Raw genomic sequence first — 52,664 nt, forward strand, 5'->3', positions numbered from 1 at the left:
AATAGTAGTATTTAGTATTTCAGAATTATGACTTGGCATTTCATTATCACAAGATAGCATGTCACAATTATGATATAGTATCTCATAATTATGAATTAGTATGTCATAATTACACATACTGTAGCATGTCATAATTATGACTTAGCAACTCATTATTACAATATAGTATGTCATAATTATAATAATAGTACTTAGTGTCTCAATGATAACTTAGCATCTCATTATTTCAAGATAGTATTTCATAATTATGACTTGGCATCTCATTATTACAAGATGGTGTGTCATAATTATGACTTACTATTGACATAATATGTTATAATTATGAGTTGTTGTTTTTTTTTAACTTTTCCTGGTTGTTGTTTGTTTTGTTTTTTAACCAGCAAAAATGGACCTCCATTTTAATCACTAAGAATGGGATTAAAAATGGGAAAAAAAGAAAGAAGAATCCTCCATTTGTTCCACCAGGAGGAGGAGGAGGAGGAGGAGGAGACAGCGGTCGGTGGGAGTTGAGCAGCCGCTCCAGGAGGAGCTCCAGAGGCGGGGAAGAGGGCTGGATGTTCCCAGAGCGCAGGCAGCGCAGCGCGGCATGGGCGGACTGAGAGTGAGCCTTAGCAGGAATTCATCCATCGTTCCCGGATTAATCCTCATTGTTTTTACTGATGGATGAACCGAATATTCTGAGACGACGCGGTCTGCAGGTAACATGGAAGCTGTCATCATTGTTTTTAAAGAAACCAAACGATGAAATGATGATGATGATGATGATGATGATGATGATGATGATGATGATGATGATGATGATGATATTTTTTTTTCTCTTCTGGGTGTATAGTAGGCAGCAGATAATATGTGTTGTTTTTCCATCATAAACAACAACATGTTGCTGTGTCTATATCCAATCCCTGCATGTGTGGAACTATTTATTTCATCTAGTTTGCATTCATAAAACCAGGATGTGTTCATATAGACAAAAAATTAATAAATAAATGAATAAACAACAAACGCTGATAAACTGATTGATTTCATACAATGACATTTATGTCACTAATGTGTGTGACTGTAGCTTTAGTGTCCACTCACTTCCTTTTAAAGCTCCTTTCTTTCTGCTTTTCTGGTTGCCATGGTAATATGAGCACAAAACTAAGTGATACTATAATACTGGAAGATTGGCAAAACATTCCCTTTATCTCCCCCCTGCATGCATGGGGTGACATATTTATGACTAAATAAGGATCAAAACTATGGAGTGTGATGGAGGTTTTATCATATCCTGTTTATACTTGTGTGTGCAATGCCCTCATTTTAAAAAGGATTAATGTTTGTTTCAAATTAGGTGTTTTTTTCCATTTATTCTCCAACCCCAACCTCTCGATCAGAAGACGACCCACTACCACCTGAGCCACGGTCGCCCCTGAAGAAATATAGAACATACTGTATTTCTTTCATGTCGTGACTAGAAAGGTCATTAAAGGCCGTAGCAGTGGTTGAGTCTGGATGGAAAGACTCTCATTAACTGACTGGCAAAACTTTAATGTTATTTACGGTACACTGCTTTGGTAAAGTAAAAACTACAGTCGCTTCAGCTGTGCATTTTCAAATTTGTAATTATAAAATAGCGTCAGTATTTAGTGGTTTGTCATGTACCCCCTTTGCATTTTTGTCCCCTCTATTTCATTTAATTTCTGTATAAGCGAGCTTTCCTAAACTCCTTCCTGTGTCTCAAAAATGGTTCCCAAATGAAGCTTAATCTATAAACTCGAGGGCCTACTACGAAGCTGGATCCTGAAATTATCTCCATTAGCAGGCTTCACCTAACCAACCATTCTCTATCAGAGAGCCGCTGTACTATGAAGCAGGATATAAATACAGTACGTTCACTCGAAACAGGTGATTTCAGCCTTACTTTGAGTACTTTGGTTGACATTTTGTGTATATAGCTGTCATTTTGTGTGTTTTGTGAGATTCTTGTCATTTAGTGTGTTTTTCATTTCATTTTGTGTGTTTTGTGAGATTCTTGTCATTTAGTGTGTTTTTCATTTCATTATTTGTGTTTTTGCTATAATGTGTGTTTTTTGAGTCATTTTGTGTATTTTTCTGTCATTTTCAGAATTTTTGTTGTCAATTTGTGCATTTCTAGGAGTCACTTTCTGTGTTTCTGTTGCTATTTTGTTTATTAGTCAGTTATTTTGTATAATTTTGTTAGCATTTTGTGTGTTTTATGGAGTCATCTGTGTTTGTTGATCAGTTTGTATTTTTTTTCAGTTATTTATTTGTATTAAAACACACAGGGCCTCTACTATGAAGCTGGATCAGTATATCCGGGATATCTCTCTCCGTTAGCAGGCTTCACCTAACCAAACATTCTCTGTCAGAGAGCAGCTGTACTACAAAGCAGGATACTGTAAATACGTTCACTTAAAACAGGTGGTTTCAGCCTTACTTTCAGTACTTTTGTTGACATTTTGTGAATATAGTTGTCATTTTGTGTGTTTTTTTAGTCCTTTTGTGTATTTTTGAGAACTTTGTTGTCATTTTGTGTGTTTTCCGTGTCATTATGTGTGTTTTTGCTATTTATTGTGTGTGTTTTTGCCGTCATTTTGTGTATTTTTCTGTCATTTTTAGAGTTTTTGTTGTCAATTTATGTGTTTCTAAGACTCGCTTTCTGTTGTTATTTTGTGTATTTTTTCCACTGATTTTGTATAATTTCATTAGCATTTTGTGTGTTTTATGGAGTCATTTGTGTATATTGGTCATTTTGTATTTTTTTCCAGTGATTTAAACACATTATTAAAACACACAGGGCCTGTACTATGACGCTGGATAAGTACTGTACATCCAGCTTCGTAGTACACCATGCACGGAATAAATCCCAGAAGTTAGCGCGATAAGAGGAAATCCAGCTTCGTAGCACAGGCCCAAAATGATGAGTGTGCATTAAAACAAATAAATACCAATGCTAATTTCATGTGATTGCCTATTAGTAAGTAAATACTGTCTCCTTTGTAAAATACAGCGAACTAATTATTGTCTTCTAATATCAGGAGAGCAATTAAATTACCTCTACAGCCTAAATTAATAGGGTTTTTAATAAATTACAGTAAAGGACAATATTTTATTGAGCAATAGCATGGTTAGTTTGTGGTAAATTTGTAAAAAAAAAAAAGAAGCTTTTTCCTTTTGTTTTGAAATGAACTGTTTTTGAGTACCCATGCAATGTGCACCTGTTCCTCTTGGGGTACATGTACCCCTGGTTGAGAACCCCTGCACTATTTCATCAAAAAAGTCATATATAAATATGAATTACATACTTAATTTAGTTGTTTTTTTTTTGTCTATCCTATTCCAGAAGGAACTGAGTCTTCCTCGCAGAGGAAATGTGTAAGTATTACCATTTTACTTGTCCTCTGCATGCTGTTGTCTTCCTGAACCAGCATGTCCAGTTTTCTGTCACCACTGTTATCATACATGAATGCTATCTTTGACCCTTTAAAACTGACACAGGAGTTTAGGAGTGAGACAGGTTTTACATCAACTTAAAATAAACAAGTTTCCCCCAAAAACCGATCCTACCGTCCTGTGAAGCTGGATGGTAGGATAGTGTTTGTGTTTCTTACAGAAACCTTCAAATGTTTAATGGAAAGCTAGAATGTCCTTGGTTAAAATTGATTCTGAAAATGTAAATAAAGTCTAAAAGAAAGTGTAGATTGAAAGACGATGTAAACATTTTGCAGAAAATCAACTTGATACTTTGCAGTATCACAAGAAAAGGAGAAATCATGAGTTTCGAAACCTTGAAAAACACTATTCAGCTAGAACAGGGGTGTCAAACTTACTTTACTTTGGGTAAATAATGGGTGGGGACCCAAAAGTGGGTTGTGGAACAGTTTTCAGTACATTAACATAAAAGTGAATAAAAACACATACTTTTATTTTGAAGAATGTCATGATTAAGACATGATTTGGTTTCAATTTCAGACCGACATGTATTATTATTATTATTTTTTGGAATTTATATTTATATTCAGTTGAAAAGGTCATACCAAGAGTGAGTATGTATGTTTGTCCAGAGTTAAAGTTAATTTAGGTTATTTTGGTTCATTTATTTTAGTTAATTAGGAAGAATTGGTCCATTTATTTTATTTGTTTCATTTATGATATTCCTGTTGAGTTGAAAAGGTCATACTTAGAGTTATAAAGGAAGTAAGTAAGTAAGTAAGTAAGTAAGTATACCCAGAGTTAATGTCAAATAAAAGCATAGTTATTTTTCACGCAGCAATTTTTTCTCTCCTTTTTTCTTTCTTTTTTAAATATTGTCCTTCATCATTTGTCACAGTGATATGCCCATATTGACTATTGACTTTGAGCATGAAAAATAGACTTTTTAAACTTTACTACTACTGTTTTAAAATATGTTAATGCACATTTTATGTTATTTTTCTGAATTTTGAAGTAGATTAGTCACAATTCTTACTCTTTCAATAAAGGTTACATTTTTCAACCATTTTATCATTCTTGGAAGGGGAGATGCAACAGATAAAGCAGAGTTTTTCAACCTTGGGATCGGGACCCCATGTGGGGTAGCCTGAAATTTCTGAAAAATGTAAATAGATTTTTGAAATTTTGAAATTATTATTATTATTTAATCAAAACAACACACAATCTTAAGCAACTGCCTTCTATACTTTCACTTTGTCTAATATAAATCTAGTTAAACTAAAGGGCAGTAAAAAAATAAATAAAAATTGTCACTAATCCTGGCTACTCTGTATTTGTAAAACAATGTAACAAACATGATCCAAAATTAACGCTAGAAAAATGGGGTCACGATCCAAAAAAGGTGGGGAAACACTGAGATAAAGTTTAAGAACAACTGGTTTATCGTATCGTGAAATCTGCATATTGTCCCACACTAATATCTGCCATACCGAGGCCCTAGCTCAATAAAATCCCATGCTACTTTCAAACTATTGGACATTTAACTATTAACACTCGTTACCCAAATAAATATCTTGTAAACAATAGATTATTGCTTAATGCTAAACGCCTAACAGCTACATAAATGTATGTAAATATCTCTTCCTCTCAGCTCTGATGAGTAGGGCTTAGTTTACACTGGTTATGGTTGTGAATCCAGTTTTTCCAACGAGACCTGAACACACGGTGTTAGCCCCGCCTATCTGACGCGCATGCGCAGTACGGCACTAGCAGCTGTAACTAAAAACTTTAGATTACTCAATATTTCCACCGAGATAAAGACGAACAATGACGGTGTACCGGGGCTTTCCGCCGTGCTGCTGCTTCTTCTTTTAGCAGCTCTTGTCACCGGGGCCGGTAAAACCTGACCATGGCCGAGGCCATCGTGGAGTACCCGGGAGAGGAGCTGCCCTGCACCGGGTTCAGGGGACGCAGCATTCTGGTCTAACCCCGCTGCTAGCATCACATCCCGGGCGGACTATTTACAATGATTCTCCCGCTTTAACAACAACAACAACGATCATTACCGGGACTCAAACGCGTCTCACTGCAGTCATGTCGGACCCGAACTACTATTGGACGGTTCTACCGAGCTATAAGACGAGCTTTGTGACCGGGGCCATGATGAAAAGGACGAAGGGGTAAATAACAAAAAAAACAGAAAACTTATAACCATACCATACATGGTGTTATTATTATTTACAGCTTGTGCTCCGTTTTTTTATTGATTTATTTCAGTGTGTTAGTTTGTCCTTCATGACCGACAGATGTGCTTTTCCATCGGTTGATGAGGCGTTCAGGGACCTGAAATCATGTCGTTTAGCCTCATAATCGATTAAAGACACGCATTTTTGGTGACGCCCTGTTGCCCAAATTTATACCACTTTTTTTCCCTTTTTTTTTTTGGGCCACGAAGGCGTTTATTCTGCACTGTATGTATGGCTCATATCCGCCCTGGTTTTTGAAACGTTGCCATTGTAGCATTATAGCAATCTGCGTGTGTTTGTGTGCTGGCAGCATTGTGTCTGCTGCAAACATCCATCGATGCTGTTTTTTATATCAATATATGTGAGGGTAGTTTAATTAATTATAATGCAATATCAGAAGATTTTCCAACAGTGCTGACAAATGATCCAATTCTTCCCCAGATATCAAATGCTGTTTTCCAGTCAACACATTGATTAACTAAATGTGACCCATCCAAGTGCCACTGGCCTATATTTCATCTCACAAGCCTCCATTGTTAGCCTCAGATATTGCTAGTCTTGTCTTATCACAGCTGGCTATTGATACACGTGCCACGTGACCAGGGTGTGATGTAGAGAAGCTTTTTTTCTTTAACACTGATCTGATAAACACTCCCAGTGTCTCAGACTTTGTCCCAGCTCCTTTCTGGTATTTCTGCATCTTCTCTATGTCTCGTTTTTTTTCTTCTTTTTTTCCCCCAAATTTTTTTAGCTTTAGTTTAGTCTGCAAATGTGCCTCAGTGCCGACCTAGAAATGTCATGCCAGGTTTCCATCTCAGGGCCCCCAATTATTTTATTTAGCTCACCTAAAGAGGGAAAAAACTAAGTGACCATGTAGATGTGTCAAACTCAAGGTCCGGGGGCCAAATCCGGTCCGTTGAGACATCCAAATCGGCTTGTGGGGTAAAGTATAAATTGCTGAGAAAACATGATTAATTGTGTAAATTAGAGCTGCAACTAACGACTATTTTCATAATCAATTAATCGATCAATGAATCAATTTTTTTTACAACAGATTATCTATAAAGCACATCTAAACTGTGCTTAAGCTGATTAAACTGAAATAAGTGTCTCACGCACAAACACGCAGCATGCAAGTCACATACAAACACTGGCGCGCGCACACAAACACTCGTGCGTGCAGCCGTGCACACAATATAACACTGACTCAAACACACAATCACTCTTGCGTGTGCGCACACATGAACACTCTTGCGTGTGCGCACACATGAACACTCTGCGTGTGCGGGCGCACACACGAACACTCTGCGTGTGCGCACACAGACACTCTGCGTGTGCGGGCGCACACATACATTTGTGGTGCGCACACACAAAGCTTTGCAGGTGAGTCAAATGACTCTGTGTCACGGTCGTTTTTGGTCATAACTTAATTTTAATTTCACAAATTTCTGGCGAACCCAGGGACATTTTTATTAGAAATGAAAGTTTTGATTCAAATACAGTTTTGTTTTTTTAGGATTGTGACTGGTGTTTTAATTTTAAAATGACTTTTTAAATTACTTGTGTTGTTTTTGTTATCTTTTTGCATTGTTTTTTCTTCTTAATTTTGTATGTTTCTCTTTAACTTCCTGCTCTGATAATAAACAGATGAGCAACGTGCTCCAGCGTGTGTGCACACGTCCATGTTTGTATGATGATGAGCAACCGTTTGTGTTTGCTTCCTCTCACAGTAGCCGTAACAACAAGAGAAGGAGTCTGGGGGTTGGAACCCCCTCCCCCACACTGTCACGACCGCTTTCTCCACTCCCACTCGCCACAGGTACCTGTGCTGCTGCTTTAAGTCTGTTTACACAGAGGCATGTGTCGTTAGCATCATGTGTGCAACTGACAGGTCACATTCAAGCAGGGTTGGGGTCATTGATCATTAGAATTGGATAATTGATTACAATTATGTCATTATAATTGACATGGAAATTCTATTAAAAAAAACTGTCAATCACAATTGAATCAAACGCAAACCTGGGGAACCATGTTACAGTTCTATGGCTTGTACATACATTTTATAGGTAACAATTAATGAAAATATGTTTCATATCAAGTTGACCTGTCAGTTCTCTTCAGGATCATTTTACCACTTAAAAATAACTTACATCTAGGGGTACACTGACAGACCAAAAATAATAAAACCAATATTTTAACTGATTAGGAAGCTTTACAAGGTAATCAAAAGATGAGAAACAAATTGGATGATGGATAATTTTTTAGCTGATATAAGACGTGGACCCATTTTCACAAGAGATGCTAACAAAAGCTAACACAAGAGGAAGGTCACGTTTAATGGGGTTATCTATTTCAGGCTCAGTAATTGTGATTAGTTGTAATTTGTAATTGAGAACTTAATTGTAATTGACTTTCAGGGGGAAAATATTTGTAATTCGGGCCCGAGCACAACGGTGCGTTGGACCCTATTGTAATGCACCTCGTTTCTGTTATTATTTTTTTTATGGGGAAATTATCGCATTTTTGAGGGTTTTGTAACCTTATTGTCTAATGATAGTTAAAAATTATTAAAATATGTTCCAGATCAAGTTTACCTGTCAGTTCGCTCGTGAATTATTTTACCTTAAATCTAGGGGTATACTGACACCTACACCAAAAATATTAATACCAATATTTTTCATTGATTAGGAAGCCTCACAAGGTAAATAATAGATGAAAAACAAATTGGATGTTCGATATTATTTTTTTGTGTATTTTACAGCTGATACAGGAAGGTTAAGTTTTATGGGGTTATTTATTTCAGACTCAGTAAAAGTTTATAGAGTTAGATTTGTGTCTTTATTATTAAATAAAAAAAACATTTTAATAAAAAAAAGTTATGTTTACTTAAATATTTTCAAAGGATGAAAAAAGTGCTGAAATGCAAAAAAAAAAATATGTAGGCTAATTTTTTGCATTCAACCAGATTAATTGATCCCAACCCTGGATTCAAGTGCTTTATTACCACCAGTCTTGTGTTAGCGTACATGCTAATTGCTAATTTGTCCTTGTGCAAACAAAGCACTAGCCGCCCTCATGTCCAGGTACTTGTGATGCTTTATTAAAGTCCTTATTGCTGTTTTAACAGTGCACGCCAATGGAAAGACAATGGCTTTTTCTGTCAGTGTGAAAAGTGTGAATAGAGGGTGGTGGGTGTAAGTGGGGGTTGCTATTTATCTGTGAAGCTCTCAGAGAATTGAAACTGAGAGCTAAATCAGCATCTATTTGAATAGAAATGGATTGATTCTGTCTTTGTTCTCACCTTTCTGAACGTTAGTTAGTTCATACATTAGCAGCTAAGCTAACAAAGGTGGTTAAATGATGGGTTTAGCTGGAGCTGAGGGTTTGTTAATGTGATCAACTGTTGGAGTTGTTCTTTGTTTTCAAACCTATCAGGAAAAGCTGTGAAATTAAATGAAATTAGACAATAATGCACTGGTTAAACTATCTGATTTTTAATGATCTAATCTCGACTGTCCTGTTTTTTGGAATCTCTCAGCTGGCAGCAGTCCATCAGAAAGTCCCAGAAATGTTTCTGCCAGCACCTCAGCCAACTTCCAGTTCGCTCGCAGGTAAGAAATAATTCAGACATGCTCCTTTTTGTGATTAAACCAGCTTCATATCAGTGTTAAAAGTCTAAAAATTACAATAATTTGAAACATAATAAAACAGCGGTTTCATACTAATTTTAGTTCAGGGGCCAAAATAGGGAACAGCTTGATCTTTATGTGGAAAATCAAATAATTTCAACGTTAATGTTCCCTAGTTTGCACTTGTACGTATACATAAAATACAAAATGACAATATCCAAGCAACACATGATGAATATCAGTGCCAACAGGATCTTAACTTTGAATTTTCTAGATTTTGTGACTAATTTCTATTTAATTAAGGGACATATTATGTCATCATTTGAGGAAAATTAAAGGATTTTGTAAGACTTTAGAGTTTTTCCAACAGTTTAACATTAAAAATAGCTACAATCTTGTGGTATAAGCACCGGGAAAACTGTGAGCTCCTGCAAATATTGTTTCATTTACACAATGATTCATGCTTTTTGTAATTTTGACTTTCTCCTGCGGGCCGGATTTGGCCCCCGGGCGTGTGACACGTGTAATAAATGTTGTTAAGTAGCATTTCTTTTCAATTTGAAAAAGCATTCTTCCTTCAACAATCATGTCATCATAGGTCCCTATTCATAGAAAACATGCAGTCTGTTAGATGTGAAAACTGTGCCATTTCCTCTATTTATTATTATTTAAGGTTTATTTGCTAGGGACATATACAATAAACACAAGCTGCATTTCCATTACCCTTGGAAATGTGCCAAATCTAAATAGCGCGACAAAACTGGTAATAACACCTGAATGTTGAAAAAATGCTTAAATATCGCTATAAAGTTTTTACACTTCACGAGGAGGTTTTTCAGACGTTTCCATGTAAAAAAAAAAAAAATCGCAAAAGCTTAATGGAAACACTAAAAACTAACAAATAATCATATAAAATCATGAGACGAAATGCACAATTAATCTTTGATATATGAGGAAAAAGTACACAAAAAGCAATGGAAATATTTAAAAAAAAATATTGAAACAGTTGATTAAAAAGTGAAATCAGGACCATAAAAACACTTTTTTATTAACAGCTGTTTACATATTTATAACATTTTATTAAATTTGATCAAACTCGGACCAAATTCAACTCTAGATCAGTCGTGGATTTCATTTTTATGGCTACTAACTCCGAGCCTCCAAAGAGCAGAAGTTCAAACTGAGTTCCAGGAGTAATGACTTGTGGAAGCGCTGGAGAAGGAAGCGTAACTGTAGCTGGAACAGCCCACAGCTCTATTTGCTGGACTTTCCATCAGCATTTGTCAGGCCAATTAGTGCTGAGTGTTTGCGTGCACGCCACTGCTGCTGTGATTATGGAGAAAAACCCAGTGCTTATTCACTCTGAATGTCTCCATCAATGTTTTTCAAGTTTGTTGCTAATGATATCATCACCTCACATCCACACAATAACCAGAAACAACTTGTTTGTGTTGAATTATTGATTATGAAAAGCTTTGAGGAAACTGTGTTTCTCTGAATGCTTGTGATTCCTAGGGCTGCAGTAAACCATTATTTTAGTCATTGATTAATTTATTCATTTTTAATCTATTAATTACATGAGAGGAATCACACGCTTACCAGTCTTTATGCTTTTCGAGACCTCCTCAATCCCACTGACACGCCTTTTGATGAGGAAGCAGAGCCTGGGGAACCAGGAGTGGGCTCTTCTATCTCTGGGGTTGAGGTTGCCAAGGTGGTTAAAAAGCTCCTTGGAGGTGGATGAGATCCACCCGGAGTTCCTCAAGGCCCTGGAATGTTTTGGAGCTGTCATGGTTGACACAACTCTGAAGCATCGGAAGACCGTGGTGGTCCCCCTTTTTAAGAAGGGGGATTGATGGGTGTGTTGCGTCTAGAGGGATCTATTGAGGGGTACTGGAGAGGAGGGTCCGCTGGGTAGTCGAACTTCAGATCCGGGAGGAGCAATGCGGTTTTTGTTCTGGTCATGAAACTTTGGACCAGTTCTATACCACCAACTGGTCCTTGAGGGTTTATGGGACTTTGCTCAACCAGTCCACATATGTTTTGTGGACTTGAAGAAGGCATTTCACCATATACCTCAGGGATTTTTGTGGGGGGTTCACCAGGAGTATAGGCCATCCGTTCCCTGTACGACGGGAGTCAGAGCTTGGTCCACCTTGCTGGCAGTAAGTTGAAGTTGTTTCCGCCAGGGCTGCCCTTTGCAACTGATTCTGTTTATAACTTTTACGAACAGAATTTCTAGTGCATTGAGAGGGTCTGGTTTGGTGGCCTCAGAATTGGGTCACTGCTTTTTGCAGTCTGTGTGACTCAGAACGTTTAAGCTGTGTGTGTAGACAGATGCAGTGACAGGATTTAAAGCTCGGCCACATTTGTTTTCTATACACACAAGCTGTGCTGCCCTTTAGTCACGTGAACATCCATCAGTTCAACATGCAAACATTGCAGAAGAATAGGCATTAAAACAGTCCAATAAATATAATCTATTTGAAAGATGTGGTTTTAAACACACATTCATCATGAGGGATTTTTTTTAACCTTGTAGGAAATTCTAATGTTGTGACAAACTCTGATTTAAAGCCATTGTCTGGTTTCCTTACAAACACTTTATGTAGTGGAACGAAGACGTGCAACTTCTATTACAGCAGGGCCACAAACGTGATTGTATCTGACCTGAGGGACACATTATCAACATTCATGGAGCATTAATACAGGAAACAACAAAGTTTTGTTGTTTTTTTTTTTGTATGTATATCTGTGTAGTTTTTCTGTCATTGTCTGTGTTGTTGTTTTGTGTATTTTTGTTTTCACTCTGTATTTTTCTCTCATTTAGTGGGGTTTTGTTTTGTGCATTTGTTCTTTAATGTTTTGTATTGTTATTTTTTTTTTTTTTTTGTGTGCTCGGAGTAATTTTGTATATTTGACTTCCATTTAATGTTTTTATTTTGTGTTTTGTTTTTTATATTTCTCTCATTTTATGTATTTTTGTATATTTTTATTTAATTATATGTATTTTTTCTGTCATTTTGTGTATTTTTGTTGCGGTTGTGTAATGTGTATCTTATTTCAGGTGTTTTTTGGAGTCATTTTTGGTGTGGTTTTATGGTCATTTTATTTATTTTTCTCTTATTTTAGAGGTTTCTGGAGTCATTTTGTGTATTTTTATCACAATTTTTGTGTATTTACTTTGGGGGCTGCACAAAATTAGACAGTGGGCCGCCTGTGGCCCCCGGCCCACCAGTTGTCCATGACTAGTAGTTTTTTTTTTTTTTGTTTAAGCTTAAGTTTTTTTTTCTAAGAGTAAGAAAAATCAAAAATAGACCTGAAACCTTATAAAGTCTGAATAAAAATATCTATTATAATAAATAACAAGAATATAAAAGCATGTGTTGATTAAAGGAATGCGTTGGATAGAAAGAAGAGAGACTGTAGAGACACATGCAAGCTGGTATTTTTTTGTTGAAGTTTTCTGTTTGATGCAGTGTGTGTGTGTGTGTGTGTGTATATATATATATAAAGATGCGTGTGTGTGTCTCAGTGCTGCAGAATGATGGCAGTTTGGCAGCTGTTCAGAAACAGTAACGGTCTGTTTGCTGCAGACTTTGATTGACTATAAGAAGAGTTTGAAGTCTTTTCCGTCAGTAAACAGTATATTTTATCCTTTATCTCTGTTTAACGATTCACTCCTTCGTCTCTCATTTTCTTTTATGTTGTTATTTTCTCTTCCAGCCAACTGGCCCGCTCTGAAAGGTAAGAAAACCAGGCTGCTCCTTCTCCACAGCATTGCATCAAATGCCTCGGAGCAAAATTACTTGATTCATACACGTTGCAGCAGAATTCGTTGGCACAGAAGTTGGGAATCAGTGGTAATACAGGCAGAAACTCCCAGAAAAAGAACAATATGTGATGATTTTGCACCAAATGTTTGAGTTATTATTCCACGTCCCCAGATAAAACTTTACATAATAAATAAAATATTACAAACGCATTTGAACACCACGTATTTGTGTCTGTAAATGTAAAACGGGCAATACATTTGCAGACCACGTTCATATAAAAGCAACATTTTTCTGTAATGATGGATCGCTATAATCAATTATAGCTTCTTTATACGTGGACAATCACTCATGGTCACGCTGCAAAGCACCAAAAACAATCATTTCCACGCTTATAGCAGCGAACAGTGAAGATGGCGAGCAAGGGTTTCAAATCGAGGCCTGGGGGCCAGTCTGGTCCACAAAAAAAAATCCAATCTGGCCACTGGGATGTGTTGGCAACTCATTTACAAGTTTTTGGTCCTAGGCCACATGTGGACCCTGAACTAAAGTTATTGATACACTGTATATATTTTAAGAAATATCAAAACCTCCCAAATGCCTTCATACTTGTATTTTCAGCTTTCCTACTAATGATAGACACAGTTATCACACGAAACGAGCCTTTTTGGTGTGTTTCACATTACCACTGGCCAAACAGGGTGACCGTGCGTCCTTAAAGAGTCTTAAATAATATTTTACAAATAAAAAGCCTTAAAAAGTATTAAATTGTCTTAAATGTGCTTTAGTCACATAAGGCTGCAACAACAAATCAATAAAAATCGATGATTAACAGCCAGACATGGCAAGTAATAAAGTTACTGTACTTACAGTAAGTAGATTTTTCAGGTACTTTGTACTTTTAGATGTATTTATTTCTGACGACTTTTTACTTTTACTTAGTTACATTTTCAACATAAATAACGGTATTTTCTACTCCTTACATTTCCCAAAAAGGCTCGTTACTTTATATATATATATATATAGCATAAACCTATATATATATATATATATATATATATATATATATATATATATATATATATATATATATATATATTTTTTTTTTTGGCGCTGCGACACCAATGTGCGTCTACTGTTTTGGGTTTTGAAAGATGCAGGAGGAGGCTGTTCGTGTGTGTGCGTACAAGCGTGCGTGTGTGGTGTGTGTCAGAGCAGGTCTGCCACTCCGCCCACACCTGTTATACTACTAACGTTCGAGCAGCTGCACGAAATGTACAACGGTGAGGGTCCCATACAGTCACAGGAGAAGCATCCACAGTCGAAATGGGTTTGTGCAGAAACGGCCGAAATGGTGCTTTTTATTCCTATTTATCAGCTGTAACGTTATGACTAAGGCAGCGCTGCACATAAGCTGGTGCTCAGAGATGGAGAGGGGGGTCTAGTGTGTGTTTTGTAGGTGAGTTACTTATCTGTGAGGAGCACAAGAATTGTCTTTAATGTGATGGGTTTTTCATTGAGCTTCACTGAATGCAGCATGTAACTTTTTCTTTTTTCCATTTTTAATTTATTTGCCAGGGACATTACATGGTGTTTATTGTACTAGATAATAGCTAGAGAAGCTTAATCATTTTTCATCTGTAGTCCCTGGGTGGGTCACTCACAATAACACACCTGTACAGTGTTAAACAATTGTTGCCTGATGTGTTATTAAAATGTTTTGATTAAGAGATTAACTTTGAGAGCCTGCTTCTCTTGAAGTTCAATGAAAGGTTTTGTTTTTCATGCCTTCACATTAGACTCACATAGAGGGATGGAGTGATGCAGTGTAGAAAGATGTTGTCATTTTTTTACATAGGTATTTTACTTCTACTCGAGTAAGTAATCTGGGTACTTTTTGCCATCTCTGATAAAAGCGTTGACAACGGATTTCATCATCGATTTGTTGCTTTGTGCGTCATCTGCAGAGCTTTGTCAATAAAGCTTTTGTTTATATATATTTTTTTTAAAAACCTCCCCCTGCCGAGCGAGTCAACAGAACGAGTTGGATGCAGAGCAGAGAACAAAGTTCGGCTGAAGTAATAAAGGAGCTCAAAAACAGGTAAATGTGAGATTTGTGTGTGTGTGTATATGTTTTTTTTAAATCTTAGATTCATCAGCTTAAGCAGGGTTTGAACATGCTTTACATATAAACTTAATTAGTACACAATGGCGGTAAGAGTTTAAAGATAAAGCCACAAGTTTAAATGTTTTGACCTCGTGTTGGTGAGGACTCTGGAATAATTACATTTAGACGGGTTAAAATAAGTATTTTTATTGTACTTGTACTTTGTGTCTGTGTTAAGGCTGGGATATACTGTGCTTTTTGAATATTGTACTCAGCTCCAGCTCAAACCGTGCAACTCATGTGCAGAGTCAAAATGCGCAGTTCACGATGCATGTTCTCACACTATACAGACTAACACTGGCCATGGTTACGTGATGTTTTTTAATTCGGAATTAGTTATTCCGAATTAAATAATTTGGAATTAAAGTGTTCTGCTTCGTGTTTACATGGAAATCCTGATTCCCTAACTGAGGTTTACATGGAAAACCGGTTTATTCGGCTTTAGTTATTTCCGCTTTAGGTCTGGGGGTTGGTAAGGCTCTGATTGGACAGGGGGAGAACATGACGTGTCACATCTATCGGGAAAAAACACGCAACAAACCTTTTATTGTCGGTTGTAACACAGAACACCACACATGACAACTGTTTTCACCTTTATTTTGATTGTAGTTTTAAAGCAGCAGCTGGACAATAACGCACTTTGGTCCACAAAGTGGAAAGCAGATACTAACTAATCACCGGTAAATGAAAACAACCCGGAATAAAATAGTCGCTCCCTGGTAAAGATAGTCGCTCTAACAACTGTTACAATGATAAACTTGGTGATATTACAGCTTGTGCAGCAGTATGGGGACGCATTTCTGGGCGGCCATGTTGGATTATGTTGTCATCAAATGCGTCATCGCTGCAAGTCGCGCATGCGCAAAACGACCGGAATTAACTTAAAGCGGCTTTAAGTGGCGTTAACTCTTTCCAAGAAAGAGGCATTATTTATTTATTTCACCTAATTCGGAATTAAGTTTAAATCGGAATTAAATTAGCATTAGGAATTAAGTGTTTGCAAGGTCAGGTTAAAGAAGAATTCACTTTTATTCTGCTTTAAAGGGGAATTAAAGCTCCCATGTAAACGTGGCCACTCTGACACGATCTGACTACTCACCCTGTACGTTCATACATGACACGTCGGGAGCTTGTTTCTGGAAATCCACCGTACCAATTAGAGGAAGAAGAAGAACTCTGAAGCGTTGCTATTTAAACAGAAAAAGAAGAATTACCTGGAAGTGAAGAGACACTCAAATCTCAGCAAAAAGAGCTTTAAAAAAAGAAACGGTGATGTGATGGACCAGGAGCTGGTTGGACAGACGTTGGCAGTACAGCCTGTCAATTTTACAATGGTCCTACGGTGTTCGTGCATGCGCAGTGAGAGTTTAAGGTAAGCCGTTCCGTGGCACTGCTTCAACTGTGAGATATCCTCACAAGGAGCGTCTGGATTTCCAACATGTTTGATTTCCTTACGACCATACGATTGCTGATCGGGAGCTGTTCGTGAGGTGTTAATCGCTTCTCGTGACCTCATGTATACTACACAATGCACGACACACGATCTCGCGCGATCCCACAAGACAGCACGAGTCGAGAATCGGCTCAAAATGGTTGCACAGTGTATGCCTGCCTTTAGTGCATGGGTGTGTTGCTCTTTGAGCTACTTATTTGCCTTAACCTAGTACTGTAAATAAAACAAGTTCATTATTGAGTTGTTGTAAATTGTGCTATAATACATACTAATGCTATACTATATTTCTCATTTCATCAGAAAACATCGAACAATGACAGACTACATGATGTAACCACAGAGAGAAGCTGTGACTGAGAACATCCTCTATATGATTATCACTGACATGAGGTCTGTGTCCATGGTTGAAGATGAAGCTTCACTACAATCATCCTCACCTTTAATCCAGGTCACACTCTGCCCTCAATGACACATTTTATAAAGCTCATGGAGGGAAAATAAGATGAGACTTTAAAGGAAGTGAAGAATGCATTGAACACAAACGGCAAACTGTATCTCACTGCTGATATATGGACACGTGTAGCCAGTGAAGTCTACCTTAGAGTGACCTGCTACTACATTCACAATGGTACAAATAAAGAGGCTGAAAGTAAAAATGTGGTGTTTTTGTATCTGATTCATCGATTATGAAAATAATCATTTGTTGCAGCTCTTGTCACGTCACCACAAGAATTTCCTGAGCGCGGACTGAACACTCTTCTCATCCCATTCCATCTTGCCCTGTCATTTAGATCACGTGACGCAATAAGTCTGCTGCCTCCTTGCTAGCTAACCTGGCCTTTTTGGTTGCGCCAAATAGGAAAATGACAAGTGGCTTCAAAACCCAGTCTATTTATTTACATTTTCCTAGAATGCCTAATTTTAGATCAAAGCTCCACATATGACGTTACATTGTGAAGGATCAGATAAAAGCACTTTGGTGTTTCGCTTGCTCACAGGTTCAAGTCAGTTTTGATTTCTGAGTTATTGTCCACTGATATTAAATGCTGTGAGAATTGTGTTACAATAAATATAATGTAGGACAGTGTTGATATTTTTGTTGCCATTCCACATTAATAAACACATTTGAAGAATGTTCTTGAACAACTGATTAGTTTAGTTTTTCCTCATTGTACGTTATTAACTGACATCAGTGCCTTTAATTGTAAAATAATACATTTTTCCCTGTGGTCTGGATTTGCATCGTAAGTTTGGCCTTAAATTTTCTTTAAGGTGGTATTAAAAAGGTCTTAAAAAATCTTCCTACCTGTAGTCACCGTGCCAAATCACAAGCCCCCTTAAAGAGGACTGGAATAAACTCTAGTTGGTCGAAATTATTAATAAGACTAGTTTTAAAAAGAAACTAAGGAAAGCCATTTTAAACTAGAATATTTGTATTTCTCGAAGAAAATGCAAGTGCTGGCCAGTGTCGTACTGCATTAGCTCATTAGCTTAGCATTAACTTCGCATTAGCATGATCATTAGCCTAGCATTAACTTAGCATTTGCATTGGCTGGCATTATTATTAGATAGCATTTGCATTAACTTGGATTAGTATTAGCTAGCATTAGTATTAAGATTAGCTAGCATTAACTAACATTCATATTATCTTAGCATTAACATTAGCACAAGCTAAGCATTAACCTAACATTAGTATTAATCTAGCATTAGCTTAGCATTAGCTAAACATTACCATTAGCTTAGCATTAAATTAACATTAGCACTAACTAGCATAAGCATTAGTTAAAATTAGCATTAGCTAGCATTAGCATTAGCACTAGTATTAACATTAATTAAAACAAGTATTGGTTAGCATTAGCTAGTATTAGCATTACAACTATCAAATCCCTCACGTTAAAGAACAGTTTCCTGATATTTAGCAATATGCAAGACATGCAGTGTGGGAGTAAAAAAAAAAACTAAATTAAAAGTAATAACATTTTAAAATAAAAATGAAGGAGTACGTTTTCTATGAGCTTCCAGTGAGAATAGGTTTTTCTCTCTCTTTGGTTGTAGCCGAGCAGATGGGCGACGATGGTCAGTGGCGTCTGTACCTTCGTCTGGATACTGCACCAATGCTCCCAGTTCATCAGTATCGGTAAGTTTCAGTCTTTTTTCCTTCTTTCTGTATCTCTGCCTGTGTGTCTCATCTTTCCTTCATCAGTTATTCAAACTCTCCACTAACTGCTGCATTGGGAGCTTTTAACGTCCCTCGTCTTTTACACTGGTTTTATTCATCAGTTTACAGTGTGGTTCAGGCTGAGCTGCAGATCCAATCGTCTTACACACAGGGGAGGAGCTAAACTTAGTGCTGTCAAGAGATTAAAAAAAAAGTGTGATTATTTAATCATGCTCTGTAATTAATTAGTCTAATCTCTTTTCTATTCGCACCTAAAAGTTGCTGAGAAACGCCCTCATCTCGAGGTATTTTCATTTAAATTTTATTATTGTGGCAGATCAAAACATTGATATATAACAAAGTGGCTTTATAAAGTCATTTGTTTGTTTTTCACTGACTAGAACAGATGCAGTCGTAGACATTTACATACCTCTGTATTTGACACTAGTCCCAAGGTCTACCTGACATATTGATGTGTACCAAATAATAGAAAATACAAGTGAAATAAAATATCATATGCAGTGCTATAAGCTAGCACATCATAAACAGTAAGGACACTTTTCTGACACCAAACTTGTTGCTTTCTCTCTCCTTCAGATAATAATATTAATCCAGTGATTTTGTTAATTTGTCAGACACAGCGTGCTGTCAGCATGTTGCAGTTGGCACTGTCCGAGTGTCTGTGCGAGCTGCTACATGTTTAGCATTGAGGTGGTAGCGGGGGCTACAAAAGCTCCGGTGGGCAAAGCTTTTCTAGCACAACTGGGCTTTTGTTTTCCATCCAATGTTTTTATAAGACAAAATTAACACCAACGCAGCCGAGCTCTGCAGTCTCCCGTCTCATTATTGTAGTCTTTTGTGTCCCGTACTGAGTTTACCTCTGTACTGAGATTATAACCCTAACATAATCCAATAAACAAGTAAAACACGTGTCTGTTCACTTTGAAAACAAAAATAAACAAAAATTTATTCATTTTTTTAAGCAAAAAATCATTTTTCGGTAGAGCGCATGCGCATATATGTGCATATACAATCTCAGTACAATGTGAACTCAGTACATGACACCGGGAACTCTTGAAATAATAAAGGTTCCGCTCTGTTTGGAGCTTTAAAAAAAAAAAGCGATTTACGGCATTATTTTTAGCGCGTTCTTTTTTCTGTAATTAATTATTCACAATTAATGCGTTAAAGTGACAGCCATAGCTTAACTACCTAGGAACTGTAACTGATTCAATAAGTGTTTCCACTGTTTTTTAAACCTTTTTATTTTACTTTGAAGCAAAAACAAAATTCATACACATTTGTGTATATGTTGTATTGTGTGATTTATAAAATAAAATAACACTTCCAAAGGACAAATGCTTAACTCTGGTGGCCCACAACTGAAAACAACAACAAACAAAAAAAAAAGACTAAACGATTTAAAAACACACAAAATGACAGTATGATATACAAAATGACAAAAAACTGAATGTATAAAAAACACACAAAACAACACCTACAAATATATAAAACAATAACAGACACACACGCACCTTAAGAAAAATATAAATTAAGAAATAAAAATAACAAGCAAAAGTTTCTTATATTTTGATTTTATGTTTAAAAAAAAAAAAAAAAGATTATTCAACTTTGCTTGGTGATAAATGAAGAAATGTGCATTTTATCTTGGTTTATGAGTTCAAATGGGTTGTAACAAAGTTTTAAGATTAAAATATATTAATTAAAAAAATTCAGTTTTTTTCTCCAAATTCTGATCTTGATGTATCCAAATTGAAAGGAGTTAAGTGCATCATTATCTTGTTGTTAGAACAAATAGTTATAAATACAATTTATTATTATTATTACATCCCAATTTTTGATTTGATTTTTTTTTTTTTTTTTAAATCTGGATTTGAATCAAATTGTTGATTGAGTGTATTGTTACAGCCATAATTATTATCCAAGATCATTCCTGTATTGCTTCATTCTCACACGTAATGCAGAATTGAAAGTGCATCCACTTAAATGTCACATAAAAACATTATTGTTGGGCTTTTATTAGCATTCGCTTGTGCCGCTAGCTTTGCTGAATAGCCATCAGATTACATCACTTCATGATGACTTAAACATAAGAGCAGGCTTTGGTTTTCTGTGGGATTGTACCAAGGACTCTCATCTCTTCTCCTTAACGGTATCATCATCTCAGTAAAGATCTCCCAGCAGCTGATTAGGGAAACTTTACACGGTGGCGTCACTGTTGGATGATGTTTGTGTTCAGTTATGGTTGACATTAATGTCGGTATTTTGTAATGACTCGTGAGAGAGAGCTGAACAGGAAATGGAAGACGATGATAAATGTCTGAGGAATACAACCTCCTATTTTTCACTTGGAGTTTGTGGCGGTATCAAAGGACGTCTGACAAGGCATTCCAACAATGCAACTCTTCTTATCAGGGGCACAATATTCACGCTGTGGAGAAAAACTTGACCCTTTTTGACTCTTTATTCAAGACATGACTTCATAGCTAAAGTAGTAGTAGTGTCTGTGTTTGCGTTGGCCTTGGGGAAAGAACAGGATTAATCAGAGCTTATCGCTAAAATAATGCAGAACTTGTTGAAATTTCCAAGCTTTGTTTTCCTGGATGATGTCACGAGTGAGGAAGGAGCTGCCCAGCGTTTCCTCGCTCAGCGAATAAAGGACACGCCCATACGTTTTTAGGACAAATGGGTCTTAGAAGCTTTTATCTACGCCAGGGCTTCTCAAGCTTGGGTTTGGGACCCCACACTGGAAGGGGGTTACCAGATACCTTCAAGAAACTAAGAATATTTTTGGAACAATTTGAGCCAAGTTTTGCTTATTTTCACAATTTTTCTGCAACTACATCAAACTTGCCATATTTTACTGTGTTTTCATCACTTTTTCTTGCCATATTTTTGCTCCTTTTACTGTATTTTTGCTACATGACTCCAATTTCTGCCACTTCTCCATCAAATTTCAATGCCTTTTCTGCATATTTTTTCCAGTTTCAAGACATTTTCCTCACTTATAATCCCTTTCCACCACTTTTCCACCTAATGTCACATATGTTTACCCATTATTGTCACTTTTAACCTCTTTTTACCATTTTTCATGCTTAATTTTACCAATTTAACCACATTCATAATTTGTCATGCCCATTATTTGCCAGTTTAAACTAATTGTTCTGACTCATTGTTCCAGTATTGACACTGAACCCTTTTTACTACTTTTTCTGTCCATTTTTGGCCACTCTATTTTGCAACTTTTATCCAATTTCTGTGGTATTTAAAATCCTATTTCACCACCTTTTCCACCATTTTTGGTCACTTTTAACCTATTATTTCAGATATTTTATTTTTATTTTTTTTCTCCCTGGTTTATGCCCAAAGGTATAAAATTGTTCTGTCATTTAAATGTGCTTTTTTTTTTTAAGTAAAAATAAGATTAAAAAAAGTGCACATATTTAGTTTGTTGTTGATACATTAAACTGACTTTAAAAAAAAAAAAAAAATACATTACCACTACAGGTACCTTTTTAAATAAGTATTTTTTTCAAATTAAAACACCATTCACAATCTTAAACAATTGTATTTCTATACTTTCACTTTTCTTAAATACAAATCTAGTTAGAATAAAATGCAGCATATTAATATCTGAGCTGTCAAATCTTGTACTCTTTATTTGTAACATGATATAACTAGGGCAGGGCACTACATTGTAATTCAAGACATATCATATTTTTGCGATATAGAAATGGACAATATTGCCTATATTGAGATATATCTATTTTTTTTAAACTTGTTATTATTTATACAATCACAGATCAAATAATATCCTACAAGTAATTTAATATAATGCATAGAATACAGTCAAACAGAGTACTTCCATATATCTAAGATGCATTTTTATAGCTTATACATTAAACACATTTTTGGTTATATACATGTTGACTACAGGCACCCTTTAAAATAAATCAAATCCAACGTGTCACAGCTGTAATCCAGCACGGCAGCGACCATATGGCTGAGAGACGGTGAGGTCAGTGGTCCGCCAACAAAAGCCCCTTTCAGACCCGCTGTCAGTGAGCTCTTTATGCAGCTCCAGCACTTCTCGTCTTTCCTCCTCTGGGTGTCTTTCTCTCTCTCTCTCATTCCTTCTTTCTGCCCTCGTTTCTACTGTTTTCCATCTCTTCTCCTCTGAACAACTCCACCCTTCCCTTCTTCTCCACCAGTGAAACGTGACACCCCAGCCAGATGGAGCTTCTCATAATAATATACAGGCTGTCTGTAACACATTGTGGCTCAGAAAGAGAAATTGAATGTATGCACAGCACAGCCCACGTGACCAGCCTCAGGCACGCTGTGAGTGAGAAGAAAAAAGAAAAGAAAAATCCCCCCAAACTTGTTCAGGGACCAAACGTGTACCTTCTGCTTATTCAGTTCCTTAAACTCTCATTGTCTTATTCAGTTTAAAGACTCATTGTATGAGCATTGGCCAGGAGTTTTCTTTTAATAACATGTTCATAATTTCATAATCACTTTTAATGCAAGATGTAAAGAACTGACGGCATAAGATGTACCGACAGTCTTTGCGTTCGGGACTGATTTGGTCCCATTATAACCACATATTTTGGATATACTGTTATCCTGACATAGATCTAACAGTGGTTTTCCCATCAATACATAATAAATTTAAGCCTCTACCTTCAGAATACAAATTGCACCTTATTTTTAGAAGTAAATGAAGTGTTTTTATGACAAAGGGCAAAAAAAAGTATAAAAATATAATAAACTTTATATTTATGATTTGGTCTAGTAGTGCATGTTTTTTTTTTAATAAATGCTTATAGCTCTAAAAGTAATATTGCCTCAAAATCAATGTTTCTATCAATATTTGACCTACTCAAGGCTGTAATAACTTGATTCCAAATATTTCACTTTATTTTAGAATAACAAAAAGGGCATTAAATCATAGAAAATACAGAAATATAATGAAAACTTTCTATCTATGATTACATCCAAATTTGTAAAAAAGTTTTATGAAGGGTAGCGTTTTGGTACCTAAGCTCAAAGAGTGTAACTTTTTCTCAGGGTTAAACCAAAAAGTGTTTTTGAACAATGGGTTTCATGATGTTTTCCTTTGGTGCAGCTGTTCACAGCAGGCCATTGTTGAGCTTTACATGTAATTCAGATGTAAAGAGGATCATGGAACATTTAGACGTGAGTACATGTGAGGCAGCAGTAGTTAACATGACTCTCACATCACAGGAAGTCTTTGAGCACAGGAAGTTGGTGAATCAAAGACGTGAAGGCGAACAAACCCTCGTCAACTTTTCAATGTTAGAAAACGTTGGTTTGAACTCTAACGTGTTTGACCTTTACCCTTCAGTCGTCCTCGTCTCAGGAGCTACTGCACCAGTTGCCCTTCCAGCCCACTCAAGACGACCTCCACTTTCTCTTCAAACATTTCCGGAGCACGGAGAGCGTGGCCGACGAAGAGGGAGCGCACTCCTCGCCTCCGGTCCGCCTCCGGTCCCGCAGCCTCAGGTAGGACCATTAAAAAAAGACATGTTTTAGCAAAACCTCTAGAAGAAGCTCACAATTACAGACGGTTTGAAACGGGAACTCGGTTTCAAAGTTTACCCATTTTCACATCATTAGATGTAATTACAGGCTAATAAACTTAAACTTAATGAGGTATTGACATTCATTTTACGACAGCTAATTAGGGCCACATTAAAATAAAAAGAAATCTGAGCACAACAAGATTAAAGTCGTAATTTTATTTGATTAAAGTCGTAATATTTTGAGAAGAATGTTGTAATTTATCAGATTAAAGTCGTAATATTTTGAGAATAAAGTCGTAATATTTTGAGAATAGCAGTAATTTTATTAGAATAAAGTTGTAATTTTAATTAGAATAAAGTCGTAATTTGATTAAAGTCGTAATTTCATTAGAATTAAGTTGTAATATTGCAAGAATACATTTGTAAAATTTTGAGGATAGTCGTAATTTTATTAGATTAAAGTCGTAATTTTATTAGATTAAAGTTGTATTATTTTGAGAACAAAGTCTTAATTTTATGAGAATAAAGTTGTAATATTTCAAGATTAAAATTGTTATTTTATTAGATTAAAGTCGTCATTTTCATCAACTGTCATCAAAAATATACTGCATTTTATTTATTTTTTCAATATAAAACAGACCAAAAAAAACAGAGAGAGAAACATAAATACAATTTTAAATGAAAAATAAAATAAGGCCATACAATGGAAATTATGGATAAATAAAAAGTGTGTATTTTGTTGTAATAGTTGTAAATATTTGTCAATAGTTTAATCCTATGCAGATTGCAGCAGCCTTTTAAAAACTGCTGACTATCACTGGAATGCATGCGTATGTTTTCAATAACCTGTGAACAGAATGAATTAAATCAGCTCCATAACTCGGGGATAGAAACTGTTTCTTTCAAAGTAAAGTTTTGATTTCAGCAGGTTAAAGAATAAAATGTAAACAAACATGTGACTGAGCCAGGGTGACGCGAGGTTAGACTGGCTCTAAGCCTGGACTCAAACTGGATTAATGTTTCACTCATGGAGTCATTTAGAAAGGGTGGGATGTTATGTTTTACTGTTGTGGAATCCAGGCGTGCATTTTTCTCTTAGTAAACATCTCTAACTTTATCCAAACATCTGCAGTTTGTGTGAGAACTTGATCACGGTGTGTTGTTGAATGACTTTAACTAAATAAAACCATATTTTATTCATCATTTTTTGAACAATTTGAGCCCATTTTTGCTTGTTTTTATCATTTTCTGCAACTACACCAAACTTACCATATTTTCATCCCTTTTTCTCATCACATTTTTGTTACATTATTCCCATTTCTGCCACTTTTCCACCTAATGTCTCATATGTTGACCCATGATTGTCACGTTTAACCTCTTTTCACAATATGTAATGCTTATTTTTGCCAATTTAATCACATTCACAATTGTTACGACCCCTCTAGGATGTCTTATCAAGGTTTTAGGGGCCGCAACATAAATCGTTGCTTTCACACAGAAAGCAACGATAATCAAAAGTATTTATTAACAAAATCCTAAAAGTAGCAACAGAACAAACTAAAATGGACGAGAGACCCTGACCAAACTGAGCATGTTTTAGATGTTTCCCTCTTCCAACACAACTGATTCAAATGATTTACTCATCATCAAGCTCTGCAGAAGCCTGATAACGATCCTGGTCATTTCAATCAGGTGTGTTGGAAGAGGGAAACAAAAGGTTGGTAGAGGTCAAAGTTCATGACGTCATTAAAAAACCCAAAAACCTTTTTCCCTATAACTTGGCCACAAATTGAAATACAGTGCTCAGACTGGTACCATTGAACCACATTTCCTTTCAATGTGTGACCTTGACCTTTGCTCAAGGTCATATTTATGTCTTCTGTTTTCTGGCATTATATAACTTGTCAACAAATCCAGATATAGGTTGGCAATTGAAAATTGGCAAAAATGACAAATACATATTCTCTTTGCGAATTCATGTCTTGCCTTGTTCATCTTAATTTGTGGGGTTTTGTTGTTATTTCTGTGTTATTGGTATTATTTAAATTATTCTCCCTCTCTGTGTGTTTTTGGTGTCATTGGGTTTTTTCTTATGTTGTTTTGTATGTTTCTCTGTTATTATTGTATATTTTGTAGTGATCTTGTGTATTTGTCTCTCATTTTTTGCATTTTTGTTGTTGTTGTTTTATGTGTTACTGGTAATATTAAGTGTTTTTCTCTGTGTGTGTGATTGTGTTTTTTGTGTTAGTTTGTATATTTTGTTGCCGTTTGTTTTTTTTGTTTTTTTTAAATTATTCAGTATGTGTTTCTATTATTTTGTGTGTTTTTGTTGTCGTTTCGTGAGTTGCTTAAGTTAAACAATATTAAACCTCATATTTTTTATGCTTTCATTAATTTTCCTCTCTCTCTCTCTCTAATACCCCCTGTAGTGCCATTGCGTACCCCTCGGGGTACACATACCCCCATTTGAGAAACACAGACCTATAGGACTCCACATCCCACAATGCAATGCGTAAAACTTTTCTGACATAAAAAAATTGTCTCTGGCAGCTTTAAAAAAGCGTTTTTGTGGCTTCCATCTTGGCCACGTGTCACTAGCGTTCTATTAAAGCTGACAGGGCATCTTAAGCATGTCTCACACCCAGATAGTTTCCACGTGTTCAGGGCTCACTATCGCCCTCAAATAAAGTCTCGCTGCATGTGCAACTGTTGCACTCGCCCTGAAATAGAGGCTTGAATGTCTCTTATTGATATTGTAATGCCCAGCATGTGCAGCGCTGGAAGGAAGCACTGGAGGAGGCTATTCTTAGGGGTTGGTGTTGACACTGCATTGATTTGCGATGTGAAGGGATGGTTTTAACATGCACGTCTAGTAACTGAAGCCCCGTGCACACAACAGATGTGCTGGTGGTGGTGGTTAGTGCAGCTGAGAACCTGTTTTAAATCACATCAGTGGGATCTAAACATGCCATGTTTACAACCCCTCCAGGCTGTAAACACTGTGTGCTGAGCTGTTGTTGTTTACTGAAGATAGACGAATCAATGCGTTTCAGTCGTTACGCATTTACACATTTTATTTTCTCATCAGTTCAAAATGAAACTTTTTTTGGCAGATGATATAATTGCTTTTCCAATAATGACTAAACAGAACAATGATATAATACTCCAACTAGTTATTGATAATATTAAAAATAATCATGATGTTACAGACAACAATGATGGTAACAACAGGTACAGAAATATGAGCTCATTTTAAATATAATGGATAAATAATAATTAAATAAATGTAAACTTTATCCTTCTCCTTTTTAGGCACAGTTATAGACAGAAGAATTATTATTTTTTTTTTCCTTTTGGAATTAAAATTGTTCGTTACCAATTATTATAAAAACGCAGAATTTTGGACCATATTATTACCCATGCAGATTATTCGTCGATCCTTAGATTTGTGTATTTTCTGTTATTCCTACTTTTTTTTGAAGACTATATGAGTCATTTTGTGTATTTTCTTTGTCATTTTGTATAATATTTAATTGAATTTAATGTAATTCTGTATATTTTTGTAGTAATTCTTCTTTATTTTGTGTGTTTTGGGAGCAATTTTGTGCATATTTGATGATTTTTGTTTTTATATATTTTTATATATTTTGTAAATGTATGTACAAGACCGTGTCTGCTCTAGATAAATTATTTATAAAAACATTGTGTTGTTTTAAATTTTTGATCCTTTATTGTTGTTGTTTTCTTTTCTTTTTTCAGCCCCGGTCGGACCTGTGGAGTGTTTGACAATGAGATTGTGATGATGAATCATGTCTACAGGGAACGCTTTCCTAAGGTACCGTACACTCCATAGTTGTCAGCTTACAATGATATTTAAAGTTCTATTAAACATGTTGATGTGCTTTAGGTGAATTTATGGCTTTCATTTAAGGATATTTACATTAAAATCAGGCGGATCATGTAGCATTTATATCACCTGAAAGAGCTCTTTACTTTAAGTAATTCTAAATAACCAGATCATATCCTAACATAAATAATACCATCCATTCAAATAATACAATTAAAAAAAACATAACATTTCATTTAGAGCTGCAAAATTCTGGGAAAGTTGGAAATTTTCCCGAGGAATTAATGGGAAAGGTTGAAGGCTGAATTTACAAATTATGTTTAATGATCATTTAGAGCAACCAAAAGCAGCACAAGTTGTCATTTTGACTAAAAAAGCTGCTAAATGATCTAAAAATCAGGCTGAATGTTTCACTCCAATAGAAAACAATGGGATGTTTACAGGCAGTGGGGCCGTGTGACATCATCAATCACGTGATTTCAAGATGGAGGAACAAAGGCTCTAAAACGTGTTTTAATAGGAATCAAATGAACAAAAATCTTTTTCACATTTCTTTTTTCAAATAAAAAGTGCAATTAACAATAAGCAGTCATTCTTATCAAAATGCCTTGAATACAAATCAAATAAAATAAAAAATAAAAAAATTTCATCATCTTTCATTTTTTGCATACTTGATACATGTCGTGGAAGGGATAAAAGTAAACAGTAAAAACAAAATTGAACTTCATTATGTTAAATATTGTTTTGTTTTACTTCATGTATTTCTTATATAATTTTACATTATATTTATATAATAATATATTACAATGCACAATGTCATATATACAGACAATAATAAATAAAGACAAAAAATGTTTTTTAGACCCATTAGGTGAAATTGATTAATTTACCACGGCACAGTTGTTGAAAACCCCTGATCTAAAATTTCAGCATCAGGTGTTTAAAAATAAATAAATAATTCCAATGAAAAGTTTATACTTTTGCAACTTTTCGTGTTGGCGAGCTCAATTTGACGCTTTCTGTCTTTCTTTTGGCCACAACTATTGTAATTATTGACAGTTTTTTATTTGTTTTTTAATTTATTGACTGAAGATTGCAACAAAAGTGGTTTTCCTTGTGGGTTATGTGACACTCAATGTTTTAACCCACGGTTTGTTGGTCCAGGCGACGGCCCAGATGGAGGGTCGGCTACTGGAGATCATAGCTGAGTGTTCCCCGGGCACGGCGCTGCCACTGGCCGACGGCGTGCTGGGTTTCATTCAACACCAGCTGCTGGAGTTGGCCAGAGACTGTCTGGACAAGTCCCAGAACGGCCTGGTCACCTCCAGGTACTTTGTGGAGCTGCAGGAGAAGCTGGAGAAGCTGCTGCATGAGGTTAGTGCCTCTGCTCTTTAATGACATAATGTTAGTTCCTGTTTGTGTTTGTTTTTCCTACAGAGAACATTGGATTAGAATTCCACATGTAATGGTCATCACCGTGCTAGTCTTTGGACTGCGGTCAGAAATAGAGCTGTCATTTTGTGTCATTACATCGATGTGAGCCACAGTCAAGCGTTTGTTTGATTATGCAACGTTGGCTTATATAACGCATCCCAACAATTTATTCACCACGGAAAGTTCTGCCTCCTGTAAAATAGATCACAGCATTGGTTTGTTTTCCTCCTACACACGGAAAGTGGATCGTTTTTCTATTTATTAATAATGCTGCTTTTTATATTTCTACAGCAAGTACGATCTCCAATATCAGGCGCATGTGTTTTTTTCTATAAAATGGTCTGTCTTCATTGGCAAGATGTGTTTCAGAGTCATATTTTCTAATATTCAGACAGTGTTGGGATCGAAGGAGTCAATAGAAATGATGCAACATATTAAAACGCTTGCCATTGATCTGTGTATCACTGATGAGTAAAAAGACAGAATCAATGTTTGACAAATGTGAATAAGAGGATGCGTGAGGGCAAATAGTGATCCATAGGGATGTAAGGATATATCCTAAATATGGCTTAACATCAATGCAAATAAGAGTGGATTAAAATCAATACTGCACAGAGTGTGCTTATATACACTACTACAGTACCGCGGGGGCAGCTCCAGCTTCCCAGGTTTAAAAGTTGTAAAGAATGAATGAAATCACACATTCTATACCTCTCTATAATCCTAAGAAAGTCAGCTAAAACTTTAGCCAGAACAAAAGACCACAGCACACACACATGCCATTATGTTCAAAGAGGGAAAAGTCAACAACTAGGCAAACTCCACCTTTTCAGTCCTATGCGCCACATAATAAACACAGAGGTCTATAACGAGAGTTTACGTGAAACTCCAGGCCGAGCTGAATCAGTTGATATACAGTTCTGTGTGTTACGTACCAAAACAACGCCATAAAATCAGAAAATACACAGTGGCAAAAGTCAGCAATGAAGACAAATTGTGTCTTACCTTTGTTTTTTTTGCACCCACAAGTTGTCCAATGTGGATAAATCTCCATATTTTGATAAATCCAAATCGTGTCGTCATATAGATACAGCTATTACATCGCTTGTGCGTAAAATGGCAGGTCCCTCCTTCATCCAGCTCTGATTGTCCAGGGCTAAAATTCTCATAGTGTTTGACATCACTAATTTCTACAAATTCAACGCTGTGTCAAGCATTCTGATTGGTCAAAGCATTGCTGAAGTAGACCCATGAGGAATGCCATTAAAGAGTGGAACAAAAAATAGCATTACGCATGGCACCTGAATAAAAATGGATGTGTTTATTCCATGATGAATTGCAAATCCTAGTGGTAAAAAAATAACACTAAAAATTCACTGACATATTACACATTTACACGCTTGTTCCCAAATTTGTGGCAAATTTGGCAGTTATGGCAAAGTGGGCTTCTGCCTGAACTTTTTTGTACAAAAATGTGCATCTTTGGCCTATTGTTAAATATTATCACCAAAGTTGCTGCAGTTGACGTCCATACATAAGTTCAATTATTTCTGTCTTTATAGCCTTCCCTACTGAGAATTAGCTTTATATTTTATGTAAATCTCTGGGGTTTTCTCAGATGGGCTACAGATTTCTTTTAAATCTGGATTGGAATGATTTATAGAGTGTATCCTTTCTTCCACTCCTACTAATCCACTGTTGTCACCCCCCCCCACTATCAGGCGTACGAGCGTTCAGAGAGTGAGGAGGTGACCATCATCACCAAGCTGGTGAAAAAGATCCTCATCATCATCTCTAGGCCTGCCAGGCTGCTGGAGTGTCTGGTAAGATTCACATGGATTAACCTCAAGCTAACCATTAGCATGAATAAAAAAAACAAAAAACATTTCACACTTACGGTAAGCACACGTTGCAGTGATGATCAAAAACACAGTTATTAGTAAACAAAAATAATGATGAAAACTTTTAATCAACAAAGTTAACTTTACTTGCACTGTATGTAGACATGTACTTTTAATTTATTAAGATTTTTTTGTTATTTTTGTAGTTTTGTTATATAACTTGTCTTATAAATCAAATCAAACTTTATTTATATAGTACTTTTCATGCACGAGGAAACACAATGTGCTTCACAGTCAAAAACAAGTAATCTCAGTCTCAATATACAAATTCAGGATAAAAGCTCAACATGTACATAAAAATTATCCACAAAGTAGATCACACAAACACACACACACTGAAAGCAGGCAACAACATCTAACCATACAATGTTCCAAAAAGTAGAGTTTTCAATTTGCTTTAAAAAGTGTTTAATGTAGGAGCTCCTCTCACATCTGCAGACTGGGCGTTCCATTTACTGGGGGCGTAAAAACACAAAGCAGCCTCCCCTGCCTTGGAACGCATACGTGGAACAGTGAAAAGGCCACCACCTGTAGACCTGAGAGTTCTATCTGGTATATAACTTATTAACATATCTCTCATGTATTGAGGAGCAAGGCCATTCAGTGCGTTGTAAACCAGTATTACAATCTTAAAATCAATCCTACTTTGTACTGGAAGCCAGTGGAAGGATCTGAGGACAGGAGTGATTTGTTCAAACTTTTTACTTCTATTCAGGACTCTAGCAGCAGCATCTTGAATAAGCTGTAATTGTTGAATAGAGAATTTTGAAAAGCCAGTAAATAAACCATCACAGTCGTCCTGTCTACTTGAAATGAATGCACATACAATTTTTTCTGCATGGGATGAATTTTGTGATTTGAATGATGTGAAGCAACTATTTGTCTTTGAGTTTTTGGACCAAAAAAGATCATTTCTGTTTTGTCTCTGTTGAGCTGAAGAAATGTATCTGACATCCAAGTGTTTGAGTCATCGAGACACTGAGTAAGGGAGTTTATGGGACTAAGGTCATCTGAGGATAGTGATATGTAAAGTTGTGAATCATCTGCGTAGTTATGGTAGTTATTATATTGTATTTCTGAAAGACCAGTGGAAGTGGGAGCATTTAGAGGTTGAATAACAGTGGTCTAAGAATGGAACCTTGAGGCACTCCATACTGAACATTTTCTGTAATAGAAACAAAAACCTGCCTGTCTTGTATAATGACAATAAAAAGCTATCGAACGTTGATCACACACTGTAGAAAAGACGTATTAAATTATCAATTGTAGGATTTTTTAAATCAATATCTGACCATTCAAAGGAACATTGATTCAACTCAGGAAATCTGATTTTCAATTATTATGTTGCAAATGCAAAGAAATGAGTATTATTATGTAGAAGCCACCTGATAATAGATTTTTTTTAATAAAATCTAGGAGTTTGATCCTGAGGAGTTTTACCAGCGTTTGGAAGTAGCAGAAGGTCAGGCCAAGGTGGGTCACGGCATTAAGACGGACATTCCTCGATACATCATTAGCCAGCTTGGACTAACCAGAGACCCACTGGAAGGTAACATTCATTATTAGTTACTGTTGCTCTCCATGTTTCACAATTTAAATTAGCTTAGCTTATTCCATAATCTGTAAATGTATAATTAGTCAAATAGATTTTCACTCAAACATTCACATGCGGTCATCTTGTTTATTAGTCTGTTATTTTGTGTATTTCTGTCTTTGTTTGTGTAAGTATCATGTGCTTGTGTTGTTTTTTGTTGTCATTTTGTGTTCTTCTTAGTACCTTTTATTACTTTTTACCTCATTTTATGTTTTGGTTTATTTATTTTTTTGTAGTAATTTTTAAAAATATTTTTCTGTCAGTCAACTTGTGTATGCTCTTCTTTTGTGTGTTTTTTTTCTTGTGTATATTGTACATTTTTTGTGAATGTTTGTTTAATTGTTTTTGTTGTTACTTATTTCAATAATTTTCTATTGTATTTTCGCAGTCATCTTTTCTTTCTGCATTTTTGTCGTCGTCATCGTGTGCATTTTTGTACATTTTGTGTGTTTTTGGGGTCATACATTTATTTATTTGATTCTCAGTGACTTTTATTCATTAATTATTTTAACTGAGGCTGCATTAGGTGTGATTTGTATTTATTTATAAATATATATTTTATTTTTTTAATATTTTTTTTTAACAGAGGTGACCAACCTTGAGCAGACGAGTCCAAGTCACCGATCATCCAGCAGAGATTCTGATGACACTGGAGAGACGACGCCCGTTCATGTATGAGCTCTGAAAACGCTACATGTGATTAAAACTGAATGTAACACTGGCACATCAGTTCGAAAACAAAGCACACAGTAACTCTCTTTGTTCATAAACCTTAGTCTTATTTTCCAGCTGATTTTTAAACTGCATATTATAGTTGTTAATGGTTAATGGAGCTCTGGTGAACGCTTTTTTAATCATGCACGCTCTTCTATAGGGGACGCAGCCACTGCAACTGTTTGATTTTTCTTCTCTACTCTGTGTTTGTGTCTGTGTGTGTGTGTGTGTGTGTGTGTTTAGAGCCGAGCAGCCTCCACCCCTCCCCGGAGGAAACCGCTGGAAAGCGACTTTGAGACGATAAAGCTCATTAGCAACGGCGCCTATGGGTGAGTAAAACAGATCTTTGTTTCTCTTTCACTGACATTCATTCTATCGACTCCAAACAGTCAAAAGTAAAACTGGAACCAAAACTCACATGAGAATGTGTTGCTCAGGGTTGTCACCAGGGGCATCCCCCCCACCCCTCCCCCTGCAAAATTATGACATTTATAACTCTCTGAGGGCCAAATACGCAGACACTGTATAAACAAGAAATAACATTTTATTCAAAAGACTGATTTCAAGATGCGCTTTTCAAATTTAAAATAGGTATTATGCGGGACCTGCAGTAATTTGACAAAAACGCCAAACAACAGCACTAATACACAACATTAGCCAAAACCCCGAAACACACAAAATGACAACAAAAATATCAGGACAACATGCAAAATTTAAAAACCCACAAAATTAGTACAGAAATAGAGAAAAGCTCACAAAAGGATAACAAAATACAAATATGGAAAATATGCAAAACAAAAACGGACAATATTTCAGAAAGACACACAAAACGACTACCAAAATTAACAAAAATCATCAATTTTGTTTAGATTATGAAGCACACTGTTTATATGGTACAGTGATTACAGTTACCAAGCAGAGGATGCACACAGGCAACATCAGGGGCAGAAAAGTTGCTGCGGGGGGTGCCTGGGGGTCCTCAGGTGAAGACGGGAGCATCCTAGCAAATCGCTGATGCACAGATGGTGGAGCTGACGTATCTGTGTTTCTCGGTTATACAGATTAAAAAGAGAGTTAAAACAACCCGTGCACGCCTGTGTGTGCTACAATTAATACGACAGTACCGATTAAAAAAGGAAAAACCTACAGAAAAGTCATCACATCGTAGGGGATCAAAACCACAGCGTCGGGGGTCCGTACGCTCAATAGCACTGGCGAGAACCCTGCTGCTGCAGTTTGTGTCTAAGCTGATCCAGTCTGAGCTGATAATTGTTATTAGTGTGTTTTTCCTTCCCTATTTCCTGCTTTTTTGTTTCTTTTTTTCCTTCATTCCGCTCCTGCTTCCCTTTTTTCTCCTCACAGGGCTGTGTTCCTCGTGCGCCACAAAGAGACGCGGCAGCGGTTTGCCATGAAGAAGATAAACCGTCAGAACCTGATCCTGAGGAACCAGATCCAGCAGGTGTTTGTGGAGCGGGACATCCTGACCTTCGCTGAAAACCCATTCGTGGTCTCCATGTTCTGCTCCTTTGAAACTCGACGTCACCTCTGCATGGTCATGGAGTATGTGGAAGGTTTGTGTGACTCAGCAAAAATGTGAAGGTGTCCTATAGGATGGTGGTTCTCAACCTGTGGGTTTTCACATGCCTTCAAGAAATTAAGAATATTTTCTGAACAATTTGAGGTAATTTTTGCTTATTTTTTCCCTTTTTCTGCAACTACACCAAACTTGCCATATTTTAACCTATTTTCATCACTTTTTCTTGCCATATTTTTGCTCATTTAAATGCATTTTTGTTAAATTACCATCATTTCCGGACTATAAGCCACTACTTTTTTCTACAAATAATGACGCGGCTAAATTGTACATTTTTCCCGGTTTTAAAAGCTTCGTGCCACCACTAAATTGAGCTCCGTCACATTAGAGAGAGAGAGAGAGAGAGAGAGAGAGAGAGAGAGAGAGAGAGAGAGAGAGAGAGAGAGAGAGGAGAGAGAGAGAGAGAGAGAGAGAAGAGAGAGAGAAGAGAGAGAGAGAGAGAGAACAGAGAGAGAGGAGAGAGAGATTAGCTAGCTCTCTCTCCTTCTTTTTCTTCTTCTCAACCCTTGCTCAATTACTTGTTAATGCGGCCCACTTCAAACAGTGCGCTTCATAGCCCAGGAATTACGGTACTCCCATTTATGACACTTAATCAAATTTCAATGCCTATTCTCCACATTTTTTCCACTTTCAAGACATTTTCAGTACTTATTCCACCACTTTTTCACCTAATGTCACATGTTTTCCCATTATTGTCACTTTTTACCTCCTTTCACCATATTTCATTTCATTTCCCCCACTTTTTATCAAAGCATTCTTCCTTCATTTTTACTGTGTAGCAAATAATACTAAACTTCCTGGATAACAGTGGATATTATTTAGATAGATAATAAAATGTGGTTATTACAGATTCATAGAACAATGGACCATCATTTTGCTGACTTTATGGATGGGTCATAAAAAGCTCTCCCCTTAATTATGGTCCTGTCTCCACATGACTGTTCTTTAATGTTCATGTGTTCAGTCACCTTCAGCTACAGTGGGGGTCCCTTCCCCGCTCTCTGGAACCTTTATTTTGGGGGTTGCGGGCTGAAAAGGTTGAGAACCACTGATATAGGACACACATATACTTGATACAAGTTGAAACATTTATGCGTATAAAACTCCTTTGTTTGTTTGTTTTTAAGGCGGGGACTGTGCTAACCTGCTGAAGAACATCGGACCTCTTCCTGTGGACATGTCTAGGATGTATTTCGCAGAGACCGTCCTGGCTCTAGAGTACCTCCACAACTACGGCATCGTACACAGAGACCTCAAACCTGACAAGTGAGCTCACACTAAGTCACGTGTCAAAATCAATGCAAAATAACAATTATAGAGCAAAATGATGGAATCAGAATCAGAATCATCTTTATTCGCCAAGTGTATGTGATAAACACACATTTTATAGAATCTCATTTTGGAAAGAAACAGTATTTAGTGGATCCTGAATAGATGTATTTCTATAGTTTTCATAGCTTTAAGTCATCTCCTACCTGGTGTGGAACCAAGACTGACCCTTGTATTTTCAGTTCATGTTCTAATCAAGATCTTTGTCATTAATATTATGAATATCATGTTTAACTAAAAATAAACACAATAAAACACCACATTTTTAGTGCTTACATTTGTTAATTTTCAAGTACCCCCTGTAGTGCCATCGCGTACCCCTATTGGTACACATACCCCCATTTGAGAAACTCTGCTTTAGAGCATCCAACGTGGCCTGCAGGAGAAAGTTGAATTGTTGAAAGAACTCTCAATTTTTTCCAAAATCCTGCAATTTTCCTCAACATTTTCCCCAAATTAAGTGAGAATTGGTCACAAAATCAATAAAATTTAAGATTCTGCAGGGAATGATGTAACTCTTATTGCTTTGGTAATGTTGGGGCCTTACATACCTTATATATCATTTATATAATTATTATTGCAATGTCCTTTCTTGCCACACGTCTTCCCTCTTCTCTCTATATTGTATACAGGCCCATATGTGTTTATATCTTCCCTTTTTTCATTTTTTTAATTATGCTATTTTATTGTATTTATTTGCTGTTGAAATTGAGTGAATTTCCCCTTTGTGGAACTAATACAGTTTATCCTTATCTTTATGTATAATGTTGAAATTATTTGTTTTCCCTGCCTATATTCTGTAGCTTTTTTTGTTTTAAAAGTTATTAATTTAACAGATGATTAAAAAAAAAAATATTTCACACAATGATGGAATTGCATTTGTGCAAATTGTGAAACGAGGAATATTTTCTTCATTTTTTAAAAAACTTTTTAAATCTGTGTTATTTTTTTAAAAATGTCCTTTTGTCATTTGTATTTCCTGTTTGTTTCCAGTTTGTTGATCACGTCCATGGGTCACATCAAGCTCACAGACTTCGGCCTGTCAAAGATCGGTCTGATGAACATGACCACAAACTTATACGAAGGACACATCGAAAAGGACACGAGAGAATTCATCGACAAGCAGGTGTGCTTCTTTTATTATGTTCTTTGTTTTCGTCTTCTATTTGTGTGACTAAAACGTCAGCGTCTCCTGATGCTTTACCTCCCCCAGGTGTGTGGCACTCCTGAATACATCGCTCCAGAGGTGATTCTAAGGCAGGGCTACGGGAAGCCTGTGGACTGGTGGGCCATGGGAATCATCCTCTACGAGTTCCTGGTGGGCTGTGTGCCTTTTTTTGGGGACACGCCAGAACAACTCTTTGGTCAAGTAGTGAATGGTAAGAAGTGGCTGGAAATGTCTCACATATACTGTAGCTACTGAACCCTCCTATTATCATTGAGGTCAATTCAATGTTTATCTTTCATATTGAATGATATATTGCTTCATATTTCTTCTTAATATTCTCATTAAAACTTTCCCACACCATGGGCTGCTATTCACACCTGCCAAAGTAAAACTAATATTTCATTTTTCACAAATGGGTGAATTTTCAAACATGTAAAACCCCTCACGCACACACACAAAAACAACCAAAAAAACAACACAAACCAGAACAAAAACCCTTTTTATCTCTACCACTGCCAGCCCCAAGCCCAGATAACAAGAGGTGAAGGATGACTGAAACTTTATAGTGAATAACCTCAAATATGGTACAAAAAAGGAGATAAAAAATAAGTAAATAAATAGGTTTATAAAAATAAAAAAAACCTGAAAGTTTGACCTAATGATGGAACTGCAGGTAGGTTAGTGCTTTATCGATTCCTGCTTATCGATTCTGTTATCGATTCCCAAATAGGCTGAAAAACAAGTAGTACATCAGTAAAGAATACAACCTGGTTTATTAAAATAAAATAAATAAATCTTAATTATTCACCGCTGAGAAAAAACAATACTCAAATGAGTAGAATTAGTCCACAAGTCAAGTGGCTTAGAATAATAAATTAACCTCATTTTCATCATAATCACACAACGTGACAACCTGAAAAATGCCTGTGCAGCGTCAGTCACTTGAGCACTCGCTTTTCCCACACCACCGGGTCACTCCCCTGTTCAGCCTCTCACACTAACGCCCATCTCTGTCTCTTCGCCTATTCGCTATCCCCGGTCCCACCGCCGGGCAAGCCTCCTGCCTGCGGTAGTTAAATGGCGTACCTCAGAGAGCCGTGGAGGCAGCAGCATCAGTTTCTGGGTCGGAGCAGAGCGTGTCCGTGGAAACTCCGTACAGGATCGTTTAAAGTCCTCACCAGTTGCGTCCTTACTGGAGGAACTCCATCCGCCCGCGGCGCTTGTCATTCAGCCCGCAGACTCAGACTCTACTTCTTCCTGGTAGCTGCAACACGTCGGTGACGTCAGTACACACACCGCACGTACAGGTCTGACCAGACACTGGACTGTCCGCTTCATTGTGCAGTCAACTCGACATTTCCGCATTCCGTCAGTGTGACGTCATGGACTCTTTTTTCAATACGCTGTGGAGCAAGGAAATTGGGGGGAAGTGAGATCTTCTGACTCCTCTGGACCTTTGTGGATATTATTTGAGTTGGAGCTTTATTGTGTGTTTTGGAGAGCAAAGGACTCACTCACACGTCCGTGTATATATTTTCTGTTTAATTTTTCAATATACTTGCAAAGAATTACATCTCCTGAGTGTTTTGGCTTTTTTTCAGTCTATATGTCATATGTAAACAGGGTGTATGCCTATGTCCTGGTGAGGTTTGACATTTTAAAGGAAACTCACCGACTGTACAGACAAAATAAAATTCATACTTATACAAATATCCTATACGTCAGTAGGGAAACCTGGCTGGCACCCATAAAAACAATAACAATCATATCAACAATAACTATTAACCAACTGCCAAACCGTCACAACGTTAGTAAGTACATTTTATTAATATAACACCTTTCATAGATAGAAATTACAAAGTCCTTTTCAGTAAAAATGCAGAATAAACAGTGAAAAAGCTAAAAGCTTGTCTGTATAAAAGTGTCTTTAGCTGCATTTTAAAGGAGTCAATGGAGTTAGTGCAGCGGCAGAGAGTTGTTTAATTTGACCTGCTATGCTAGTGCGAGCGCTGGTGCTGCTACGTGCGTCAAAGACACGGCATTGCTTGAGTGTAATGCCGTGTTGTGTGGGCAAATGTTTGGTGCACAGATCCCTCTAGCAGGAAGTACAGGTGACGATCCCCGATGTGTCGTCCTTCTTTGTGAAATGCAGCAGCTCAGCTCACCTCTGCAGCAGCTTGTGTGTGACGTCATCGCAAATTTACCATTAGGGTACGTGTGTTTACAGTGGGGGCGCAGCACGGCAAGAATCGATAGCAGAATCGTAAAGGGTTTTTGTTAGCAATTCCAAAGAATCGTTTGACTAAGAAACGATTTTTCCCAAACGAAACCGATTGACAAGATAAATTTTTTCTAATTTAAAAGTTTGTCCTGATGGTGGCACTAGAGAACAGGTCAAGGTTTCATTATCAGGGGCTTATTTTATGTATTCAGCAAATAAACAAAATGTCTGACACAAAAACTTGGTCAACAGTTTTCTGAAAGTCATTTTCTGGAGGCAAATATCCCTGGTGTCAGATTGGACCCAAGGGTGAAAAATGTTATATTATATTATAATAGTAGAGTTAAGGATGATTTTTATTGATTTTTTTTATTTTTTAGATTGAGTGCTTTTTTACTGTGTAATTTTTCACCATATATTTTGGAGTTTGTGGGTGCTTAATGTTTAGATTTTTTAATGTTCTGTTTATGTTCAGATGACATCATTTGGCCTGAGGGGGAGGACGCTCTGCCCACAGATGCCCAGGACCTCATCACCAGGCTGCTGAGACAGAGTCCTCTGGAGCGTCTGGGAACAGGTCAGTGGGAACAACATTAGAGACTCTGATTTTCCAAAATTCCATTTCAGGGTTTACCAATTTCTGTGTCAGTTCATCCTTTTTCATTGGGTTTCATCAGCTGTCCCCAAAGCCAATGTCATTACAGGCTAATAAACTTCCCAAAAGGTTTAATACCGTTAATTAAGTTGACTTGTTGTCATTTTAAGAAATAATGATGAAAATTATTTTGTATCAGAGAAGTGAAATCTGTTTTTTTGGACTGCTTTGTGTCAGCACAGTGCATGAGTGAATATCACAAAATATTTAGAAAAAGACATAAAGCAACAACAAAAAATGACAACATTTCTCAAAAATTGATGAGTTGGCTCCAAAAACAACCAAAATGCACAAATTGACTCTGCAAATGCATAAACAGTCATAAACAACAACACAATTACACAAACTAACTTTGAAAACAATAATAAATACAGCAAAGACAAATACAATTCTAAATAAAACACACAAATTGACTCCAAAGGCACACAAAATAACAGAAATCTCTCAAAAATTGTGCCAAACTTAATTAATTTAGTTGACTATTGCTATAAATGAATAAATAAAAAATAAATAATAATAAAAATATTGCCATTTTTGTTTAAGGCAAGTGAAATCTAGTTTTTTTAAAACCTATTTTTACTCCTATTTTTGACAGTTAATAATTGTTAACAGTAAGGAGATGTGAGGGAAAAAAAACCCTGTTTCGTCTGTATTGGGACAAAACCTAATAAATCATACTTTTTTGTGGGTAGGGAGAGAGTTTTGTTTTCTGACAGCCTGGTGGAATTTTATTTTGAAAGTCTTAGTCTAACATATGTCACAGTAGAAGTTGAGAACTTTGAACAAAATGAATCTTATTTGTAGAAAAAAACTCTTTTTATTGAGTCACGAAACTTCAAACATGACTCGTGCTGTTGATCTTTGACTCAAACATGTTTTTCTTCTTCTGGCTCCTCCCACAGGTGGAACCACTGAGGTGAAGATGCACATGTTCTTTGTGGGCCTGGACTGGAACGGCCTCCTGAGGCAGAAAGCTGAGTTTATTCCTCAACTGGAGACGGAGGACGACACCAGCTACTTCGACAGTGAGTCCATTTTATATTTCACTTTCACTGATCCACACAACACGTGCACATGTACGAGGAACATTTGAAAGCAGCTTTTTCACTAAGTGGTCCATGGTAAACGTGTTCCTGCAGCCCGAGCAGAACGTTACTCTCACCTCGGCTCAGACGACGACGATGAAACAAACGACGACGAATCATCTCTGGAACTAAAGACAGTTCTCTTCTGTTGCTCATCGTTTCAGTAAGGTACGTGTTCATGCTGGGGTTGGCCTCAATTACAATTGTAATTATAAAAAAAACTTTTATCCCTTTTTTTCTTCTTTTTTTCTTTCTTTTTCCCTTTCCCCCTTTTTCTCTTCCTTTCCCCCTCTTTTCCTCCATTTTATTCTTTTTTCCCCGTCTTTTTACTCTTTTTTTTAGTTTTTTCTTCCCTTTTTTCATTTTCCCCTGTTTTCTCTCCTTTTTTTTGATTTATTGTCTTTTCTTTTTCCCCCTCTTTGTTTTCTTTCTTTTCTTTTCCCCCCACTTTTTTTTCTTTTTCCTCTTTTTTCCTTTTCTCATTTCCCTCCATTTTCTCTCCTTTTCCAATTTTTGTTCCCTTTTTTCTTCCTTTTCTTCCTTTCCCCCCCCTTTTTTTTTTTTTTTTTTCATTTTTTCTTCTTTTTTTTCTATCTTCAGAAAAAAAAGAAAGGAAAATATATACATACTGTATATTTTGCTGTTTTAAATGTAATTGAGTTCAGGTAATGGACTTAATTGTAATTGGCATGAACATTCTAGAAAAACTGTCAATTACAATTTAATTAAATGCGATACTGAGGAACTTTGTTAAAGTTCTATGTTTTACACACATGTTGTTAACAATTATTAAAATATTTTTATATCAGGTTTTTCTGGCAGTTCTCCTGGGGATCATTTAAAATTGAACTTTAATAATTGAAAACGTAGGGACTACAAAATAATTGTAATTGAAAAAAAAAAAACATGCCCGTCAACGTAATTGTATTTAAGCTGTAATTGATCATGGATAATTGAAGATGTAATTGTAATTGACCCAAACGCTGGTTCCAGGTCATATTTACAGAGCTTTTATGTTTTACTACAGAAATACAGTCGATTAAATTCAAACAATTTTGACTGAATCTTAAACTGTAGGTGTACAGCAGCACGGAACATCTGTCCACCTCCACGCCGTCCAATCAGAGCCTGTCGTCGTCTGAGCGGAGCCACAGTGAGGAGAAGGAGGAGCGGTGGGAGGGTCGTGGGGTCCTTTCTCCTGGAGATGGACACAAACACTTGGCTACAGGCGACAGAAGGGCAGACGGACACAGAGGGAGGTGAGAACCAAGGCCGACGTGTGTCTAACTTCATTTCCCATCTTTCAGTTTCATTTTTCTGTTTTTCTGACTCCATGTGTTGTTTATTGTTTAAACTCTAGCCTGCGTCCCCGTGCATCCTCCAGTAGTTCCCAGTCTGAGCGCAGTGCCAGTCCACTGGTAATGAACAGCACGCAGAGCCTGGACATCATGCCCCGCTTTGCCATCTCTGCTGAGGAGGAGGGTAAGACCCACCTACCTGTTAAAGAATGCATAAAGCCTCCTCCTGCTGTCATTATAGACTCTCACTCTGATTGGCAGACGGGATGGTTTCCAACTTCCGACGCATCCGTCTGCGCAGCAACAGCACCGGTACCAGGCCGGCCTTCAGGAGAGGGGCGTCCAGACGCATCCAGCACCAGCTGGAGACCCCAGAGAAACCCCGACCTGCAGCCGGGAAAGTCCCAAAATCTGCCTCTGTGTCTGGGCTCTCACTCATCATCACCCCGGGTATGTCATCAAGTGAAGTCAGACTGCCTTTGTAGTCGTTCACATCATGTGACATGGTAGGAATGAGCTCAGTTCTCTGTTCTGTGTGGACAAAAAAAATTAAAAAAATGGTAGAACGTCAGTGTTTTTCAATGGGTTTATACACTTAAGAAATATCGCTCTAAAATGGCAAAATGACACCAAAAGTACACAAAACCACAACTGAAATACATAAATTGACTCTGAAATTGCATAAACAATCAAAAGAACAACAAAAATACTCAAAAAAAACTTTGAAAACAACAACAATAAATACAGCAAAGACAAATAAAATTAGAACAAAAACCTGGAAATGTCTCTAAAATCACACAAGATCTCTCAAAAATGGATCAAATGACTCCAAAAACACACAAAATCACAACCAAAATGCCCAAGTTGACTCCGAAAATGCATAAATAACTTCAAACACAACAAAAATACAGCAAAGACAAATAAAGTTATAACAAAACACACAAACTTACTTCAAAAGCACACAAAATGACAGAAAAACACAAAATCTCTGAAAAATGTATTAAATTACTTATTACAAAATCAGGTTGATCAGTAGGAATTAAATCTTAACAAAAAAAAAAATAATCATATTTTACTCGACTAAAACTAAGTCAAGGCAAGTAAAATTTATTTGAATGACTAATTTCATACACAAGGCAATTTAATGTGCTTTACATGATCAAAAAATGCAACAGGAAATATTCAACATCTTAAAAACCAATAAGAACATTAAAATCAGCAGTAAAAACATTCAATAACAAAAACATGATTAAGTTGCATTTCATTTAAAAGACTATGACTGAAACTAAAATTTGCTGTGAAAACTATCGGTGGTTCACACTTCCCTCTAATGCCTGAAAATATAGATTTTACTCAGGAAGTGTTTTACGCTTCATCAACATCTTTTTTTTAATAATTAATTACCGATGTGTAATAATCACAGATCAATAACGACGTGTGTTCCATCTTTCAGATGACTCGGCGGCTCCTCCCACCAGCCCTAAGTCGTCTTTATCTCTGTCGTCCAACCCGTCGTCCAGAGACTCGTCTCCTAGTCGTGAGCTGTGTGTGAGTGTGAGCTGCCTCAGGCCTCCTGTGGTCATCCTCAGCTCAGGGAAGAGGTTCGGCTTCGCTCTGAGAGCTATTAGAGTTTACATGGGAGACACTGACGTCTACACGGTTCATCACATGGTCTGGGTACGTGTGTTACTTAAAGTTAAAGCTGCTTGATATCTGACAGTAAAGATAAATCCATAGTGTCGACGTTATAGATCAATAGATTTAAGATCATTTTCTGGAAAAATAAGATGTAAAAGGTAGAAATTGCCGCTCGAAAGTTTGTTTTCATCTCCACTGTAAACACTCCAGAATTTTCTGCATTGTGGGATGTGGAGTCTTGTGATAAATGAATATGTGTTTTTTTTATTTTTTTATTTATTATGTTTGTCCCCAAACCAAACTCTAACAAAAATGGTGTCAAGTAACGGTGTAAGAAAAAAAGGATTCTGTGATGTATCGTGATATTTCACCACGCAATTATTGCATGGATCCAAAAAAAAAATGGCCAAATTGTTTTTTTTAGTCAATTTTTTTTAACAAGGATGGGTTTTTCTCTTTTTTTCCCCCTCTTTGTTTCTCTTTCTCTCCCAATGTTGCCAGTCTACGGGTGACCAGTAGAAAGAGTTCAAGTTTGAAAAAGAAGTAAAGTAAAAACAAGTAATTTTTCTTTATTTTTGTCGCCGTTTGTTGTATATTTTAAAAATTTTTTAATTGTAGTAAAGTTATTGTTAAACGCCACATCAAGCTGATTCTTTGACTCTGTCAACTAAGGGTGTAAGAATATGTATATTTCACCATGTGATTATTGTATCAATCCAAATAATATCCAAATTGATTTTTTTAATCATGTTTTTTTTAACAAAAATAACATTTGATTGCACTATAGCACGTAATCACGCGGTCACTAGGTGTCAGTGAATGCACCATTAGACCTTGTTAAACTATCTCACTCCTCAATGCGTTTTAGATTTATTTTCATAAAGCATACTGTGCACTTTTATAGACGTACGTGGTTACTTTTTAAAGAATTTAAGAACTTAACAGAATCAGAATCTGTTGAAGAAGCAAAAGTTACCATTTACTTGTTCTTACAAGTTTAACATTATATTTTATAATCATCAACCACGTATATCGTATTGGTTAGTATCGGGATATATCGTATTTTGGCATGCAAATTTTGTATTGTATCGTCCGATTCATGGCAGTGAAAACCCCGAGCGTCAATCCAATGACTGTCCTCTTTGTCTGGAGAAGAAACACAAGAAATCAGAGTAGAATGAAGGAAAAACTCCATATCCCACAATGCAATGCAAGAAACTTTTCCCACAATATCAACAAGAGAGTGTTTATAGTTTATTTACAGATCAGAATGTTCATTCTTCTTATGAATATATGATTTGATGTCTGGAATACTGCTCAACAGATACCGAGTGAAAAGTAATTTTTGATTAGTGTGTGTGTGCGCGTGTGTGTGTGTGTGTTGTTTTAGTGTGTAGAGGAGGGCAGTCCAGCACATGAGGCGGGTCTGAGGGCAGGAGACCTGATCACTCACGTTAACGGAGAGTCAGTTCAAGGACTCGTTCACACAGAGGTGGTGGAGCTGCTCCTGAAGGTACAAACCACAACTATCACACATCGCATATACGAGCTCCTCTACTTAAACTGTGCAACCCAGTATTGATGATGATGATACTTTCCTGTCCCACAGAGTGGAAACAGGGTGACCCTTCAGACCACTGCACTGGAGAACACGTCTATTAAAGTGGGCCCTGCCAGAAAGACGAGCCATAAAGCTAAGATGGCCAGAAGGAGCAAGAAGAGCAAACGGAAGGATGGACAGGACAGGTAGACCAGAGGTGGAGGAGGAGGGGTACACATGCAGTAGAATGGAATGTGGAGTTCCCCAGAGCTCAATCTTGGGCCCCCTACTCTTCAACATTTACATTCTCCCATTGACCCAGATACTAAACAAGTTCTGATGAACTACGGCCGGGCCCGCAGAACATCTCCGCGCCAAATATTACGTACCACGTTCCTGAGAATTCAGTGAAATGATTCGGTTCCACCGAATAAAACAAATGAAATTGTGAGACTTAAAAATCGTAGTCTACTTTCAATTGTCTTTGAAACGATATGATATATCACACGACTATGTTCCGATAAAATTAGAAATTACTGAAAAAGGGGGTGCTCCCCCCTTCAAAAAGGTCTCCGAGAGACTTTTGACATCCGCTCATAGCATATCCATGTCAAAATACAACCCGATTCAACGAGCTTTAACGTAGGAGTAATCATTTGAAGAATGGGGCCCCCTGCCGCCCCCGTGGTACATACGGAGTAATGGGCCCATTCATATATTGGTATGTGTCAATTATTCGGTAACACCAACTGTCGCAATATTTGACTCACAAATAAATAAATGAGAAAATGACTTAATTGGAAAGTGCGGGGTGGGCCCCTAATCGAATTGTGTAAGGCATAATGGTAATCCGCATTGAATTACTTTTGAAACTATATATCACATGACTATGTTCCCATAAATTTGGAAATTATCGGAAATGGGGGGTGATCCCCCGGGCCTCATTTAAAAATAAAAATAAAATTATTACATGTATGTGTAGAGTGTTCATACCAAACTGTATTCCCATCTAACGAGAACTAACTGAGGAGTAGTCATTTGAAAAATAGGGGGTAATGGGTCCCATTTATATATTGGTATGTGCCAATGATTCGGTACCACCAACCATCGTGATATTTGACTTGCAAATAAATCAGAAATCATTTGTCTTTTTTTTCTTTTGGGGCTCCAAATCGAAAATGGGGCTCCGAGCGTCGATGCGTACACATCCATAGATTATACCGACCAAATTCCAGCCGGATCCGTTCACGAATAACAGAGGGGTAGTGATTTTAACTAGTGTAGACAAGAAGAAGAAGAACAAAGTGAGTCGTTTTGAGTCTGGTAGCCCAGCCTAAAAACAATGAAAAAAGCTAACTATCTATGTAGATGACACGCAAATTTACATAACTGTATCCCCAGGAGACTATAGATTACCACAAACCCTGATAAACTGCATTAATCAAATTAATAATTGGACGTGTCTACATTTTCTTCAGTTAAACAAAGAGAAAACTGAAATTGTAGTTTCTGGAGCCAAAGAAGAAAGACTGAAAGTGAATGCATAAAACCACAAAACAAACTAGAAATCTCGGTGTCATCATAGACTCAGACCTAAACTTTAACATATCAAGGATCAAAGGACTAATGTCACAGCAGCACCTAGAAAAACGTATTAATTCATTCATCTTTAGTAGACTGGTCTACTGTAACGTCTACCTAAAAAAAATCAATTAAAAAAGTTGCAGTTAATCCAGAACGCTGCTGCTCGAGTCCTAATAAACACAAAGAAAGTGAATCACATAACCCCAGTTCTCAAATCCTTACACTGGCATTACATGGTACAGAACCAAAATACATCTCAGACCTTCTGCTCCAAGACCAACCACTATCTGTCTGGGACAGATATGCTTTATGCTCCCAGAACAAAAACCAAACACGGACAAGCAGCGTTTAGTTTTAATGTTCCTGCAGCACTTTTTTATTCGACCCTGCTTTTAATGAAACAGTCACACTGTTTAATCTGATATTATCCTGTTTTGTTGATTGATATTGTTTTACATGTTTTGATTGTTCCTAATTTTTTAAATGTCATTTTATGGTGTGCTAGCGCTACTATAATGTTTGTTTAGTGTAAAGCACATAGGGTTGTCTTGTATATAAAAGGTGTTATATAAATAAACTTGACTCTACATGACACCACTATTACAGACTCGAAAGTATTGCCAGCATGAAGCATACACACTTTAATGACTTATTATGTAGTGTGGAAGGTGAGAAAACCTACTTATTTATTATGAACCAATGGGTTACTTACATTTTAACCTTAAATAGAAGAATATTCTACAATTGAAAAAAATAAATAAATAAAATTGCCTAAAAACCTCAAATAAAAACAGAAAATGTATCATTTTAAAGTGCAAAATAACCACTAAAGGGTAATATTTTCACCCACATTTATTTGTTTGTGTTCGCAGGATTATGTCAAAAGTTTCTTGACAGATTTTGACTAAATTTTAACCAAAGCTAGACCGTAGGCCAAATTTTTCCAACCTTGGGTTCATAACCCCACGTGGGGTCACCTGGAATTAAAATTGGTTCTCCTGAAATGTCTAGTAATTGATTTTAAAAAATTATAATTAAATTAATATTCATTTATTTTTTCTATTATTATTAGTAGTATTTAATATAAAAAGTATTTAATTATTATTCTTTACTACACACAATCTCGATCTTCTACTTTCTCAAATATAACTCTAGTTCAAATAAAATGCAGTATAACGATATCTGAGCTGGCACATCTTCTCACTATTGTGCACTAATCCTGGTTACTCTGTATTTGTAACACAGCGTAATAAACTTGATTAAAATCTAATTCTAGAGAAAAAATGTTGCTGGGGTCTTGTGATATACAAAATGGGGTCATGATCCCAAAAAGGTTGGGAACCACATGGAAGATTCCATTCAGTTTATATCCTAATTCTGGATCAGTTTGAAAAATGGAATAATCCCTACCTCTAATCAATGATAACATTTTTTTTAAAAATGAATAGCTGTTTGTAATTCACTGATTTTTATGAAATTTGACTCTGTTGTGTCGAGTTGGTTCCTTAATTAATCCTCGAGTTTCATCCAGATCAGATCCAGATTACACATTTCATCACATTTTTTCTAAAAGAAATTGGGGGTATTCATACATTTGGACATACGGTATGGTTATTAGCCGTGCGCGCCCCCTGGTGGGAAATAGAGGTACGACAGGTGGGGCACAACAAACTTTTCAATTTCTATGGGGGACAAAAAATGACAATTACAAAAAGAAAATACATAATTTATGAATAAATGCAGAATTAAATGAATAAATACTTAAATATATACTTGAATAAATAAATAATTACAAAAATGAATACACAAATGAATAAATAAACAAATAAATACTTGTTTTTTATGTTTACCATATTTTTTATATTTATTTATGCTAGTGCAGTGGCCGTAGGAAGTATTTATTACTATAGAAAAGTGGGAGGGTAAGTAGCTTTTTCATGGATGGCCAAATGAGGTTGTGTTTGAAGGTTTGTAGAGGTAGGACTGATGACATCATCACTGTAGAGGTAGGACTGATGACGTCATCACTGTACAGGTAGGACTGATGACATCATAACTGTAGGGGTAGGACTGATGACATCATCACTGTACAGAATTTGTAAAGCATTTATTTATGAAATAATTTATTAACGGTATCATTGCAGTCCAAACAAATTCGACGTCGCACACCTTTGAACCAAGCAGCAGCCATGTTGAAACTCTCAGGTCAGTCTGATCCTGATCTGCAGAGATATGTGAGGAACACGCACACTCACACAGACAGACAGACAGAGATTCCTTGCTCTTATAGAGATATACAGTATAATTGCATTTCCACGTTTATTTTTTTGTTCATTTATTTTATGTACTTATTTCTGCATTTACACATTGATTTATTTGCGTATTTCTGTGTCATATGATAATTAGGTGGGTGGTCCTAAATGAACTCTGAAGCACGATTGGTTACATCTATGTGATCGGCTCTACTACTACTACTACTATATGGGACAGAAATGTGAAATTAAAAGAGACTTCCTCAGTGTAAACACTTCTTGTTTTCCTTTGACTTGCAGCAGGCGACGCAGCATCTTGAAGAAGCTGTCCAAACACACGCCCCCCACTCCCATGCAGAGCAGCCGCAGCTTCTCCTCTGGCTTCCACCAGTCGTCCAGCGACAGCCTGTCGGGGTCCCCCACGCAGAGCCTCTCCCCTGGGCCGTCCACGCCCTGCCGCTCACCCGCCCCCGACCACTCTGGAGGTGAGGGGATGACTCAGGGTGCAGTGCTGAGTCGTGCTACGTCATTGGTGCTTCTTCTTTCTGTCTGACTGATTTGTGTGTTTTTGTCGCAGACTCCAGTTCGTCTCCGTGCTCCAGTTCTCCTAACTCTCCGGTCCCTCAGGCTCGTCCCAGCTCGCTCCACGTCCTGGGCCGCTACACTAAAGCTGGACGCTGTAAGTCCACCAGCAGCATCCCACCCTCCCCCCTCGCCTGCATCCCTCCCCCTCAGCCTCTCTCCCCTCAGTGCTCCTCCCCCTCCTGCCTCCCCAGTCACCCTAAGAGCCTACAGGGTTTCCACGGTAAGACCCTGTCCCCCCCCACCATTGCCCGCCACTCCGTACGCCCCCGCAGCGCCGAACCCCCTCGATCGCCGCTGCTCAAACGAGTCCAGTCTGCCGAGAAGCTGACGGGAGACAAATCGACCGGTGGTTACCATGGCGACAGGAAGGCGTACAGCACCCGCCGCCACACCATGGAGGTGCCTCTGTCAGAGGGGGAGGGGCTAGAGGACCTGGAGGCGGACGACGGCGCCGCCACGGGGTTTGTGTGCGTAGGTGAACACGGGCGCCAGGGTTTGTGCGTGGTCGGGGGTCAGCGGGGTCACCAGGATACCACGGCGTCACCCCAACACCGTGGGGGGGGCCACCACCACCCCCACTCCTCCAATGACGTGGTGGTGATGAGGAAGCTAGCGCTGTCCGAGCGCCGCGACTCATTCAAGAAGCAGGAGGCCGTGCAAGAGGTCAGCTTTGACGACCTGGAGGAGAGGGACGCCACGCCCAGCCCCACCCCCCCCAAGGGCTTCAAGGCGGCCTGGATCAAACCCAGCCAATCAGAATCCAGCAGTGGGAAGGGCGGGGCCAAAAGCTCAGCAGCTAGCCCGCAGCAAAAAGCTAAAACTAAGTCCAAGGAGAAGGAAGGGTTTTAGAGGGAGTGACTGATCGCATGTGTCCACAAAACTGTGACCAAACATTAGCATTAGCATTAGCATCCAGGGTTGTGGTCAATTATAATTGTAATCACATAATTGGTAATTAATCACAATTACAAGGCTAATATTGCTCCATATCCGCCTGGCTAAATTGAACATGGGTAATTGAAAACGCAATTGTAACTTGTTGGTGTCAACTACGTTTTTAAATTACAATTACATCTTCAATTATTCATGTTCAATTACAACTCAGTTACAGTTACATTGACCGGCATTGTTTTCAATTACAATTGAAATTACAATGATTATTTTCCACTGAAATCAATTACAATTGTGTAGTTTAATTACAATTACTGAGCCTTTAATAAATAAGCCCATAAAACGTAACCTCCTTCTGGTGTTAGCTTTCTGTTAGCGCCTCTTATGACAACGGGTGAGTTTTGAGCCGATTTTCGACCAGCTGTCCGAGACCCGCCTATTAAAGGTCCGCGACCCACTTTTGTGTCCCAACCCACCAGCTGAGAATCGCTGATTAATGTCATGAGAAAGGTTACGTTTTATGGGCTTATTTATTAATTTAAAGGCCAAGTAATATTAATTGAACTATAGTAATGGAGAACACAATTGTAATTGATTTCAGGGCAAAAATAATTTGAATTGTAATTGAAAAAAATGCTGGTCAATGTAATTAAACATGGTAATTGTAATTTAAAAAATGTAATTGATCAGTTTTGAGCCAAATTTTTGACCAGCTGTCCGAGACCTACCAATTGTAATTGATTTCAGGGGAAAATAATAATTGTAATTTGGAAAAATGCAGGTCACCGTAATCATAATTGAGTTGTAACTAAATGTGTGTAATTTAAGATGTAATTGTAACTTAATAATGTATTTGACCCCAACCCTGTTAGCATTTTCATTAGCATCCCACCGTTAGCAGCTGCT

General features: G+C 37.1%; 1 protein-coding gene across 1 annotated transcript; it reads left to right on the plus strand.

Annotated features, from left to right (window-relative positions):
* Window positions 1–553: 553 nt before the first annotated feature.
* mast3a (microtubule associated serine/threonine kinase 3a) lies at window positions 554–52,460 on the plus strand. Its single transcript, XM_028472434.1, is given in 29 exon segments — window positions 554–698; window positions 3,347–3,378; window positions 7,412–7,500; window positions 9,220–9,292; window positions 13,037–13,057; window positions 18,759–18,840; window positions 24,251–24,408; window positions 28,188–28,263; window positions 29,440–29,649; window positions 31,431–31,532; window positions 33,027–33,159; window positions 33,791–33,876; window positions 34,162–34,247; window positions 35,281–35,489; window positions 36,640–36,778; window positions 37,835–37,967; window positions 38,055–38,220; window positions 40,706–40,807; window positions 41,788–41,910; window positions 42,025–42,101; window positions 42,103–42,138; window positions 43,048–43,229; window positions 43,331–43,452; window positions 43,530–43,718; window positions 44,722–44,945; window positions 46,297–46,419; window positions 46,516–46,652; window positions 50,583–50,767; window positions 50,860–52,460. Coding segments are annotated over 29 exon segments (4,191 nt in total). The 5' UTR covers window positions 554–659; the 3' UTR covers window positions 51,717–52,460.
* The last annotated feature ends 204 nt before the right edge of the window (window positions 52,461–52,664 follow it).

Source organism: Gouania willdenowi, chromosome 17 (assembly GCF_900634775.1).
Source record: "Gouania willdenowi chromosome 17, fGouWil2.1, whole genome shotgun sequence".
In the NCBI taxonomy this organism is placed as follows: Eukaryota; Metazoa; Chordata; class Actinopteri; order Blenniiformes; family Gobiesocidae; genus Gouania; species Gouania willdenowi.